This window comes from Asterias rubens, chromosome 21, assembly GCF_902459465.1.
Source record: "Asterias rubens chromosome 21, eAstRub1.3, whole genome shotgun sequence".
NCBI classification, from domain to species: domain Eukaryota; kingdom Metazoa; phylum Echinodermata; class Asteroidea; order Forcipulatida; family Asteriidae; genus Asterias; species Asterias rubens.
In genome coordinates this window covers 423,004-487,086 of record NC_047082.1, presented here as the reverse complement: position 1 = coordinate 487,086, position 64,083 = coordinate 423,004, and the positions used below count along the sequence as shown (strand labels likewise).

Below are 64,083 nucleotides of genomic sequence, written 5' to 3'. Positions count from 1 at the left end.
CTGCAGATGAAGATGCACAACAACACACCTCTTTTACAAGATATTGTTTATTTTTGTTTAGCTACAGACGGATGCCATTGTCAGATGAAGTCTACCTCTTCAATAGTAGATGCATGATGCACATTCTACCCAGTGTCAAAGTACAGCAAGGTCTTCCCCATCAACAGGTAAGAATCAGTTTCAACATGTGGGTTCAATAACTAATAGCGCAAAGTGTTGCCTTTTTAGACTTTTTATTATGGCTCAACAAAAACCACGGACAAAAAGGTTTTATAAACAAATATGCTAAAGAATCTGGGCTGTCATCGTCAACAGTTAAGTTAAATTATATGAACCAACATTAATTTGAGATTTTAGACAGCTCAAAATAATTTTGTTGAAACCAATTTGATTGAGTTTTACTCAATTGTATGTAATTATTACATGTGGCACTTATTATGTCCTTGAGCAAGACACTTAACAGTAAGCTTCTCTCCACCCAGGGGTAAATGGGTACCTGTGAGGGCAGAGTTGGTTCTTGTTATTGATTAGCTTAGTATTTGGCAGCACAGGCTGTATACTTCCCAGGGAGCTGAGATAGTTTAAGGAATTATTTATGGCCAAGTGACCAGGGGTGATAATGTTGAAGCGCCATGAGCGCCACTATGTGACTGACCCGAGCGCTGAATAAAAAGCCTTTATTATTATTATTACTATTAACAATGTTGAAGTTGATCTTTAATAGTAAATGTTCAAACTGCCCTTGTACTTTATTACTTGCTCTTACTTCAAAGCTTAATAAAGCGTTATTGTATTTTCTGTTTGCATTGATAGCTGGGGCAGTCATCGGACAGTGAGGGCAGTCATCTCCACAGAGATTTACTCATAAACCAAGAAGATGTCAGAGACCTGCATTTGATGAGCTTCCTAACCATTTACATTGAATCAGGTAAATGAACTGCTCTCCCCTTCCTTTACAAAAGGTTGCGGAAATTATTCTGCACATTACGAAAGCTGATGGATCAATCATGAATCTATCCCAGTTTGGTTTTCATTACTTTTTTCACTACTTTGTCATGATAGTTCATGCAATAGACCGATCCATTAGGCTCCGCCCTCCCGTGAAAACATTCCGCTCACGTGGCTGTTAAATATATCTACACAAACTGAAATGCAAACAACTTTTCTTGGGGGGGGGGGGGGATCTGGGAAGTAAATAATTTGAAAACAAAATTTACACAAACCTCAACATAATTAAATGGCTGTTCCTTCAAATGCTTACATCTCATTGTTCGATCTCAATCATCTTTATCTTCTTCTTTTTTAGTACATGAAAAACTAAAATTACATTGTTTAATGTCACAGTCTAAATATACCTTAATAATAAACATTTGTTTGTCTTAATATGTAGATGGTGTCTACCTGTCACACATTTCCGAGACCTGCAACTGCGTGTAGTCAGCCCACTGTCTACATATCACCAGTTAAGATGTGTGAGGGTTACACAAGAGGAAGGTAAAATACCTGTGGTTGTTTTACACTAACATCAAAGGGTGGTCTGTTTTTGCAGCACTCATACCAACAGAATATCTCGTCACATACCACAACATTTTTGGGGATGAAATGCTGGCACCAGCCTAACCCGAAATGAGAGGTCTGTCCCTACAGATTGATTACAGATTTAAAAGATAGGAAACATGTTTTTGATTAACAAAACCCCCTTTAACTGTACCCAATTAAACCATAAACTAGGAATGAAATTATTTCGCATTGTATGATGATAAGTAAAAGATCTGGAATTTGCCGTACACCTTACTGACCTAAAACAAATATACAAAATTTAGTTCAGGCATATCGGATCCAATTTATTTAAGGTACCTTTGGCAAAGTTGATCAGAAAATTAAAATGATGTTTAAATGGAGTCATCATTAATGGATCAACATATTTTAATGACAAAGGCAAATTAAATGCCCCTAGTTATGGCTAGTTCATTTAATAATAATGAATAATTATAACAAATATAATAGTAGTGGCAATTTTTAATGTGCCATGTCTGCCTAAAAGACACTCCTGGCGCAGGAGAGATGCAGAAGCAAGAGTGCAATGAGTTACATATTTAAGCATAAATAGAAGTTTTTGACTTCCTTGTTTTGTGTCCTGTTACATCTTAGGACACCTCAATGTTTTCATCTCACAGCATTAAAAAACTGATATCCTAAAACTTAGAGAGTGTAGGAAATAGCTCTCATTACAATCTTGAAAGCTTCAGAGTTTGAGAGAAAAAGTAATATTGAAACTTCACGGTCTTCAAGGTATTATATAAATGAAGGAATCCTAAATGAGCAAGAAGCTTGTTGATTTCATTTGTAAGTAGACATGTTAATTATTTAATGTCGGAGGCAGAAGTAATCTAACATTCAAGTAATGTTCTTGTAAAAAGTAAGTGCACCATTTGCAAGCAAGCACACAATGTGTTTATATTGAACTCACAAAGTTGGAGAAAATGTACTGTTTCTCGGGTTGGAATACTTCTCGAAAGAGTGGCTTTAAGATTTCAGAAAGATACTGGGTCTGGTATAGACTTTTGTTACCAGGAGGAAAAAAACCTTATCTTAAAATCAGATTTCTTGCAAGGTACACTTATTTTACTCCACAATTTAAAGCTTCACAATTTTTTAAAGGTAGCTCATAACTCAATAATTATAAGTAGCCATAATCTTTGCTCTTAATGTTGTTGACTTAAAGACATTGGACACTCGTGGTAATTACTCAACATAATTGTTAGCATAAAAACTTACTTGGTTACGAGCATGGGAGTGCTGTTGATAGTAGAAACGGCTCCCTCTGAAGTGACATAGTTTTTGAGAAAGAGGTAATATCTCACTCAAATCTTACGTAAGGTGTACAGTGCCTTTAAGAGGTATTATTTGCATAGTGGAAAAAGATCTTCAAAGCAAATTATTATTTGATATTAATGAAAAACTAGACATTTAAATTAAAATGTTCTTCACAAGTTTTGCCTAATAATCTATGTGACTTTTTGATATTTTCTTGATAAATTATTTAATTGACCAAGTGAAAAAAACACGATTTAAAACCAAAAACCCAATACCAGACGTTGTAGTTTCTTGACAGGAATACCTGATACGATGACAGAACTGTTGCACCATAATCAATCGGGCAAGAAAACATTCCTCATAGTAAAAAGTGTTACTAGCATACAATCTGTTCCAAACGATTTTTCTATGATTTCTGGTTTTTGGATTCTAAAACAATTTCATAGATGTGCTTAAAGCCCTAAAAGTAGCTAAGCACAAACATAATGCTTATACCAAAATATGGTTACCAGCCTAACTACCATGCTATGTGAACAATTTGTGACTGGTATGGTATCCTGCTCAGTTCTGCTGAGCTGGAAACTGCTAAGCAATATTTTCAGCTGAAGCAGCTCTGTGAAGATTACTTTGTTGTGCTTAGCTACAAGAAGGGTCATGAGAGTGCATGAAACATCACTCTGCAAAAGATTCAAAGTTTTTGCAAAGAAAAACTAAATTAAAACTATTGTCTTATTCTGATAATGTTAAGATTACTTTGTTTACATTATAATATACTCTTTGAAGTTTGAGTTGTCAAATAAAATGATTCTATAAATGAAAAAAGAAATTTCTCTATTTCCCTTACTTAATGTGCTATTGTTTTACATAAAATGTGTTGTGGATTATAAGTGTTAAAAGTAACTTAAAAGTATTTAACTAAAAAGTATCATACCACACCTTTAATATGAAAAACCCCTACCGTCAAATTACATCTAAGAACAACCACTTTAATAGAAATATTTCCACCCCAATAAATACTTTGAATAAAAAGTACTACACCACACCTTTAATGCAAAAAAAAAAACCTACCGTTAAATTACACCTAAGATTAACCACTTTAATAGAAATAGTTCCACCTCAATAAATACTTTGAATAAAAAGTACCATACCACACCTTTATTATGAAAAACCCCAGCCGTCATTTTACATCTAAGAATAACCACTTTAATAGAAATAGTTCCACCGCCATTAAATACCTCAACTAAAAAGTACCATACCACACCTTTAATACGAAAAACCACTACCGTTAAATTACATCTAAGAATAACCACTTTAATAGAAATAGTTCCACCTCAATAAATACTTTGAATAAAAAGTACCATACCACACCTTTAATATGAAAAACCCCAGTCGTCAAGTTACATCTAAGAATAACCACTTTAATAGAAAGAGTTCCACCCCCATTAAATACCTCAACTAAAAAGTACCATACCACACCTTTGAAACAAAAACCCTTTTCATTAAATTACATCTAAGAATAACCACTTTAATCATACAAGTTCCACCCCATTACATACTTTAAATAAAAGGTACCATACCACATCTTTAATACGAAAACCCCTACTGTTAAATTCACCTAAGAATAACTACTTTAATATAAATAGTTCCACCCCATTAAATACATTAACTAAAAAGTATCATACCACACCTTTAATACGAAAAACCCCTACCGTCTAATTATATCTAAGAATAGAGTCACCACTTCAATGGATACCACCCCCCTCCCCCGGATACCAACCATCTCATCCCAACGTACCCCCTAGTCCTCGCAAGCTTTATCATGCCCGTCTCAGCCCAACAAAACACTCACCCGTCAACCCAAGTCCTCATCTCAAACAGCCCACCCCATTACTCCTACCATCACCCCAAGTCCCCATCCCAACCGTCCATCCCACTCTCCTACCATCACCCCAAGTCCTCATCCCAACCGTCCATCCCACTCTCCTACCATCACCCCAAGTCCTCATCCCAACCGTCCATCCCACTCTCCTCTCCTACCATCACCCCAGCCCTCATCCCAACAGTCAAGCCCATCACTCCTACACCATCACCCCAAGTCCTCATCCCAAACAGTCAAGCCCATCACTCCTACACCATCACCCCAAGTCCTCATCCCAAACAGTCAAGCCCATCACTCCTACCATCACCCCAAGTCCTCATCCCGAACTGTCAAGCCCATCATCATTCCTACCATCACCCAAGACCTCATCCCAACCAACCGAGCCCACTGGCTAACCAGCAAACTCCCAGCCCCTTGCCCGGGAGTCTCAGAGCAGAGGCAACCCTTACCCTAGCCCACTGAGCAACCTCCTTGGCCCCTCAGCACTTAGAAATTTTACTCCTCCAGCCAAGCTCCAAGGCCCTTGGTAGGCCCTTGGTCAACTCTCAGATCAGCTAGAAATCCAAGGGTTGAGCCAGGGAAAATAAATTCTGAAATATTTTCTAAGTCAGCCATTTTTAACTTCATCACTCCAAAAACCGTATGATTTTTATAACAGCTCAGTAGCACAGCAGTGAGAGAGAGTGCTTACAGAGTGGAAGGTCCCCGGTTCAAACCCTGCACATTTTTATCAGAATTATAAAAAAAGTCTTTTTTTAATGGTAAAAGGGTCCCCGGAGGGATTTGAACCCACCCTGCTCACAGCTCCAGGATTTCTGGGGCTGTGAGCTAGCCCGCTGCGCTACGGCGGCTCTTGAAAAAATTTGCTCGGAACTAATATTTAAACCTTAGAATGGATAGGTCGAATAAAAAAAAATGAGATGAACCCTATGACCTTTGACCTTAGCAAGAGTCACAAGAAGAAAGATAGAATAAAGACATGTCAGTTGGTGTATGTTAAAATTAAGGTTTATTTCCAGAACAAAAATAAACAATACAAATATTACCAGATGTGTTTAAGGAGTAAAGCTATACACCTGTTAGACTACTTACATATTTTAATACTTAAAAGTAGTAACAGTTAAAAAGATCACAAAATTACAAAGAATTACAACAAATTTGTTTCTCAAGTAAACCCAAAGACTACAAACCTTACAAGTAATTTTACATTTTAAACTAACAACATAAATAATACAAAATAATTAACAGAGTACCGTAATGGACCTGACATCATTTGCGTAAAGCGCAATCAACTACAGGTCAAAAGAAGGTTGCGCATTGGCCCAACCACTAAAAAGTGTGCATTGCCACCATTTTATATCTAAAGTCTAGCAGTGCTTTATTTTAAGTACAAACTAAATTTGAATAAGTTACTTGTTTTCCTTAATAATTTAAAAGTAAATTTAATTTCCCCTAAAAGTAAATTTAATTAGCAGTTCAAAAACTGCATTCTCTTATCAAGTTACCCCCCCCCCCTCAATTTACTCCATCAGAGTTGAAAATAATACTTGTTTTAATTCATAATAAGAACTACACAGAGCGTGCACTGCAAGCGTTTTATACATACTTCAAAAATTCATGGCATAGTCCTCCTTAATAATTTTAAAGTAAAATTTAATTTACTCTAATAACAGTTCAAAAACTGTGTTCTCTTATCAAGTTACCCCCCCCCCCAATTTACTCCATCAGAGTTAAACAATATACTAGTTATTTTAATTCAAACAAGAACTACACAGAGCTCGCACTGCAAGCGTTTTATACATACTTCAATTTGGTATAGTTTTAGATTTAATTTGGTTACTGCATAGAGAGTGCTCCGCTATCTTGCTGCCATTTTATTCATTCTTGCTAACAGCACCCCCTACTACAAATGCCTCATTAATAAAACATTTCTTAAAGTAATATTTCATGAAACCATACAATAAAAGTGGTTTTATCAAAAATTAAAAGCTTAATTAAACTTTATAAACACACCAATTAAATATTAAAGCATTATGTACTACAAGATACCCTTACAGTAGCGAGGCTGCTTTTTTTTGCCCGAGTTAATAGATGCACCCGAGCGCATATAAAATGCACATGCACGTCCGAAATCAGCGTGCGTTCGTAAAAAAACATTACCCAAGATTGTTTTAAATCGTCAAAGCCAATCTTACCGTTTAGTGTAACTCTTTCAGTTTCAGTTTCTATTTATTGAAATGAATTAGTTCTTAATAATTATTTCACATTAAAGCGTTTTATACGTACTTCAATATTCATAGCATAATGTATAGTTCTACTTTTAGATTTAATTTGGTTACTACATAGAGGGTGCTCCACTGTCTCGCTGCCATTTTATTCATTCTCTCTAACAGCACCCTCCTACACATGCCTCATTAATAGAACATTTCTTAAAGTAATATTTCATGTAATCATACAATAAAAGTGGTTTTTATAATATCAAAGCTTACTTAAACTTTATAAACACATAGATTTAAAACTCAAGCATTTAAATACATCATTTCTTATTTCTTTTAACAGATGTTTTACATGATACCCTTACAGAAGCGAGGCTGCTTTATTTTGCCCGACTTAATAGATGCTTCGGCCACACTTAAAATGCGTATTAACGTCCGATATCTGCAGCGCGCAATCATTAAAAAACAAGCAATATTTTTATTTACCGACGCTACCCGAGATTTTATGAACTCGTCAAAGCCTATCTTACACTATGACGTAACTCTATCAGTTTCACTTTCTGTTTATTGAAATAAATTAGCTGTTACGACATATTTCATATTAAAGCATCAACTTTTAAATACAATTAACTATGGTGCATAAATAAATTGGAAAGAATAATGTACATTGTTTTTAGTAACGACAAAGTTTCCTGTTTGTGATGCACAAAATGAATGCAGTTAATTTTATATAGTTAATTTCCAAATTAAACGGTTTCATAAAAACTAAAACATAATATTAATTTACATGTAGGCCTGGCATCCCCCACTGATTACACAGTGTACATAATAATGTTCCTACCTAAGTTCATAAATATTTAATGTTTTAATTTTAGTTAAATAATTGTGTCCTTCACCCTTTTGTCCAAAGGCTGTGTTAGGATATTTTGAGTTAATAGATGCACCGTCCATGTTTTAAATGCATATTAATGTCCGCTATCCGCAGCGCTTGTTTATAAAAAACAAGCACTATTTTTTGGCCGACGTTACACGCTATTTTATCTTACGCCTTTGTGAAACTCTTTACGTCTCACTTTCGATTTATAAAAAAGATAAATTATTTTAGAAATTATTTCATACTATAGCATTAACTTTTGAATTTGATTTAAAGTTGCCCATTAATTGAAAGAATATTGTAGACATTCAGCTCTGTTAGATTGTTTTTTTTTAATGCAGATAATTTTATATAGTTAATTTCCAAATTAAACTGTTAAACATAAAAACTAAAACTGTTACCTAAAAACTAAAACATAATATTAATCTTCATGTATGCCTGGCATCCCCCACTGATCATATATAATGTTAATACCTAAGTTCATAAGTATTAATTAAATAATTGTGTCCTTCACCCTTTTGTCCTAAGGTTATCATAGGATATTTTTTGCCCGAGTTAATAGATGCACCGACCGTGTTTTAAATGCATACTAATGTCCGATATCCGCAGCGCACGTTAATATAAAACAAGCAATGTTTTGTTTTGCCGACGTTACACGCCATTTAAAAAAAAGATAAATTAGTTTATTATTTATTTCATATTATAGCATCAATGTTTGAATCAGGTTTAATGTTACCCATAAATATGAAAGAATATTGTACACATTCAGCTATATATTAGTATTTTTTTGTTTGTAATGCAGGTAATTTTATATAGTTAATTTTCAAGTTAAAGTGTGTCATAAAAACTTAACCATAATATTCATCTACACGTAGGCCTGGCCCCCACTGATTGTATAATATGAAGTTCATACATGTGATATATTAAACTAAACTGTAATTATTGTTTTAATTTTAGTGAAACAATTGTGTCCTTCCCCCTTTTGTTAATGTAATTTTTAAGTTGTCATAAACATGTTACCAGAGGATACGTTTATAAGTGTCAATTTTATTCAAATGATACTAATAAATGTTAGTTCTAATTTAATTGTGGAATGTAAGTAGAAAACACAACCCCTTAATTACATATTGTCAAATTCATAAATTATACAAATGACATTCTAATAAACTGTAAATTATAAATTGTAATTTTCTCTACTGATTTTTGATTTTTGTGGGGGTATGATTAACATTTCATAACGCTACTTTGTAATGTGGTAGATTGTTATATTAGTTATAATTTAACTATAAAAAATATTTAATTCATTGTTTCGCTGTACGTGGTAAGATTTAATTAAATGTAAAAAAAAACACCAATCAAAATAAGTTGTTTTGTGAAACAGACTTTGTTATTTACAAAGCCCAAATCATTAATAGCAAGTTTCATGATTTATATTTTAATTATTTAAATTTTGTAATATAATTTTGTCTGTGAATTATGAAGAAAACACGACAACACGTTCCAGTGCAAGTCTTTCATAGAACAAGACCTATATGACGAAACAAATGTTATATTTCCGCAACATTTCAACGCGTGACATCGTTATGCGCGCACCACTCACGCTCAAACCTATCAGCAGCAACCTCGTTTCTATACCAACAAATTTAACCAGTGAACACTTATTTGGGGTCTAAAAACAACCAGCCAAAAGTACTGTAAACACCCACGATAAAGTTTAACATCACAATTAAAAAAATAGAAGTGCATAGCTTCATAAGTACACCACAAACATTTTATTTCAGTTTGGCCTATCTTTTTTGGGGATTTCTTCAAATTGATGGGCTATCTTTGACTGAGACTAAGGGAGTTTAACCGTGAAGAAGCAGCACGCACCTCCGCACAAGGCAGAAGTGGCACACACCTCCGCATAAATGCAGAAGTGGCTCGCACCTTCGCATGATAAGTGCATTCTCACAATGTCACCATTATAGGAGCTGATACTCCCATGATAAGAGACAGACTATAATGGGATACACTGCAAGACATCATACTTGGGTGACACGCCTTCAAAACGATGGATTCTCCTATAGTTTCTGTATTTCTTGTTGCTAAGATTAGGGTAAGGGTTATTCTATTCTATATTTAACATTTGTTTTGGGGGGGATTTTTTCAACATAACTTATTGATTGGCTATCTTTGCCTGAGCCTGAGAGAGTTTGACCGTTAAGAAGCAGCACGCACCTCCACACAAGGCAGAAGTGGCACACACCTCCGCATAAATGCAGAAGTGGCACGCACCTTCGCATGATAAGTGCAATCTCACAATGTCACCATTATAGGAGCTGATACTCCCATGATAAGAGACAGACTATAATGGGATACACTGCAAGACATCATACTTGGGTGACACGCCTTCAAAACGATGGATTCTCCTATAGTTTCTGTATTTCTTGTTGCTAAGATTAGGGTAAGGGTTATTCTATTCTTTATTTAACATTTGTTTTGGGGGGGGATTTATTCAACATAGTAAATTAATGGGCTGTCTTTGCCTGAGCCTGAGAGAATTTGACCGTTAAGAAGCAGCACGCACCTCCGCACAAGGCAGAAGTGGCACACACCTCCGCATAAATGCAGAAGTGGCACGCACCTTCGCATGATAAGTGCAATCTCACAATGTCACCATTATAGGAGCTGATACTCCCATGATAAGAGACAGACTATAATGGGATACACTGCAAGACATCATACTTGGGTGACACGCCTCCAAAACGATGGACTCTCCTATAGTTTCTGTATTTCTTGTTGCTAAGATTAGGGTAAGGGTTATTCTATTCTTTATTTAACATTTGTTTTGGGGGGGATTTATTCAACATAGTAAATTAATGGGCTGTCTTTGCCTGAGCCTAAGAGAGTTTGACCGTTAAGAAGCAGCACGCACCTCCGCACAAGACAGAGGCGGCACACACCTCCACATAAATGCAGAAGTGGCACACACCTTCGCATGATAAGTGCAATCTCACAATGTCACCATTATAGGAGCTGATACTCCCATGATAAGAGACAGACTATTATGGGATACACTGCAAGACATCATACTGGGGTGACACGCCTTCAAAACACTATATAGTCTCCCACATTTTTTGTTTCAAATCCTTGTTTGTGATGCACAACATATAATGCAGATATATTTCAGAACTAAACTTGTTTCATATAAAAGCCTATAATTACAAAACTATATAAGTACACCATTATTTATAAGTACACCATCGCAAGCATTTTTTGTCATCAGATTTTGCTGATTGTCATCCTGGTAAGCTTAGTTCAATTAGCAGGGCTACCAACGAGCAGGTTCCAGGATACCAGCCCCACACGCTTTCTGAGATCGTAAGAGCCAATTGCACCATCCCTTAAGGGGATGGGTCCGGTCCACTGTCCCAACTTCGGCGCCAGGACAGCCTCCCTACTCGTACTAACGCGGTCCCTAGTTGAAAGGACTAGGGACTACTTCCGTTGGTCAACCATTTGTGATAACACCGGCACCATCCTGACAGATGAGGAGCCCAAATGCACCTTTAAGATCAACCACCCAGTGGCCCGAGCCGGAAGTAGGACCCCACATGCCAGGTGCATGTGTCCAGGTCCCTTTAATCTAACCGCCGCACTTCCAAAAAAACTTGCTTAAAAATGCATTATGCAATTTCGCAATTTCAAAGCGCAAACAAAATCGCGTTTGTGCTTGCTTGCAATGGTGAACTTATTTACAAGATGTTCAATTAAAGTCATAATAACAATAATGAAAGATACTTATTAAAGGCACTGGACACATTTGGTAACTGTCAAAGACTAGTATTCTCACTTTCCCAACATACATGTATGCATAAAATAACAAATTTGGGCACAATTAATCATTGAAGTTGCAAGATAATAATGAAAGAAAAACACCCTTGTTGCATCAATTTGTGTGACTGCTTTAAGATGCATAATAAAAGGTTTCAGCTGAAGTCTTTATTATTTCAAAAACTACGTTACTTCAGAGGGAGCCATTTCTCACAATGTTGCAAACTAGAGACGGCTCTCCATTGCTAGTTAGCAAATAGGTTTTTACGCTAAAAATTGTTTTGAGGAATTACCAACAGTGCCTATATACACCTCTACACAAAAGTAACATACCAATAATAGAAAACATATTTAAAAGGGGAGAGGTTACCAGCACTTACACCCTTAGCCAAGATCCTCAGCATCTGGCCATAAAAACAATGCAGGAATGTTCAGCTAAAACAAGAATTAAAAAACACAATAAGTGCATCATAAATTACAAAAGTTATGAAAAGGGGAGAGGTTACCAGCACTTACACCCTTGGCCAAGATCCTCAGCATCTCGCCATAAAAACAACACAGGAATGTTCAGCTAAAACAATAATTATAACGAATCTTGAAGGAAGTGATCGAAGTAGCTTGGCTAACAATAAGATGAAGACTGTTTCATAAGGTGGGAGCAGCATTGACCCCCATATTGCGAGGTAGAGACTCGGTGGGGAGCTTGCAGTAGAAACTGTGATAATAAGCGAAGACAACGAGGATGTGTTTTATACAAAGTTATAAGTTTGGAGACACAAGTAGGAGTGAGACCATAATGAGACTTGTAAGTGAGCAACATTGGCTTGAACAAAATATGGTCCTTGATCGGCAGCCAGTAGAGACAGCTAAGAATAGGGATGATGTGCTCATTTCTTGGAGACCATTCCACAAGGCAAGAAGCAGTATTCTGAATACACTGTAGCTTATTCAGTTCATAAAAAACACATTAATATTACCATACTGTTAAAGACAACATGTTGATTGTTACATCCACAATTGCTTGCAGCTTAGATGTCTTGAAGATAGCGATGTTTTCATATGCGTTGCTCTCCATTATACCCAGTATCCTTGATGATATCAGTAGTGGTGATTCAATTCTGCACTTCTTTTCAGGAAACCATTCCTCACATCTCCTTCTCTGAAAGGTGAAGTTTGAAGACAAAAAACTAAATATAAGCCAACAATTTTAATTTGCACAATACAATGCAGGGTATATAAAACTGGGCAGGCCCCCTAATTGGGTGTTAAATCTTTATTAAAAGTGTGATAAAATATAATTTTTAACACCAATTATGAACGCCATCAGCAACCACTCAAGAAACGACAGTGACCTGACAACAGCAACCAGTGGCATAGAACCAAATGCCTGTCGCTTAGAAACAACAGTGAACCGACATCAGCAACCAGTGACTATAACCAGATGAATGTTGCTCAAGGAACATAAGTGAACCGACATCGGACCCCAATGGCATAGCACCAAAGGCCTGTCGCTCAAGAAACGACAATGAACCGACATCGGCAACCAGTGATTAGCACCAGAGAAATATCGCTCAAGGAACGAAAGTAAACCGACATCGAAAACCAATGGCATAGCACCGAAGGCCTGTCGCTCAAGAAACGACAATGAACCGACATTGGCAACCAGTGACTAGCACCAGAGATATGTTGCTCAAGGAACGAAAGTAAACCGACATCGGAAACCAATGGCATAGCACCAAAGGCCTGTCGCTCAAGAAACGACAATGAACCGACATCGGCAACCAGTGACTAGCACCAGAGAAATGTCGCTCAAGGAACGAAAGTAAACCGACATCTGAAACCAATGGCATAGCACCAAAGGCCTGTCGCTCAAGAAACGACAATGAACCGACGTCTGCAACCAGTGACTAGCACCAGAGAAATGTCGCTCAAGGAACGAGAGTAAACCAACATCGGAAACCAATGGCATAGCACCAAAGGCCTGTCGCTCTAGAAACGACAATGAACCGACATCGGCAACCAGTGACTAGCACCAGAAAAATGTTGCTCACGGAACGAAAGTAAACCGACATCGGAAACCAATGGCATAGCACCAAAGGCCTGTTGCTCAAGAAACGACAATGAACCGACATCGGCAACCAGTGACTAGCACCAGAGAAATGTCGCTCACGGAACGAAAGTAAACCGACATCGGAAACCAATGGCATAGCACCAAAAGCCTGTCGCTCAAGAAACGACAATGAACCGACATCAGCAACCAGTGACTAGCACCAGAGAAATGTCGATCAAGGAACGAGAGTAAACCAACATCGGAAACCAATGGCATAGCACCAAAGGCCTGTCGCTCAAGAAACGACAATGAACCGACATCGGCAACCAGTGACTAGCGCCAGAGAAATGTCGCTCAAGGAACGAAAGTAAACCGACATCGGAAACCAATGGCATAGCACCAAAGGCCTGTCGCTCAAGAAACGACAATGAACCAACATCGGCAACCAGTGACTAGCACCAGAGAAATATCGCTCAAGGAACGAAAGTAAACCGACATCGGAAACCAATGGCATAGCACCGAAGGCCTGTCGCTCAAGAAACGACAATGAACCGACATCAGCAACCAGTGACTAGCACCAGAGAAATGTTGCTCAAGGAACGAAAGTAAACCGACATCGGAAACCAATGGCATAGCACCAAAGGCCTGTTGCTCAAGAAACGACAATGAACCGACATCGGCAACCAGTGACTAGCACCAGAGAAATGTCGCTCACGGAACGAAAGTAAACCGACATCGGAAACCAATGGCATAGCACCAAAAGCCTGTCGCTCAAGAAACGACAATGAACCGACATCAGCAACCAGTGACTAGCACCAGAGAAATGTCGATCAAGGAACGAGAGTAAACCAACATCGGAAACCAATGGCATAGCACCAAAGGCCTGTCGCTCAAGAAACGACAATGAACCGACATCGGCAACCAGTGACTAGCGCCAGAGAAATGTCGCTCAAGGAACGAAAGTAAACCGACATCGGAAACCAATGGCATAGCACCAAAGGCCTGTCGCTCAAGAAACGACAATGAACCAACATCGGCAACCAGTGACTAGCACCAGAGAAATATCGCTCAAGGAACGAAAGTAAACCGACATCGGAAACCAATGGCATAGCACCGAAGGCCTGTCGCTCAAGAAACGACAATGAACCGACATCAGCAACCAGTGACTAGCACCAGAGAAATGTTGCTCAAGGAACGAAAGTAAACCGACATCGGAAACCAATGGCATACCACCAAAAGCCTGTCACTCAAGAAACGACAATGAACTGACATCGGCAACCAGTGACTAGCACCAGAGAAATGTCGCTCAAGGAAAGACAGTAAGCCGACATCGGAAACCAATGGCATAGCACCAAAGGCCTGTCGCTCAAGAAACGACAATGAACCGACATCAGCAACCAGTGACTAGCGCCAGAGAAATGTCGCTCAAGGAACGAAAGTAAACCGACATCGGAAACCAATGGCATAGCACCAAAGGCCTGTCACTCAAGAAACGACAATGAACCAACATCGGCAACCAGTGACTAGCACCAGAGAAATATCGCTCAAGGAAAGAAAGTAAACCGACATCGGAAACCAATGGCATAGCACCAAAGGCCTGTCACTCAAGAAACGACAATGAACCAACATCGGCAACCAGTGACTAGCACCAGAGAAATATCGCTCAAGGAAAGACAGTAAGCCGACATCGGAAACCAATGGCATAGCACCAATGGCCTGTCACTCAAGAAACGACAATGAACTGAAATCGGCAACCAGTGACTAGCACCAGAGAAATTCGTTCAAGGAACGAAAGTAAACCGACATCAAAACCAATGGCATAGCACCAAAGGCCTGTCGCTCAAGAAACGACAATGAACCGACATCGGCAACCAGTGACTAGCACCAGAGAAATGTCGCTCAAGGAACGAAAGTAAACCGACATCGGAAACCATTGGCATAGCACCAACGGCCTGTCACTCAAGAAACAACAATGAACCGACATCGGCAACCAATGACTAGCACCAGAGAAATGTTGCTCAAGGAACGAAAGTAAACCGACATCGGAAACCAATGGCATAGCACCAAAGGCCTGTCGCTCAAGAAACGACAATGAACCGACATCGGCAACCAGTAACTAGCACCAGAGAAATGTCGCTCAAGTAACGAGAGTAAACCAACATCGGAAACCAATGGCATAGCACCAAAGGCCTGTCGCTCAAGAAACGACAATGAACCGACATCAGCAACCAGTGACTAGCACCAGAGAAATGTCGCTCAAGGAACGAAAGTAAACCGACATCGGAAACCAATGGCATAGCACCAAAGGCCTGTCGCTCAAGAAACGACAATGAACCAACATCGGCAACCAGTGACTAGCACCAGAGAAATGTTGCTCAAGGAACGAAAGTAAACCGACATCGGAAACCAATGGCATAGCACCAAAGGCCTGTCGCTCAAGAAACGACAATGAACCGACATTGGCAACCAGTGACTAGCACCAGAGAAATGTCGCTCAAGGAACGAAAGTAAACCGACATCTGAAACCAATGGCATAGCACCAAAGGCCTGTCGCTCAAGAAATGACAATGAACCGACATCGGCAACCAGTGACTAGCACCAGAGAAATGTCGCTCAAGGAACGAGAGTAAACCAACATCTGAAACCAATGGCATAGCACCAAAGGCCTGTCGCTCAAGAAACGACAATGAACCGACATCGGCAACCAGTGACTAGCACCAGAGAAATGTCGCTCAAGGAACGACAATGAACCGACATCGGACCCCAATGGCATAGCACCAAAGGCCTGTCGCTAAAGAAATGACAATGAACCGACATCGGCAACCAGTGACTAGCACCAGAGAAATGTTGCTCAAGGAACGAAAGTAAACCGACATCGAAACCAATGGCATAGCACCAAAGGCCTGTCGCTCAAGAAACGACAATGAACCGACATCAGCAACCAGTGACTAGCACCAGAGAAATGTTGCTCAAGGAACGAAAGTAAACCGACATCGGAAACCAATGGCATAGCACCAAAGGCCTGTCGCTCAAGAAACGACAATGAACCGACATCGGCAACCAGTGACTAGCACCAGAGAAATGTCGATCAAGGAACGAGAGTAAACCAACATCGGAAACCAATGGCATAGCACCAAAGGCCTAGCTCAAGAAACGACAATGAACCGACATCGGCAACCAGTGACTAGCACCAGAGAAATGTCGTTCAAGAACGAAAGTAAACCAACATCGAAACCAATGGCATAGCACCAAAGGCCTGTCGCTCAAGAAACGACAATGAACCGACATCGGCAACCAGTGACTAGCACCAGAGAAATGTCGCTCAAGGAACGAAAGTAAACCGACATCGGAAACCAATGGCATAGCACCAAAGGCATGTCGCTCAAGAAACGACAATGAACCGATATCGGCAACCAGTGACTAGCACCAGAGAAATGTTGCTCAAGGAACAAAAGTAAACCGACATCGGAAACCATTGGCATAGCACCAAAGGCCTGTCGCTCAAGAAACGACAATGAACCGACATCGGCAACCAGTGACTAGCACCAGAGAAATGTCGCTCAAGGAACGAAAGTAAACCGACATCGGAAACCAATGGCATAGCACCAAAGGCATGTTGCTCAAGAAACGACAATGAACCGATATCGGCAACCAGTGACTAGCACCAGAGAAATGTTGCTCAAGGAACAAAAGTAAACCGACATCGGAAACCATTGGCATAGCACCAAAGGCCTGCCGCTCAAGAAACGACAATGAATCGACATCGGCAACCAGTGACTAGCACCAGAGAAATGTTGCTCAAGGAACGAAAGTAAACCGACATCGGAAACCAATGGCATAGCACCAAAGGCCTGTCGCTCAAGAAACGACAATGAACCGCCATCGGCAACCAGTGACTAGCACCAGAGAAATGTTGCTCAAGGAACGAAAGTAAACCGACATCGGAAACCAATGGCAAAGCACCAAAGGCCTGTTGCTCAGAAAACGACAGTAAACCGACATCGGCAACCAGTGACTAGCACCAGAGGCCCACCGTTTATGAAAACGACAGTGAACTGTCACAGGCAACAAGTGACTAGCACAAGAGGCCTAGCACAAGAGGCCTAGCACAAGAGGCCTAGCACAAGAGGCCTTGCCTTGCATTCAAGAAACAACAGTAAACCGACATTTGAAACTGATAGCACAATTCCAAAGGCCTGTTACTAAAAAAACTACAGTAAATCGACATCACACCAGTGACTAGCACCAGAGGAATATCGCTCAAGAAACGACAGTGAACCAACATTGGCAATCGGTGACTTAGCATCGTATAATTGTCGCTCAAGGACTAAAAGTGAACCGACATCGGCAACCAGTGACTAGCACCAGAGAAATGTCGCTCAAGGAACGAAAGTAAACCGACATCTGAAACCAATGGCATAGCACCAAAGGCCTGTCGCTCAAGAAACGACAATGAACCGACATCGGCAACCAGTGACTAGCACCAGAGAAATGTCGTTCAAGGAACGAAAGTAAACCGACATCGGAAACCAATGGCATAGCACCAAAGGTCTGTCGCTCAATAAACGCAGTGAACAGACATCGGCAACCGGTGACTAGCACCAGAGGCCTGTTGCTCAAGAAATGACAGTGAATTGACATTGGCAACCAGTGACTAGCACCATATAGGCCTGTTGCTCAAGAAACAAAAGTGAACCGATATCAGAAACCAATGGCATACCACCAATGGCATACCACCAAAGGTCTGTCGCTCAACAAACGACATTGGCAATCGATGACAAGCACCGGAGAATTGTCGCTCAAGGAACGAAAGTAAACCGACATCGGAAACCAATGGCAAAGCACCAAAGGCCTGTTGCTCAGAAAACGACAGTAAACCGACATCGGCAACCAGTGACTAGCACCAGAGGCCCACCGTTTATGAAAACGACAGTGAACTGTCACAGGCAACAAGTGCCTAGCACAAGAGGCCTAGCACAAGAGGCCTTGCCTTGCATTCAAGAAACAACAGTAAACCGACATTTGAAACTGATAGCACAATTCCAAAGGCCTGTTACTAAAAAAACTACAGTAAATCGACATCACACCAGTGACTAGCACCAGAGGAATATCGCTCAAGAAACGACAGTGAACCGACATTGGCAATCGGTGACTTAGCATCGTATATTGTCGCTCAAGGACTAAAAGTGAACCGACATCATATCACCAAAGGCTTATCGCTCAAGAAAACGACAGTGAATTGACATCGGCAATCTGTGACTAGGGCACCAGAGGAATGGCAGCCAAGAAACGAAAGTGAACGACATTGGAAACCAATGGCATACCACCAGAATAACAGTTAACCGAGACAGAGGCCTGTCGCTCAAGAAACGAAAGTGAACCGACATTGGCAACCAGTGACATGTATAAAAGCCAGTTGCTTAAGAAACGACAGTGAATCGACATTGGCAACCAGTGACATAGCACCAGAGGAATGTTGCTCAAGAAACGACAGTGAACCGGCATCAAATTATTATTGGCAAACCACTAAAGGCCTGTTGCCCAGAAAGGACAGTTATTCCAAATTGGCAAACACAGGGAAAACCCATTTGTACTCCTGGTTGGAGAGAAGCAATTAAGGCAAAGTGCCACGATCAAGGACACAATTGTTGCGACTAACCAGGATTTAGGATTGGAACCTATATTTCGTAAATTACAAAAATTGAGTCCAACGAGGCAGGACTCTAGGCCCAGACATGTAAAATGCCTTTAAACAAGAGTAACAACATGCATTCTGCATAATTATTACAGAGCTCCATTCGAGACTGGGGTTAATATTAGAAGTAATCTTGTTATGAACTCGCCTTTAACTGGAGAGTGTAGCTCCTTCATCGTCGGCTGGACTTGGATGGAGATCTACTTGTAGTCAGAGAGCTTTGCAGATGTTAAGCTGTATCACACACAAACAAAAGACACAGTTTGTAACAGTTGATGTTAAAAAACATTACCCATCATCAAAACAGTCAAAGTACAGAAAGCTTGCTTCTAAGTCTAGATTTGTGAACAAAAAACTTTTAATAAAAAATGAGTGAAAAACAACAAAAAACTCAAAATTGTAAGCAACAAATGTTTTCAAATAATGTTGTAACCAAGACTTTTTTCTCAAGTCAATTCAAGTGATTATTTCCCAAGTCAAGTTAAGTCAAGTCACAAGTCAAATTTTTGCAAGTCAAGATAAGTCCCACGCCAAATAATGTCACAAAATAAGTCCACTCTCATTAAGTTGTGACAAACTCAAGTAAAATCAAATCTTTTCATCAACTACCTTTGTTTTACCCCATGGGAACCACTTACGATGTGTTATTCAATAATGAAAAATAAATGCATGAGTTTAATAAAATAAGGGGGAAAAATATACTTGACTATTAATGACCATGCAGAGACACAAGTAATTTTTGTTTTATGTAGCGATGTATCTTCACTGATAAGACCAAAGCTTTTGCAATTTTTGCATTTTTGTTTTTAATTGCCATCAGTACAGTTGTGAAAAACTAAAAACATCATCAACAAGTCAGCACACAACAATCTGTGTGTGTGTGTGTGGAAAGTCAGGTGACAGTAGTCCGCATATGGATGTGAAAACCAGACATGGACCAAAGTGTGGCCAGTCGGTGGAATCAATCTCGTGCCTGTTTTATGTACTGGGACTGGGCATGATAACAAACAACATCGTGTGCGGAAGCGACTTGGTTTTTCATGAAGATAATTTGCAAACTGTATATTCAAGTCAATTCTAAACTCTCAAGTAATTTTTGCACAAGTCAAGTCAAGTCTCAAGTCATTTTTGTCCAAGTCAAGTCAAGTCACAAGTCAACAAAATTGGTAACTTGAGTCCAAGTCACTGACTCAAGTCAACAACAACTGGTTTCTAGGAACTCATGCATACATACCATTTGGATTGCTGCAATCCAACTATACAACAGTAAAACTTGGAAATGTCAATTGCTTGAAACAGTTCTCTTGGGGATTGGTGCTGTATGAACTGTTAATCATTGCTCTATGTCTCCCTTCACAAATAAAAGTTATCCTGCAAATAGCATGCAATTTTAAAATAAAAAAAATCTATGAACTTGCCTTGATCAAATAAAGCTTACTATAAAAGCACTTTAAAAGCAGACTGAAAAACACAACGCAGTCTGTCAACTGCGAAATGGCTGTAAGGCTACAGGGAAATGAATGATAATTTGTATTGATGCAAGAAAATGACTCACATTTGTTTTTGGTTAACCCAACCCGGCAACAACAATTATGCACACTGCTAGACTGCTCTGTTTAGGACCAGAAGTAATATTAGAAGTTTTGTCGTTAGAAATTCACCTTGGAATTTTTGTCCAGATGTGTCGATCCAGCATGCAGGAGAGTTTAGTTCCTCAGCGCTGGCAAAGCTGGTGTCTCGTTTCAGGGTGTCTATGAATGAAAGACATCTTCTCCTACAAGAAGCCTTGCCTTGATGAGTGGTCTCCAAGAGGATGGTTGGGCAAGCAACAAGCTCAGAGGGGATGAACACAGTGCCCAGCAAACTTGAGTCGGTGTTCGCAGATCTCGCCTGTAGTCTTGTGCCAGCATAGAGGTTGCACTTTCTCATAAGGTCCTGCCAGGAGATGTTTAGGGCCATACGCAGTATCCTGGTGTAGCAACCGTCAAGAGACTCCGAAGGCTTAGGTTGGTCTTGGACATCTGCTCATTACAGGGTAGATGTAGTTGGAGATAATCAGCCAGACTGAACACAAACAAAATCAAATGATATGCAACATTTCGAGTTTCAAACTATGATTTAACATTAAAGCATTTACATTGACACTTTTATTAATAAACAATGGAAGGGGAAATATTGAATAATTTGGTTAACCCAACACAGCAACAAAATTCTGAACAATTACTAAAGAGCTCTAACAGGATCAGAAGTAGGTAACAAAAGTATTGTTGTGAGAAATTCACCTTCGACTTGAGAGTGCAGCTCCTGTATCAAAGGATGGTCTTGGAGATCTACTTGCTGATGGGTAGATGTCTTTGTAGATGATGAGCCTGTCTGCAACAACAAAAAAACAAATCAAACAATTTGCAGCAACAAATAATTGAAAACAGCAACAAAATAGTAATTCTATGGTTTTACCGATGCACAGATTAGCACTGTATACTTCTGAGTTGTGTGAAACAAATAGCTGGATGAACCAATGCAAAAAAGTTATTATTAAAAAAAAAAGTAAATGTAATTGGAAAGGGGGTTCAAATGTCTGAAATAGTTCTTGGAAGGGGGGTTCAAATTTCTGAAACAGTTCTTGGAAGGGGGGTTCAAATGTCTGAAACAGTTCTTGGAAGGGGGTTCAAATGTCTGAAACAGTTCTTGGAAGGGGGGTTCAAATGTCTGAAACAGTTCTTGGAAGGGGGGTTCAAATGTCTGAAACAGTTCTTGGAAGGGGGTTCAAATGTCTGAAACAGTTCTTGGAAGGGGGGTTCAAATGTCTGAAACAGTTCTTGGAAGGGGGGTTCAAATGTCTGAAACAGTTCTTGGAAGGGGGGTTCAAATGTCTGAAACAGTTCTTGGAAGGGGGGTTCAAATGTCTGAAACAGTTCTTGGAAGGGGGGTTCAAATGTCTGAAACAGTTCTTGGAAGGGGGTTCAAATGTCTGAAACAGTTCTTGGAAGGGGGTTCAAATGTCTGAAACAGTTCTTGGAAGGGGGTTCAAATGTCTGAAACAGTTCTTGGAAGGGGGGTTCAAATGTCTGAAACAGTTCTTGGAAGGGGGGTTCAAATGTCTGAAACAGTTCTTGGAAGGGGGTTCAAATGTCTGAAACAGTTCTTGGAAGGGGGTTCAAATGTCTGAAACAGTTCTTGGAAGGGGGTTCAAATGTCTGAAACAGTTCTTGGAAGGGGGTTCAAATGTCTGAAACAGTTCTTGGAAGGGGGGTTCAAATGTCTGAAACAGTTCTTGGAAGGGGGTTCAAATGTCTGAAACAGTTCTCTTATGAAGTATTGCTGATCTACTTTGTTTCTATATCAGTGAGCTTTCAGATAACTGTTTCTATATCAGTGAGCTTTCAGATAACTGTTTCTATATCAGTGAGCTTTCAGATAACTGTTTCTATATCAGTGAGCTTTCAGATAACTGTTTCTATATCAGTGAGCTTTCAGATAACTTGCTTTTACCTTTAGTTGTTTAATATTTTCAAGAATAACTGATGAAAAGCATTCCAAGCAGCAACATGATAGTTTAACAATGACTGTCAAAATAAAATCTAATCTAGTAAATAATATTTACAATTTAAGTTTATAGCAACAGTTAAGAATTGAAAACCCCTACAGAAAAAGCCCACCTTTCAACTTGAACCTATCAACTTTGCTTGCCAGAGTTATATAAACATCTTTGAATAATTTGGAAAACTGCAATAATAATAATTCATATTTACTTCTGGTTAACCCAACACAGCAACCAAAATTCGGCCAATTACTATTTGCTCTGTTTAGGACCAGAACAAAAATATATAAAACATATCTTTTAGGAATGTAGCTCCTCGAAGGCCAGTCCTGGACATCGACCTGTGGATGGGTAGATGTCTTTGGAGATGGTGAGACTTTCTGCAACACAAACAAACCAAACAATTTGCAGCAACAAAACATTGAAAACAGCTTTAAACATTTAGAATTGTTTGAAGCTTTGCATACATGTAGTGTGGATAAATTGAGGAACAGATGACTCACAGAAATAGGATGTTGAAAATCAAAACAAGCAACACTAATTCGGAGGTTTTTTTTTGGGGGGGGGGGGGGTGGGCAACTGCCTGAAAACATTTCTCTGCCAGAGTAGTGCTGATATGAATTTTATTTATTTATCAGGGAGCTTTCACGTAGTTTGCTTATTCCTTCAGTTTTTTATTCTATCAATCAATTAAACAGGCATGAGAATGGGTGATGATAAAAAAACAGGAAAAAAACTCAGTTGATCGGAAATGTCAATATTCCATCATAACACGAGCGCGCAGCACGAAGTCCCCTATAGCCGGGGTCCAGGGCCCGCTCAAGGGCCCCGGGACAAACAATTACTAAAAAAATTGTTTTATTGTTCGTAAGCATATACTCTTATGTTTGAAAGGAAAAAAAATCTATTTCCAGGTGACTTTAAATGTTCTATCTTAAAAGAATTCACCCGCTGTAATCAAATCAAAATTCATGTCACTACGTGACTCATGCTGAGTTGTAAGTACTGCGAGTGCGCAAGTATGCGTGCTCTATTCGCGATTTGCTGAACACCACAGCCATTTATTTGGGATGGGTCCACTTTTACTATTAGGCCGAACAAAAGAATAGTTGTGTTTCCTATTACACTGTGGCAGGAGAATAGGGTAGGTAGGTGGGCAATAACTTTTTTTTTTGCTTAAAGTTTTTATGGCTCTGAAAATTAGGGTAGGCTAATATTCCGATATTTTTTTTATTTTGCGCACTCAATTGAAAAACTGACCGTGTCAAATTTGTTATGTAAATATCAATAGTCCCTACATGCAGTACTGTCTATTCACTGATTTGTGAATACATGTATCTGACTTAATTAACACCAGTTGAAATTGGATGGTTTGAGTACAAATACAAACACAAGAAGATGTAACCATTCTTTCAAGAACAAATAACAACATGTTTTTATTGCAGTTTTTATGTAAAAGTAAATGAATAAATATAAATATGTGAGGTTTGTGGAGACACCATGCTAGATCCCTTGCAGCAATGCGAAGACTCCCCCTGTCCCCAGCTGTGCCGCCATGATGCTGCAGCGAAAAACACTATTTATTTTTACATGCGGTGCCGTGACACACACAGTATACGGCATGCACAAACACACGCCGCACGTACACACATAGTACATGTTTGGTTGGGGTGTACATGTTTATGTATATGTACATACTCATGTACAGCACATGCATGCAACGAAAGGAGTTGAGAAGTCTCGATCGATTGCGTCTCGGTGGGGCACCATGCTTGTGTTGACCCTTGTCAAACATTTTCAAAAACACTTTCCTCATTTATATTATTGTATTCTTAAGTCATAAAAACAAAATTGCAAAAAATAACTTTTCAGAAATTGCAATGCTTGACCCCCAACTTTATCTGGAAATAAACGGAGTGACAAATTTCTGAAAACACCCCTGCACTCCTTTTTCGACGGGCCCAAGTACGTCACAGAACCGCGCAAAAAAAGTAATCACGCAAGTTCAAAATTCCAATGCGCAATGTTGGAAATGTGCACATTCTCGCAGGTAAAATGTTTTAATTTGCGTAGGCACGTCTTCAATTTGCGCAAGTGTTGCAAACACACTTCTAGAATATATAAACACAACAACTGAATTTGTCGAGAAGGTCCTGGTGCGTGTGGTGTGTGTGTGTGTGGACGGACGAAATCATAACGATCCGAAGGATGGGACGACACACGGCGTGCCGGTGGGTACAACTGTACGTACGATTGAAGTGACTGAATTTGCCGACGGAATTGGAACGACTTGTACTTTTGTAGGAGCTAGCTCACGAAATTACGTGGTGGTACGATCGAAGTGACCAAGGTACGAAATGGAAAAGGTTCGAAGTGTCCGACATTCATGTTTGAATGAGTAAAAAAATAAAGGAAAAAACAAAGAAGAAATCCAGGACGACGTGCACAAAAATGAGGTTTAGGGTCGGCACCATAAGATTTTATTTTATATCGTTTTTTTTACGAATAAAAAGATGTAGGGTCGACGTGATTTTCTAGGGACGGTCGGGTAACCGGAAACACAACTATTATTTTGTTCGGCCTTAGACATTTCTAAGAATCAACCGCAAGTTGAATAAAAAATGTTTTGCATGTGACTCACCCGGGCAGATACAGGTTGTAGCTGTAACCCGCTGTTCCTTCTCTATGTGCTTGGATGCTTCTCACTGCAGGGGAGGGCCACATGAGCATGTACAGTTGTACTTCTATCAGTTCAGCAAACACTTGTATGGTACCAAGCACCATCCATACTGAAGCTGGTTTAAACTGTGTGAGAAATAAGAACCAAACTGTTAAAACATGTAGGGCCTACATAATGTAAATAAAACAGTCAGGATTCAAACTGCGTACTTAAAATGTACATGTAAAGTCTCGGTCACAACCCACCGTGCATGTTTTTTGTCCGTACGTTTTTGGGGGAGGCCACGGCTGCCACGTTTTTCTGAAAACATGGGGAGGGAGTGGCAAGAGCAGGGAGGGAATATGTCAACGCACGTCACTCGCACGGTTTGTGCAAGGTGTAAGTACGTGGCCCGCATGCCACGCCTGGCCGTGAGTGGTTGCGTGCATAGTACGTTGCGCACGTGGTATGTGAGTACTACATGCTTACAACGTGCTTACAACGTACGATCATCTTGCGAGTGCCACGTTGTCGTACGGAGGCCGTACTTACACGTGCTGATTACGTACGGTGTACTCACTCGCATGTTAAAAGTGCGTTCAGGTGCGGTTAGCATGGTAAAAAGTGGCCTTATTTGCCCTTGGGAAAAAATACGCTTCCAGCACGTGGAGTTTTGGCACAAGACGTCGCAAAGTTCTGCAGTTTGTGTAAATTGCTCCCTGACTATTTATCAATCTGCCTAGTGTTTCGTTGACGCAAGTTGAAGGCAATTTGGCTGCAAATAGTAGGCCGCCAGTGATCAGTGCAAGAAAGTGTTTACACGGGAATGGAAATGCAATTTCAAATTTCTTTTCACAAAATATTAACACCAAAGGAGACAATTCAACAATTTTAAAAAATGCGGGCTTGGAGTTCCAACTACAAGGAACATATGAGTAAAAGTTCAGACTCCCGAGTTAGGTAGAAATATTTTTAACAGATTTTTGAATTTTGTTTGCAATGATACGGGACCTTCGTACCCTACACTCCGTCGCGTTGCCTGCAACGGAGGAGTCAAAACCTGGGCTACTCATTGGCTAGATTAGTTTGCCCAAATTAAGTCTAGTGCGAACACTGCTTAACAATTGTCGGAAAGAGACGAGGGATAACTTTCTGTGTATAAGGATAATGGCGCCACCACCTTTTCACTCATTTCTACAAAAAGGGATATCACATTGACGAAAATTAGATACTGTATTATTTCATATCGAATGAAAAAGTGGTGGCGCCATACGGAAATTTTTCCTAGACGAACATCAGGCATTATCAACACGTGCGCTTCGAAGATTGCCGCCACACTGCACAGTTAAGCATACCGCACATTGCACACAAAATGACTTAAGCCCACCCGCCACACCGACAATTTAAGATATATGTGTTTGCACCATTTTTGCCGTTTTGAAACCTCATATAAACCTCAAAAACACTCCCAAAAGATTCTATAACTAATATTCAACTCACCTTATTCATTTTGCAGTAGTTTTGTCAACCGAATTGGCTATAAAATACAGAATAACTGGAGAGAAAAATTGGAGTCTTTCGCGGTCAGCCATTTTGTCTTCAAGGAAAGGTCAACGTCCCGCCGAAAAATGTGCTCATCAAAGTAGCCCTGACGTCACACTACGAGGATCATGAGTGATAAAGACAGGGGACCAGTCTAATATCGAAGGAGCGAGCCAACGTGGTGGGCCGTGTCCGAAACGACGACTTCGGCTACAGCTACGTCTAGATCAGCGCGTCTAGCAGTGTTGAAGAATAGGCAGACGCGCGCGATCTAGACGTAGCTGTAGCCGAAGTCGCCGTTTCGGACACGGCCTAATTTGCATATCTCCATTGAGAAGGGCAAAGCACATTAATGTTTTAAAGGGAAATACTTTTCCTGCGATAGAGGAGGGGACGATCCCAAATAAGATACAAATATGGATAAACGGTTAAATTATAGCATTGTGATAAAACATGTCGTTGCTTTGAAGACTTTTGGAAACATGTGTGGAATGTACGATGAAGAATTAGCTGTAAGGAAAAACCAAACCTTCGTGAACACCCCCATTAAAGAATGGAGACATGTCCCCTTATTTTCTAGATAACTATCGATAAATCTTTGGGCAAAAAGAATTTCCCTTGTTTGACAACCAGCCCACCCCAGGCCCTGTTTTGCTTTTGCTAGAGCAAAATAAAGCAGGATGGGGATGTACCAGTCAGGTCGTACTTGTGAGATGGTATTTTGGCTGGTAACGCAACAAATATAGGTGCTTTTGATTAGCTCGATCCCTGACGGGATCCCAACAAATATAGGTGCGTTCGATTAGCTCGATCCCGTGGTGCGTTCGATTAGCTCGATCCCTGCTGTAATGCGGTGCGCATTCGGGTGAAGAGCCCCTGAGAAGAGCTCCCGAACGATCACTCGCCATCGATCTCGTGGTGACGTCATGCACCTCGGGCCAGTCCCAAGTGATCCAAGTGATCTCGAAGAAGGGCACTCGGAGCCGACCCGGGCCCAATTTGCTGCTAAGCACAGAAATTTGCTTAGCATGAAAAATTTGCACTAATACAAATAGGATTTCCCAACCAAACTTTTATTTCATTGTCAAGATAGGCAAACAACAGTAAAAAAGCAAATGCAACCAATGGAAATTTGGTTGGTAATCCTGTTTTAATCAAGGAAGAAATTTCATGCTACCCAAATGTTCATGCTTAGCAGCTCTATGAAACTGGGAATTGGGTGAGCCCCTGGAATGACGTCAAAGCTATTCGAACGTACCTGGGGCAGACCGGGGTCGACCCGGGGAAGCTAATCGAACGCACTCATTGCTTATAAAAGTTTGAGAAACTAGTAAGCTGCAAACTGCTTAACAACCGAAAGGACCTGATTATAAATGAAAAGCATATTTAGTGGCCTGACGTTTCGATCCATCAGAATCTTTCTCGAAGGCTAAATGACAACAAAACAAATAGTGACATGTTCATGTTTGTTGCTACGGTCTAAACGTCCGGCAACTTACTATTTTCAAATTTTGAGGTCTCTTAAAGGGAAGGTACACGTTTGGTAATTACTCAACATAAAATATTAACTTAAAAACTGACTTGGTGACGAGCATTGGAGAGCTGTTGATAGTGTAAAACATTGTGGGCTACGAATTCCTCTGAAATAATGTAGTTTTTGAGAAAGAGGTAATTTCACACAAAAATAATAAAATACTTCTAGATAGAAGTCTTTTATTCCTCTTTGAAAGCACAACAATTCGTCCAACAAGGGTATGTTTTCTTTCATCGTTTTCTCGCAACTTGGATGACCGATTGAGCCCAAATTTTACAGGCTTGTTACGGTATGCTTATGATGGGATACACCAAGTGAGAACACGGGTCTTTGACAATATTACCAAACGTGTACACAGTGCCTTTAATCAAATTCGTGAATCTTTTTTGAGAGTGCTGTTTCTTACATTGTGTTATACTATCAACCTCTTCCCATAACTCATTACCAAGAAAGGTATTATGCTAATAATTATTTTGAGTAATTACTAACAGTGTTCATTGCCTTTAATTTCAGCACTTATAATAACCAACAGTGTTCATCGCCTTTAATTTCAGCACTTATAACGAGTTCTTAATTTTGTCCCCCTCCCACAGGTTACAATCAGGTACAATTATTACATTTCATTCATGCCTATGTTCATTAACCTGCCCGATGACTTTTGACGAGTTGTGCTCATCTTGATTAAACATAGTATGCTTGAAATGTTTCAGGTCATTTACACATGAATCTCAACACCCCGGTGCAAGGCGTGTCATTCCACAAGGGGCCATAACGCATCTCCACACAAGACCCTTTTACCGCCATTTTTCTCTTGGCTCATACGCCAGTTGGGAGTGGTCTGCCAAGGCGTGACAAACTCTGACAGTATACTGTTCAGCTTCATCAAAGGTCTTAGCATCCGTCACAAGAAGGTAGCAATGATTCCCAAAACTTGTCTATGGACTGATGCAGGACATGCATGGATATAATGATCAGGAAATGCGTCTGAAGGGGAGCTGAAACAGTGAAGTTTGCCGCCATTTTGAGTGCCGAGTGATAGCGTCTGAACACGGCAGGACGTGTCTAACTCAGCAAGTGGTAAGCTGTTGTCAGCCGTACCCCCGCCTGTCCATATACTCTAAGTTAATTGTTTTTAATTGTATTATTTTTTATTCCGAAACGGGGGGGGGGGGGTAGCATTGTAATAATGAATAACAATTAGTGAAGAAGTCATAAGGAAATGAGTGTGAAAGGAACACGTTGCCTTGGATCGGTCGAGTTCGTCTTTGAAAAGCGTGTGTAACAGTTTGTTATAAAATGCATATGGTTTAGAAAGATGTTTCAAAAGTTGAATACAATGATCCATACACATTTGCCTCAAAATTGCGTGGTTTTTCTTTTACTTGACGAACTAACACGGTCGGCCATTTATGGAAGCAGAATATTTTGACTCCCATAAATGGCTGGCCGTGTATGTCGATAAGGTAAAGGGAAAACCACGCAATTATGAGTGATACTTGTGTGGATCATTATATTCTACTTTTAAAATATATTTCTAATCAAATGTATTAAAAAACGGTTACAAACTCGACTGATCCAAGGCAACGTGTTCCTTTAACTAATAACAAAAAACGGATAACTTTCCGTATGGCGCCATCACTTTTTCACTCATTTTTACAAAAAGGGATATCTCATTGAGGTAAATTAGATACTATATTATTTCATACCGAATGAAAAAGTGGTGGCGCCATACGGAAACTTTTTGCCAATTCTTTGGTTTGACTCTAACCCAATAAACCTCCCTATAGTTCAATAAGTAGCTTGTGTGAAGAGCATCTGAATTGGGGCAAATAATGGCGATATTATAATTAACACAACGTAAATATAACTCAAACTCAAACTGGGTTTGAAGATACGGTATGTCCTGAGCTTAGTCTTTTGGCCAGAATTAGTTCTATAGCCATTATGCAATCTATTGTACCAGTTAGAGTTTCACATTCCGTTGGCTATATAGCTGGCACAGTTCCTTTTAAGAATGAGAAATACCGATGTTTTGTGGCCAAGCCCTTGTGTCTGATCACAGAGAATGTACACCATTGTTATCACTTCAACCAGTAACTTAGCATATGTACAAAGGAAAATGACAAAATTCGTCCCGGAATAAATTGGGTGTACGTATTGCTAACCGATGACGCGGTAAATTTTGTAGAGATTGGGCATTAGTCTGGAGTCGAAATGACCTTAACAAATCTGTGAACTTATGTTAGACAGCTCTGTGCACAAAAATCCCTTTTGGGAGGCTGTTGAGCACAGTTCTGATTCTCACTTACTTGGTGTTTCCGCTATCATAAAAATTGTCGAAGCCGCCCTAAAACTTTTAAAATTCGGATGCAGGGATATGCCAGGTAGTGTCGGGTACACGGACTCCGTGTCTCTAGCATGTTAAATTTCAGAGTTATTGAAGAGTTCGGCTCAGATTTATTTTAAAACCATTCAACAAAACAATTCGTCGGCTTTTTGTGTATAGCCCATGCATACAACTTTGGGGTGGTAATAGGTCTACTTCCTGGCTGCTGGCCCCGCTTATCATATCATTAAAATTAGTTCAAGAAGAAATACCTTGAAAATGGCTATCCGATGAGTAATTACCAAAGAAAGTGTCCACTGCCTTTAAATGGGCGTGACATGCACCTGTGCTTATTCAGGTTTTGCACGTGACACAACCTGAATGAGCCATAGATATAGAATTGAATGTAGAATTAACTACGAGTTCGTTTCGGAGCACAGCCGCCTACTTGTAATTTTCGGTATCAAGAAGTCTGAAAGCCGCTCTAAAACTTTGAAATTTGAATTTAGGGACATGTCAGGATGACGCAGGTACAAACTGCGTCTCTCTATCGTTTTTAGTTCCAGAATGATTCAAAAGCATAGCTGAAAGTTTTTAGAAGTCCGGGCTTTTTTTTCACCGCATATATTTGTTTTCTCCAATAATGACCACATGCCGTGTGTTTCATGCATTAAATGTCCCAAATTTATGGGGTGTGTCGGGTGTACTCCCTAGCCTCTAGCGTCGCTTTGAAAATCCTCATAGCACTAATTTTTGTACGAGAGGAAAGCCCTTGAAATTGTCCATCCAATGGGTCTAAACTTGCTTAGATTGAGCAATGATTATGGGTCAAATTGACCCGTTGTACTTTTGATTTTCTCTGTGCACAAAAATCCCCTAGGGAGGCTTGTTGAGTTCGTTTCGGAGCACAGCCGCCTACTTTTAATTTTCGGTATCAAGAAGTCTGGAAGCCGCTCTAAAACTTTGAAATTTGAATTCAGGGACATGCCAGGATGACGCAGGTACAAACTGCGTCTCTCTATCGTTTTTAGTTCCAGAATGATTCAAAAGCATAGCTGAAAGTTTTTATAAGTCCGGGCTTTTTTTTCAAGGCATATATTTGTTTTCTCCAATAATCACCACATGCCATGTATTTCATGCATTAAATGTCCCAAAGTTAGGGGGTGTGTCGGGTCTACTCCCTGGCCTCTAGCGTCGCTTTAAAAATCCCCATAGCCCTAATTTTTGTACGAGAGGAAAGCCCTTGAAATTGTCCATCCATTGGTGCTAAACTTGTTAAGATTGGGCAATGATTTTGGGTGAAATTGACCCGTTGTACTTTTGATTTTCTCTGTGCACAAAAATCCCCTAGGGAGGCTTGTTGAGTTCGTTTCGGAGCACAGCCGCCTACTTTTAATTTTCGGTACCAAGAAGTCTGGAAGCCGCTCTAAAACTTTGAAATTTAAATTCAGGGACATGTCAGGATGACGCAGGTACAAACTGCGTCTCTCTATCGTTTTTAGTTCCAGAATGATTCAAAAGCATAGCTGAAAGTTTTTATAAGTCCGGGCTTTTTTTTCAAGGCATATATTTGTTTTCTCCAATAATCACCACATGCCGTGTATTTCATGCATTAAATGTCCCAAATTTAGGGGGTGTGTCGGGTCTACTCCCTGGCCTCTAGCGTCGCCTTGAAAATCCCCATAGCCCTAATTTGTGTACGAGAGGAAAGCCCTTGAAATTGTCCATCCATTGGTGCTAAACTTGTTAAGATTGGGCAATGATTTTGGGTGAAATTGACCCGTTGTACTTTTGATTTTCTCTGTGCACAAAAATCCCCTAGGGAGGCTTGTTGAGTTCGTTTCGGAGCACAGCCGCCTACTTTTAATTTTCGGTACCAAGAAGTCTGGAAGCCGCTCTAAAACTTTGAAATTTAAATTCAGGGACATGCCAGGATGACGCAGGTACAAACTGCGTCTCTCTATCGTTTTTAGTTCCAGAATGATTCAAAAGCATAGCTGAAAGTTTTTATAAGTCCGGGCTTTTTTTTCAAGGCATATATTTGTTTTCTCCAATAATGACCACATGCCGTGTATTTCATGCATTAAATGTCCTAAATTTAGGGGGTGTGTCGGGTCTACTCCCTGGCCTCTAGCGTCGCCTTGAAAATCCACATAGCCCTAATTTTTGTACGAGAGGAAAGCCCTTGAAATTGTCCATCCATTGGTGCTAAACTTGTTAAGATTGGGCAATGATTTTGGGTGAAATTGACCCGTTGTACTTTTGATTTTCTCTGTGCACGAAAATCCCCTAGGGAGGCTTGTTGAGTTCGTTTCGGAGCACAGCCGCCTACTTTTAATTTTCGGTACCAAATAGTCTGGAAGCCGCTCTAAAACTTTGACATTTAAATTCAGGGACATGCCAGGATGACGCAGGTACAAACTGCGTCTCTCTATCGTTTTTAGTTCCAGAATGATTCAAAAGCATAGCTGAAAGTTTTTATAAGTCCGGGCTTTTTTTTCAAGGCATATATTTGTTTTCTCCAATAATCACCACATGCCATGTATTTCATGCATTAAATGTCCCAAAGTTAGGGGGTGTGTCGGGTCTACTCCCTGGCCTCTAGCGTCGCTTTAAAAATCCCCATAGCCCTAATTTTTGTACGAGAGGAAAGCCCTTGAAATTGTCCATCCATTGGTGCTAAACTTGTTAAGATTGGGCAATGATTTTGGGTGAAATTGACCCGTTGTACTTTTGATTTTCTCTGTGCACAAAAATCCCCTAGGGAGGCTTGTTGAGTTCGTTTCGGAGCACAGCCGCCTACTTTTAATTTTCGGTACCAAGAAGTCTGGAAGCCGCTCTAAAACTTTGAAATTTAAATTCAGGGACATGTCAGGATGACGCAGGTACAAACTGCGTCTCTCTATCGTTTTTAGTTCCAGAATGATTCAAAAGCATAGCTGAAAGTTTTTATAAGTCCGGGCTTTTTTTTCAAGGCATATATTTGTTTTCTCCAATAATCACCACATGCCGTGTATTTCATGCATTAAATGTCCCAAATTTAGGGGGTGTGTCGGGTCTACTCCCTGGCCTCTAGCGTCGCCTTGAAAATCCCCATAGCCCTAATTTGTGTACGAGAGGAAAGCCCTTGAAATTGTCCATCCATTGGTGCTAAACTTGTTAAGATTGGGCAATGATTTTGGGTGAAATTGACCCGTTGTACTTTTGATTTTCTCTGTGCACAAAAATCCCCTAGGGAGGCTTGTTGAGTTCGTTTCGGAGCACAGCCGCCTACTTTTAATTTTCGGTACCAAGAAGTCTGGAAGCCGCTCTAAAACTTTGAAATTTAAATTCAGGGACATGCCAGGATGACGCAGGTACAAACTGCGTCTCTCTATCGTTTTTAGTTCCAGAATGATTCAAAAGCATAGCTGAAAGTTTTTATAAGTCCGGGCGATTTTTTTCAAGGCATATATTTGTTTTCTCCAATAATCACCACATGCCGTGTATTTCATGCATTAAATGTCCCAAATTTAGGGGGTGTGTCGGGTCTACTCCCTGGCCTCTAGCGTCGCCTTGAAAATCCACATAGCCCTAATTTTTGTACGAGAGGAAAGCCCTTGAAATTGTCCATCCATTGGTGCTAAACTTGTTAAGATTGGGCAATGATTTTGGGTGAAATTGACCCGTTGTACTTTTGATTTTCTCTGTGCACAAAAATCCCCTAGGGAGGCTTGTTGAGTTCGTTTCGGAGCACAGCCGCCTACTTTTAATTTTCGGTACCAAGAAGTCTGGAAGCCGCTCTAAAACTTTGACATTTAAATTCAGGGACATGCCAGGATGACGCAGGTACAAACTGCGTCTCTCTATCGTTTTTAGTTCCAGAATGATTCAAAAGCATAGCTGAAAGTTTTTATAAGTCCGGGCTTTTTTTTCAAGGCATATATTTGTTTTCTCCAATAATCACCACATGCCGTGTATTTCATGCATTAAATGTCCCAAATTTAGGGGGTGTGTCGGGTCTACTCCCTGGCCTCTAGCGTCGCTTTGAAAATCCACATAGCCCTAATTTTTGTACGAGAGGAAAGCCCTTGAAATTGTCCATCCATTGGTGCTAAACTTGTTAAGATTGGGCAATGATTTTGGGTGAAATTGACCCGTTGTACTTTTGATTTTCTCTGTGCACAAAAATCCCCTAGGGAGGCTTGTTGAGTTCGTTTCGGAGCACAGCCGCCTACTTTTAATTTTCGGTACCAAGAAGTCTGGAAGCCGCTCTAAAACTTTGAAATTTAAATTCAGGGACATGCCAGGATGACGCAGGTACAAACTGCGTCTCTCTATCGTTTTTAGTTCCAGAATGATTCAAAAGCATAGCTGAAAGTTTTTATAAGTCCGGGCTTTTTTTTCAAGGCATTTATTTGTTTTCTCCAATAATCACCACATGCCGTGTATTTCATGCATTAAATGTCCCAAATTTAGGGGGTGTGTCGGGTCTACTCCCTGGCCTCTAGCGTCGCTTTGAAAATCCCCATAGCCCTAATTTTTGTACGAGAGGAAAGCCCTTGAAATTGTCCATCCATTGGTGCTAAACTTGTTAAGATTGGGCAATGATTTTGGGTGAAATTGACCCGTTGTACTTTTGATTTTCTCTGTGCACAAAAATCCCCTAGGGAGGCTTGTTGAGTTCGTTTCGGAGCACAGCCGCCTACTTTTAATTTTCGGTACCAAGAAGTCTGGAAGCCGCTCTAAAACTTTGAAATTTAAATTCAGGGACATGCCAGGATGACGCAGGTACAAACTGCGTCTCTCTATCGTTTTTAGTTCCAGAATGATTCAAAAGCATAGCTGAAAGTTTTTATAAGTCCGGGCTTTTTTTTCAAGGCATATATTTGTTTTCTCCAATAATCACCACATGCCGTGTATTTCATGCATTAAATGTCCCAAATTTAGGGGGTGTGTCGGGTCTACTCCCTGGCCTCTAGCGTCGCTTTGAAAATCCACATAGCCCTAATTTTTGTACGAGAGGAAAGCCCTTGAAATTGTCCATCCATTGGTGCTAAACTTGTTAAGATTGGGCAATGATTTTGGGTGAAATTGACCCGTTGTACTTTTGATTTTCTCTGTGCACAAAAATCCCCTAGGGAGGCTTGTTGAGTTCGTTTCGGAGCACAGCCGCCTACTTTTAATTTTCGGTACCAAGAAGTCTGGAAGCCGCTCTAAAACTTTGAAATTTAAATTCAGGGACATGCCAGGATGACGCAGGTACAAACTGCGTCTCTCTATCGTTTTTAGTTCCAGAATGATTCAAAAGCATAGCTGAAAGTTTTTATAAGTCCGGGCTTTTTTTTCAAGGCATATATTTGTTTTCTCCAATAATCACCACATGCCGTGTATTTCATGCATTAAATGTCCCAAATTTAGGGGGTGTGTCGGGTCTACTCCCTGGCCTCTAGCGTCGCTTTGAAAATCCACATAGCCCTAATTTTTGTACGAGAGGAAAGCCCTTGAAATTGTCCATCCATTGGTGCTAAACTTGTTAAGATTGGGCAATGATTTTGGGTGAAATTGACCCGTTGTACTTTTGATTTTCTCTGTGCACGAAAATCCCCTAGGGAGGCTTGTTGAGTTCGTTTCGGAGCACAGCCGCCTACTTTTAATTTTCGGTACCAAATAGTCTGGAAGCCGCTCTAAAACTTTGACATTTAAATTCAGGGACATGCCAGGATGACGCAGGTACAAACTGCGTCTCTCTATCGTTTTTAGTTCCAGAATGATTCAAAAGCATAGCTGAAAGTTTTTATAAGTCCGGGCTTTTTTTTCAAGGCATATATTTGTTTTCTCCAATAATCACCACATGCCGTGTATTTCATGCATTAAATGTCCCAAATTTAGGGGGTGTGTCGGGTCTACTCCCTGGCCTCTAGCGTCGCTTTGAAAATCCACATAGCCCTAATTTTTGTACGAGAGGAAAGCCCTTGAAATTGTCCATCCATTGGTGCTAAACTTGTTAAGATTGGGCAATGATTTTGGGTGAAATTGACCCGTTGTACTTTTGATTTTCTCTGTGCACAAAAATCCCCTAGGGAGGCTTGTTGAGTTCGTTTCGGAGCACAGCCGCCTACTTTTAATTTTCGGTACCAAGAAGTCTGGAAGCCGCTCTAAAACTTTGAAATTTAAATTCAGGGACATGCCAGGATGACGCAGGTACAAACTGCGTCTCTCTATCGTTTTTAGTTCCAGAATGATTCAAAAGCATAGCTGAAAGTTTTTATAAGTCCGGGCTTTTTTTTCAAGGCATATATTTGTTTTCTCCAATAATCACCACATGCCGTGTATTTCATGCATTAAATGTCCCAAATTTAGGGGGTGTGTCGGGTCTACTCCCTGGCCTCTAGCGTCGCTTTGAAAATCCCCATAGCCCTAATTTTTGTACGAGAGGAAAGCCCTTGAAATTGTCCATCCATTGGTGCTAAACTTGTTAAGATTGGGCAATGATTTTGGGTGAAATTGACCCGTTGTACTTTTGATTTTCTCTGTGCACAAAAATCCCCTAGGGAGGCTTGTTGAGTTCGTTTCGGAGCACAGCCGCCTACTTTTAATTTTCGGTACCAAGAAGTCTGGAAGCCGCTCTAAAACTTTGAAATTTAAATTCAGGGACATGCCAGGATGACGCAGGTACAAACTGCGTCTCTCTATCGTTTTTAGTTCCAGAATGATTCAAAAGCATAGCTGAAAGTTTTTATAAGTCCGGGCTTTTTTTTCAAGGCATATATTTGTTTTCTCCAATAATCACCACATGCCGTGTATTTCATGCATTAAATGTCCCAAATTTAGGGGGTGTGTCGGGTCTACTCCCTGGCCTCTAGCGTCGCTTTGAAAATCCCCATAGCCCTAATTTTTGTACGAGAGGAAAGCCCTTGAAATTGTCCATCCATTGGTGCTAAACTTGTTAAGATTGGGCAATGATTTTGGGTGAAATTGACCCGTTGTACTTTTGATTTTCTCTGTGCACAAAAATCCCCTAGGGAGGCTTGTTGAGTTCGTTTCGGAGCACAGCCGCCTACTTTTAATTTTCGGTACCAAGAAGTCTGGAAGCCGCTCTAAAACTTTGAAATTTAAATTCAGGGACATGCCAGGATGACGCAGGTACAAACTGCGTCTCTCTATCGTTTTTAGTTCCAGAATGATTCAAAAGCATAGCTGAAAGTTTTTATAAGTCCGGGCTTTTTTTTCAAGGCATATATTTGTTTTCTCCAATAATCACCACATGCCGTGTATTTCATGCATTAAATGTCCCAAATTTAGGGGGTGTGTCGGGTCTACTCCCTGGCCTCTAGCGTCGCTTTGAAAATCCACATAGCCCTAATTTTTGTACGAGAGGAAAGCCCTTGAAATTGTCCATCCATTGGTGCTAAACTTGTTAAGATTGGGCAATGATTTTGGGTGAAATTGACCCGTTGTACTTTTGATTTTCTCTGTGCACAAAAATCCCCTAGGGAGGCTTGTTGAGTTCGTTTCGGAGCACAGCCGCCTACTTTTAATTTTCGGTACCAAGAAGTCTGGAAGCCGCTCTAAAACTTTGAAATTTAAATTCAGGGACATGCCAGGATGACGCAGGTACAAACTGCGTCTCTCTATCGTTTTTAGTTCCAGAATGATTCAAAAGCATAGCTGAAAGTTTTTATAAGTCCGGGCTTTTTTTTCAAGGCATATATTTGTTTTCTCCAATAATCACCACATGCCGTGTATTTCATGCATTAAATGTCCCAAATTTAGGGGGTGTGTCGGGTCTACTCCCTGGCCTCTAGCGTCGCTTTGAAAATCCACATAGCCCTAATTTTTATACGAGAGGAAAGCCCTTGAAATTGTCCATCCATTGGTGCTAAACTTGTTAAGATTGGGCAATGATTTTGGGTGAAATTGACCCGTTGTACTTTTGATTTTCTCTGTGCATAAAATCCCCTAGGGAGGCTTGTTGAGTTCGTTTCGGAGCACAGCCGCCTACTTTTAATTTTCGGTACCAAGAAGTCTGGAAGCCGCTCTAAAACTTTGAAATTTAAATTCAGGGACATGCCAGGATGACGCAGGTACAAACTGCGTCTCTCTATCGTTTTTAGTTCCAGAATGATTCAAAAGCATAGCTGAAAGTTTTTATAAGTCCGGGCTTTTTTTTCAAGGCATATATTTGTTTTCTCCAATAATCACCACATGCCGTGTATTTCATGCATTAAATGTCCCAAATTTAGGGGGTGTGTCGGGTCTACTCCCTGGCCTCTAGCGTCGCTTTGAAAATCCACATAGCCCTAATTTTTATACGAGAGGAAAGCCCTTGAAATTGTCCATCCATTGGTGCTAAACTTGTTAAGATTGGGCAATGATTTTGGGTGAAATTGACCCGTTGTACTTTTGATTTTCTCTGTGCACAAAAATCCCCTAGGGAGGCTTGTTGAGTTCGTTTCGGAGCACAGCCGCCTACTTTTAATTTTCGGTACCAAGAAGTCTGGAAGCCGCTCTAAAACTTTGAAATTTAAATTCAGGGACATGCCAGGATGACGCAGGTACAAACTGCGTCTCTCTATCGTTTTTAGTTCCAGAATGATTCAAAAGCATAGCTGAAAGTTTTTATAAGTCCGGGCTTTTTTTTCAAGGCATATATTTGTTTTCTCCAATAATCACCACATGCCGTGTATTTCATGCATTAAATGTCCCAAATTTAGGGGGTGTGTCGGGTCTACTCCCTGGCCTCTAGCGTCGCTTTGAAAATCCCCATAGCCCTAATTTTTGTACGAGAGGAAAGCCCTTGAAATTGTCCATCCATTGGTGCTAAACTTGTTAAGATTGGGCAATGATTTTGGGTGAAATTGACCCGTTGTACTTTTGATTTTCTCTGTGCACAAAAATCCCCTAGGGAGGCTTGTTGAGTTCGTTTCGGAGCACAGCCGCCTACTTTTAATTTTCGGTACCAAGAAGTCTGGAAGCCGCTCTAAAACTTTGAAATTTAAATTCAGGGACATGCCAGGATGACGCAGGTACAAACTGCGTCTCTCTATCGTTTTTAGTTCCAGAATGATTCAAAAGCATAGCTGAAAGTTTTTATAAGTCCGGGCTTTTTTTTCAAGGCATATATTTGTTTTCTCCAATAATCACCACATGCCGTGTATTTCATGCATTAAATGTCCCAAATTTAGGGGGTGTGTCGGGTCTACTCCCTGGCCTCTAGCGTCGCTTTGAAAATCCACATAGCCCTAATTTTTGTACGAGAGGAAAGCCCTTGAAATTGTCCATCCATTGGTGCTAAACTTGTTAAGATTGGGCAATGATTTTGGGTGAAATTGACCCGTTGTACTTTTGATTTTCTCTGTGCACAAAAATCCCCTAGGGAGGCTTGTTGAGTTCGTTTCGGAGCACAGCCGCCTACTTTTAATTTTCGGTACCAAGAAGTCTGGAAGCCGCTCTAAAACTTTGAAATTTAAATTCAGGGACATGCCAGGATGACGCAGGTACAAACTGCGTCTCTCTATCGTTTTTAGTTCCAGAATGATTCAAAAGCATAGCTGAAAGTTTTTATAAGTCCGGGCTTTTTTTTCAAGGCATATATTTGTTTTCTCCAATAATCACCACATGCCGTGTATTTCATGCATTAAATGTCCCAAATTTAGGGGGTGTGTCGGGTCTACTCCCTGGCCTCTAGCGTCGCTTTGAAAATCCCCATAGCCCTAATTTTTGTACGAGAGGAAAGCCCTTGAAATTGTCCATCCATTGGTGCTAAACTTGTTAAGATTGGGCAATGATTTTGGGTGAAATTGACCCGTTGTACTTTTGATTTTCTCTGTGCACAAAAATCCCCTAGGGAGGCTTGTTGAGTTCGTTTCGGAGCACAGCCGCCTACTTTTAATTTTCGGTACCAAGAAGTCTGGAAGCCGCTCTAAAACTTTGAAATTTAAATTCAGGGACATGCCAGGATGACGCAGGTACAAACTGCGTCTCTCTATCGTTTTTAGTTCCAGAATGATTCAAAAGCATAGCTGAAAGTTTTTATAAGTCCGGGCTTTTTTTTCAAGGCATATATTTGTTTTCTCCAATAATCACCACATGCCGTGTATTTCATGCATTAAATGTCCCAAATTTAGGGGGTGTGTCGGGTCTACTCCCTGGCCTCTAGCGTCGCTTTGAAAATCCCCATAGCCCTAATTTTTGTACGAGAGGAAAGCCCTTGAAATTGTCCATCCATTGGTGCTAAACTTGTTAAGATTGGGCAATGATTTTGGGTGAAATTGACCCGTTGTACTTTTGATTTTCTCTGTGCACAAAAATCCCCTAGGGAGGCTTGTTGAGTTCGTTTCGGAGCACAGCCGCCTACTTTTAATTTTCGGTACCAAGAAGTCTGGAAGCCGCTCTAAAACTTTGAAATTTAAATTCAGGGACATGCCAGGATGACGCAGGTACAAACTGCGTCTCTCTATCGTTTTTAGTTCCAGAATGATTCAAAAGCATAGCTGAAAGTTTTTATAAGTCCGGGCTTTTTTTTCAAGGCATATATTTGTTTTCTCCAATAATCACCACATGCCGTGTATTTCATGCATTAAATGTCCCAAATTTAGGGGGTGTGTCGGGTCTACTCCCTGGCCTCTAGCGTCGCTTTGAAAATCCCCATAGCCCTAATTTTGTACGAGAGGAAAGCCCTTGAAATTGTCCATCCATTGGTGCTAAACTTGTTAAGATTGGGCAATGATTTTGGGTGAAATTGACCCGTTGTACTTTTGATTTTCTCTGTGCACAAAAATCCCCTAGGGAGGCTTGTTGAGTTCGTTTCGGAGCACAGCCGCCTACTTTTAATTTTCGGTACCAAGAAGTCTGGAAGCCGCTCTAAAACTTTGAAATTTAAATTCAGGGACATGCCAGGATGACGCAGGTACAAACTGCGTCTCTCTATCGTTTTTAGTTCCAGAATGATTCAAAAGCATAGCTGAAAGTTTTTATAAGTCCGGGCTTTTTTTTCAAGGCATATATTTGTTTTCTCCAATAATCACCACATGCCGTGTATTTCATGCATTAAATGTCCCAAATTTAGGGGGTGTGTCGGGTCTACTCCCTGGCCTCTAGCGTCGCTTTGAAAATCCCCATAGCCCTAATTTTTGTACGAGAGGAAAGCCCTTGAAATTGTCCATCCATTGGTGCTAAACTTGTTAAGATTGGGCAATGATTTTGGGTGAAATTGACCCGTTGTACTTTTGATTTTCTCTGTGCACAAAAATCCCCTAGGGAGGCTTGTTGAGTTCGTTTCGGAGCACAGCCGCCTACTTTTAATTTTCGGTACCAAGAAGTCTGGAAGCCGCTCTAAAACTTTGAAATTTAAATTCAGGGACATGCCAGGATGACGCAGGTACAAACTGCGTCTCTCTATCGTTTTTAGTTCCAGAATGATTCAAAAGCATAGCTGAAAGTTTTTATAAGTCCGGGCTTTTTTTTCAAGGCATATATTTGTTTTCTCCAATAATCACCACATGCCGTGTATTTCATGCATTAAATGTCCCAAATTTAGGGGGTGTGTCGGGTCTACTCCCTGGCCTCTAGCGTCGCTTTGAAAATCCCCATAGCCCTAATTTTTGTACGAGAGGAAAGCCCTTGAAATTGTCCATCCATTGGTGCTAAACTTGTTAAGATTGGGCAATGATTTTGGGTGAAATTGACCCGTTGTACTTTTGATTTTCTCTGTGCACAAAAATCCCCTAGGGAGGCTTGTTGAGTTCGTTTCGGAGCACAGCCGCCTACTTTTAATTTTCGGTACCAAGAAGTCTGGAAGCCGCTCTAAAACTTTGAAATTTAAATTCAGGGACATGCCAGGATGACGCAGGTACAAACTGCGTCTCTCTATCGTTTTTAGTTCCAGAATGATTCAAAAGCATAGCTGAAAGTTTTTATAAGTCCGGGCTTTTTTTTCAAGGCATATATTTGTTTTCTCCAATAATCACCACATGCCGTGTATTTCATGCATTAAATGTCCCAAATTTAGGGGGTGTGTCGGGTCTACTCCCTGGCCTCTAGCGTCGCTTTGAAAATCCACATAGCCCTAATTTTTGTACGAGAGGAAAGCCCTTGAAATTGTCCATCCATTGGTGCTAAACTTGTTAAGATTGGGCAATGATTTTGGGTGAAATTGACCCGTTGTACTTTTGATTTTCTCTGTGCACAAAAATCCCCTAGGGAGGCTTGTTGAGTTCGTTTCGGAGCACAGCCGCCTACTTTTAATTTTCGGTACCAAGAAGTCTGGAAGCCGCTCTAAAACTTTGAAATTTAAATTCAGGGACATGCCAGGATGACGCAGGTACAAACTGCGTCTCTCTATCGTTTTTAGTTCCAGAATGATTCAAAAGCATAGCTGAAAGTTTTTATAAGTCCGGGCTTTTTTTTCAAGGCATATATTTGTTTTCTCCAATAATCACCACATGCCGTGTATTTCATGCATTAAATGTCCCAAATTTAGGGGGTGTGTCGGGTCTACTCCCTGGCCTCTAGCGTCGCTTTGAAAATCCCCATAGCCCTAATTTTTGTACGAGAGGAAAGCCCTTGAAATTGTCCATCCATTGGTGCTAAACTTGTTAAGATTGGGCAATGATTTTGGGTGAAATTGACCCGTTGTACTTTTGATTTTCTCTGTGCACAAAAATCCCCTAGGGAGGCTTGTTGAGTTCGTTTCGGAGCACAGCCGCCTACTTTTAATTTTCGGTACCAAGAAGTCTGGAAGCCGCTCTAAAACTTTGAAATTTAAATTCAGGGACATGCCAGGATGACGCAGGTACAAACTGCGTCTCTCTATCGTTTTTAGTTCCAGAATGATTCAAAAGCATAGCTGAAAGTTTTTATAAGTCCGGGCTTTTTTTTCAAGGCATATATTTGTTTTCTCCAATAATCACCACATGCCGTGTATTTCATGCATTAAATGTCCCAAATTTAGGGGGTGTGTCGGGTCTACTCCCTGGCCTCTAGCGTCGCTTTGAAAATCCACATAGCCCTAATTTTTGTACGAGAGGAAAGCCCTTGAAATTGTCCATCCATTGGTGCTAAACTTGTTAAGATTGGGCAATGATTTTGGGTGAAATTGACCCGTTGTACTTTTGATTTTCTCTGTGCACAAAAATCCCCTAGGGAGGCTTGTTGAGTTCGTTTCGGAGCACAGCCGCCTACTTTTAATTTTCGGTACCAAGAAGTCTGGAAGCCGCTCTAAAACTTTGAAATTTAAATTCAGGGACATGCCAGGATGACGCAGGTACAAACTGCGTCTCTCTATCGTTTTTAGTTCCAGAATGATTCAAAAGCATAGCTGAAAGTTTTTATAAGTCCGGGCTTTTTTTTCAAGGCATATATTTGTTTTCTCCAATAATCACCACATGCCGTGTATTTCATGCATTAAATGTCCCAAATTTAGGGGGTGTGTCGGGTCTACTCCCTGGCCTCTAGCGTCGCTTTGAAAATCCACATAGCCCTAATTTTTGTACGAGAGGAAAGCCCTTGAAATTGTCCATCCATTGGTGCTAAACTTGTTAAGATTGGGCAATGATTTTGGGTAAATTGACCCGTTGTACTTTTGATTTTCTCTGTGCACAAAAATCCCCTAGGGAGGCTTGTTGAGTTCGTTTCGGAGCACAGCCGCCTACTTTTAATTTTCGGTACCAAGAAGTCTGGAAGCCGCTCTAAAACTTTGAAATTTAAATTCAGGGACATGCCAGGATGACGCAGGTACAAACTGCGTCTCTCTATCGTTTTTAGTTCCAGAATGATTCAAAAGCATAGCTGAAAGTTTTTATAAGTCCGGGCTTTTTTTTCAAGGCATATATTTGTTTTCTCCAATAATCACCACATGCCGTGTATTTCATGCATTAAATGTCCCAAATTTAGGGGGTGTGTCGGGTCTACTCCCTGGCCTCTAGCGTCGCTTTGAAAATCCACATAGCCCTAATTTGTGTACGAGAGGAAAGCCCTTGAAATTGTCCATCCATTGGTGCTAAACTTGTTAAGATTGGGCAATGATTTTGGGTGAAATTGACCCGTTGTACTTTTGATTTTCTCTGTGCACAAAAATCCCCTAGGGAGGCTTGTTGAGTTCGTTTCGGAGCACAGCCGCCTACTTTTAATTTTCGGTACCAAGAAGTCTGGAAGCCGCTCTAAAACTTTGAAATTTAAATTCAGGGACATGCCAGGATGACGCAGGTACAAACTGCGTCTCTCTATCGTTTTTAGTTCCAGAATGATTCAAAAGCATAGCTGAAAGTTTTTATAAGTCCGGGCTTTTTTTTCAAGGCATATATTTGTTTTCTCCAATAATCACCACATGCCGTGTATTTCATGCATTAAATGTCCCAAATTTAGGGGGTGTGTCGGGTCTACTCCCTGGCCTCTAGCGTCGCTTTGAAAATCCCCATAGCCCTAATTTTTGTACGAGAGGAAAGCCCTTGAAATTGTCCATCCATTGGTGCTAAACTTGTTAAGATTGGGCAATGATTTTGGGTGAAATTGACCCGTTGTACTTTTGATTTTCTCTGTGCACAAAAATCCCCTAGGGAGGCTTGTTGAGTTCGTTTCGGAGCACAGCCGCCTACTTTTAATTTTCGGTACCAAGAAGTCTGGAAGCCGCTCTAAAACTTTGAAATTTAAATTCAGGGACATGCCAGGATGACGCAGGTACAAACTGCGTCTCTCTATCGTTTTTAGTTCCAGAATGATTCAAAAGCATAGCTGAAAGTTTTTATAAGTCCGGGCTTTTTTTTCAAGGCATATATTTGTTTTCTCCAATAATCACCACATGCCGTGTATTTCATGCATTAAATGTCCCAAATTTAGGGGGTGTGTCGGGTCTACTCCCTGGCCTCTAGCGTCGCTTTGAAAATCCACATAGCCCTAATTTTTGTACGAGAGGAAAGCCCTTGAAATTGTCCATCCATTGGTGCTAAACTTGTTAAGATTGGGCAATGATTTTGGGTGAAATTGACCCGTTGTACTTTTGATTTTCTCTGTGCACAAAAATCCCCTAGGGAGGCTTGTTGAGTTCGTTTCGGAGCACAGCCGCCTACTTTTAATTTTCGGTACCAAGAAGTCTGGAAGCCGCTCTAAAACTTTGAAATTTAAATTCAGGGACATGCCAGGATGACGCAGGTACAAACTGCGTCTCTCTATCGTTTTTAGTTCCAGAATGATTCAAAAGCATAGCTGAAAGTTTTTATAAGTCCGGGCTTTTTTTTCAAGGCATATATTTGTTTTCTCCAATAATCACCACATGCCGTGTATTTCATGCATTAAATGTCCCAAATTTAGGGGGTGTGTCGGGTCTACTCCCTGGCCTCTAGCGTCGCTTTGAAAATCCACATAGCCCTAATTTTTGTACGAGAGGAAAGCCCTTGAAATTGTCCATCCATTGGTGCTAAACTTGTTAAGATTGGGCAATGATTTTGGGTGAAATTGACCCGTTGTACTTTTGATTTTCTCTGTGCACAAAAATCCCCTAGGGAGGCTTGTTGAGTTCGTTTCGGAGCACAGCCGCCTACTTTTAATTTTCGGTACCAAGAAGTCTGGAAGCCGCTCTAAAACTTTGAAATTTAAATTCAGGGACATGCCAGGATGACGCAGGTACAAACTGCGTCTCTCTATCGTTTTTAGTTCCAGAATGATTCAAAAGCATAGCTGAAAGTTTTTATAAGTCCGGGCTTTTTTTTCAAGGCATATATTTGTTTTCTCCAATAATCACCACATGCCGTGTATTTCATGCATTAAATGTCCCAAATTTAGGGGGTGTGTCGGGTCTACTCCCTGGCCTCTAGCGTCGCTTTGAAAATCCACATAGCCCTAATTTTTGTACGAGAGGAAAGCCCTTGAAATTGTCCATCCATTGGTGCTAAACTTGTTAAGATTGGGCAATGATTTTGGGTAAAATTGACCCGTTGTACTTTTGATTTTCTCTGTGCACAAAAATCCCCTAGGGAGGCTTGTTGAGTTCGTTTCGGAGCACAGCCGCCTACTTTTAATTTTCGGTACCAAGAAGTCTGGAAGCCGCTCTAAAACTTTGAAATTTAAATTCAGGGACATGCCAGGATGACGCAGGTACAAACTGCGTCTCTCTATCGTTTTTAGTTCCAGAATGATTCAAAAGCATAGCTGAAAGTTTTTATAAGTCCGGGCTTTTTTTTCAAGGCATATATTTGTTTTCTCCAATAATCACCACATGCCGTGTATTTCATGCATTAAATGTCCCAAATTTAGGGGGTGTGTCGGGTCTACTCCCTGGCCTCTAGCGTCGCTTTGAAAATCCCCATAGCCCTAATTTTTGTACGAGAGGAAAGCCCTTGAAATTGTCCATCCATTGGTGCTAAACTTGTTAAGATTGGGCAATGATTTTGGGTGAAATTGACCCGTTGTACTTTTGATTTTCTCTGTGCACAAAAATCCCCTAGGGAGGCTTGTTGAGTTCGTTTCGGAGCACAGCCGCCTACTTTTAATTTTCGGTACCAAGAAGTCTGGAAGCCGCTCTAAAACTTTGAAATTTAAATTCAGGGACATGCCAGGATGACGCAGGTACAAACTGCGTCTCTCTATCGTTTTTAGTTCCAGAATGATTCAAAAGCATAGCTGAAAGTTTTTATAAGTCCGGGCTTTTTTTTCAAGGCATATATTTGTTTTCTCCAATAATCACCACATGCCGTGTATTTCATGCATTAAATGTCCCAAATTTAGGGGGTGTGTCGGGTCTACTCCCTGGCCTCTAGCGTCGCTTTGAAAATCCACATAGCCCTAATTTTTGTACGAGAGGAAAGCCCTTGAAATTGTCCATCCATTGGTGCTAAACTTGTTAAGATTGGGCAATGATTTTGGGTAAAATTGACCCGTTGTACTTTTGATTTTCTCTGTGCACAAAAATCCCCTAGGGAGGCTTGTTGAGTTCGTTTCGGAGCACAGCCGCCTACTTTTAATTTTCGGTACCAAGAAGTCTGGAAGCCGCTCTAAAACTTTGAAATTTAAATTCAGGGACATGCCAGGATGACGCAGGTACAAACTGCGTCTCTCTATCGTTTTTAGTTCCAGAATGATTCAAAAGCATAGCTGAAAGTTTTTATAAGTCCGGGCTTTTTTTTCAAGGCATATATTTGTTTTCTCCAATAATCACCACATGCCGTGTATTTCATGCATTAAATGTCCCAAATTTAGGGGGTGTGTCGGGTCTACTCCCTGGCCTCTAGCGTCGCTTTGAAAATCCACATAGCCCTAATTTTTGTACGAGAGGAAAGCCCTTGAAATTGTCCATCCATTGGTGCTAAACTTGTTAAGATTGGGCAATGATTTTGGGTGAAATTGACCCGTTGTACTTTTGATTTTCTCTGTGCACAAAAATCCCCTAGGGAGGCTTGTTGAGTTCGTTTCGGAGCACAGCCGCCTACTTTTAATTTTCGGTACCAAGAAGTCTGGAAGCCGCTCTAAAACTTTGAAATTTAAATTCAGGGACATGCCAGGATGACGCAGGTACAAACTGCGTCTCTCTATCGTTTTTAGTTCCAGAATGATTCAAAAGCATAGCTGAAAGTTTTTATAAGTCCGGGCTTTTTTTTCAAGGCATATATTTGTTTTCTCCAATAATCACCACATGCCGTGTATTTCATGCATTAAATGTCCCAAATTTAGGGGGTGTGTCGGGTCTACTCCCTGGCCTCTAGCGTCGCTTTGAAAATCCACATAGCCCTAATTTTTGTACGAGAGGAAAGCCCTTGAAATTGTCCATCCATTGGTGCTAAACTTGTTAAGATTGGGCAATGATTTTGGGTGAAATTGACCCGTTGTACTTTTGATTTTCTCTGTGCACAAAAATCCCCTAGGGAGGCTTGTTGAGTTCGTTTCGGAGCACAGCCGCCTACTTTTAATTTTCGGTACCAAGAAGTCTGGAAGCCGCTCTAAAACTTTGAAATTTAAATTCAGGGACATGCCAGGATGACGCAGGTACAAACTGCGTCTCTCTATCGTTTTTAGTTCCAGAATGATTCAAAAGCATAGCTGAAAGTTTTTATAAGTCCGGGCTTTTTTTTCAAGGCATATATTTGTTTTCTCCAATAATCACCACATGCCGTGTATTTCATGCATTAAATGTCCCAAATTTAGGGGGTGTGTCGGGTCTACTCCCTGGCCTCTAGCGTCGCTTTGAAAATCCACATAGCCCTAATTTTGTACGAGAGGAAAGCCCTTGAAATTGTCCATCCATTGGTGCTAAACTTGTTAAGATTGGGCAATGATTTTGGGTGAAATTGACCCGTTGTACTTTTGATTTTCTCTGTGCACAAAAATCCCCTAGGGAGGCTTGTTGAGTTCGTTTCGGAGCACAGCCGCCTACTTTTAATTTTCGGTACCAAGAAGTCTGGAAGCCGCTCTAAAACTTTGAAATTTAAATTCAGGGACATGCCAGGATGACGCAGGTACAAACTGCGTCTCTCTATCGTTTTTAGTTCCAGAATGATTCAAAAGCATAGCTGAAAGTTTTTATAAGTCCGGGCTTTTTTTTCAAGGCATATATTTGTTTTCTCCAATAATCACCACATGCCGTGTATTTCATGCATTAAATGTCCCAAATTTAGGGGGTGTGTCGGGTCTACTCCCTGGCCTCTAGCGTCGCTTTGAAAATCCACATAGCCCTAATTTTTGTACGAGAGGAAAGCCCTTGAAATTGTCCATCCATTGGTGCTAAACTTGTTAAGATTGGGCAATGATTTTGGGTGAAATTGACCCGTTGTACTTTTGATTTTCTCTGTGCACAAAAATCCCCTAGGGAGGCTTGTTGAGTTCGTTTCGGAGCACAGCCGCCTACTTTTAATTTTCGGTACCAAGAAGTCTGGAAGCCGCTCTAAAACTTTGAAATTTAAATTCAGGGACATGCCAGGATGACGCAGGTACAAACTGCGTCTCTCTATCGTTTTTAGTTCCAGAATGATTCAAAAGCATAGCTGAAAGTTTTTATAAGTCCGGGCTTTTTTTTCAAGGCATATATTTGTTTTCTCCAATAATCACCACATGCCGTGTATTTCATGCATTAAATGTCCCAAATTTAGGGGGTGTGTCGGGTCTACTCCCTGGCCTCTAGCGTCGCTTTGAAAATCCACATAGCCCTAATTTTTGTACGAGAGGAAAGCCCTTGAAATTGTCCATCCATTGGTGCTAAACTTGTTAAGATTGGGCAATGATTTTGGGTGAAATTGACCCGTTGTACTTTTGATTTTCTCTGTGCACAAAAATCCCCTAGGGAGGCTTGTTGAGTTCGTTTCGGAGCACAGCCGCCTACTTTTAATTTTCGGTACCAAGAAGTCTGGAAGCCGCTCTAAAACTTTGAAATTTAAATTCAGGGACATGCCAGGATGACGCAGGTACAAACTGCGTCTCTCTATCGTTTTTAGTTCCAGAATGATTCAAAAGCATAGCTGAAAGTTTTTATAAGTCCGGGCTTTTTTTTCAAGGCATATATTTGTTTTCTCCAATAATCACCACATGCCGTGTATTTCATGCATTAAATGTCCCAAATTTAGGGGGTGTGTCGGGTCTACTCCCTGGCCTCTAGCGTCGCTTTGAAAATCCACATAGCCCTAATTTTTGTACGAGAGGAAAGCCCTTGAAATTGTCCATCCATTGGTGCTAAACTTGTTAAGATTGGGCAATGATTTTGGGTGAAATTGACCCGTTGTACTTTTGATTTTCTCTGTGCACAAAAATCCCCTAGGGAGGCTTGTTGAGTTCGTTTCGGAGCACAGCCGCCTACTTTTAATTTTCGGTACCAAGAAGTCTGGAAGCCGCTCTAAAACTTTGAAATTTAAATTCAGGGACATGCCAGGATGACGCAGGTACAAACTGCGTCTCTCTATCGTTTTTAGTTCCAGAATGATTCAAAAGCATAGCTGAAAGTTTTTATAAGTCCGGGCTTTTTTTTCAAGGCATATATTTGTTTTCTCCAATAATCACCACATGCCGTGTATTTCATGCATTAATGTCCCAAATTTAGGGGGTGCGTCGGGTCTACTCCCTGGCCTCTAGCGTCGCTTTGAAAATCCCCATAGCCCTAATTTTTGTACGAGAGGAAAGCCCTTGAAATTGTCCATCCATTGGTGCTAAACTTGTTAAGATTGGGCCATGATTTTGGGTGAAATTGACCCGTTACACTTTTGATTTTCTCTGTGCACAAAAATCCCCTAGGGAGGCTTGTTGAGTTCGTTTCGGAGCACAGCCGCCTAATTTTAATTTTCGGTACCAAGAAGTCTGGAAGCCGCTCTAAAACTTTGAAATTTAAATTCAGGGACATGCCAGGATGACGCAGGTACAAACTGCGTCTCTCTGGCCTCTAGCGTCGCTTTGAAAATCCTCATAGCACTAATTTTTGTACGAGAGGAAAGCCCTTGAAATTGTCCATCCAATGGGTCTAAACTTGTTTAGATTGAGCAATGATTATGGGTCAAATTGACCCGTTGTACTTTTGATTTTCTCTGTACACAAAAATCCCATAGGGAGGCTTGTTGAGTTCGTTTCGGAGCACAGCCGCCTACTTTTAATTTTCGGTATCACGAAGTCTGGAAGCCGCTCTAAAACTTTGAAATTTGAATTCAGGGACATGCCAGGATGACGCAGGTACAAACTGCGTCTCTCTATCGTTTTTAGTTCCAGAATGATTCAAAAGCATAGCTGAAAGTTTTTAGAAGTCCGGGCTTTTTTTTCACCGCATATATTTGTTTTCTCCAATAATGACCACATGCCGTGTGTTTCATGCATTAAATGTCCAACATTTATGGGGTGTGTCGGGTGTACTCCCTGGCCTCTAGCGTCGCTTTGAAAATCCTCATAGCACTAATTTTTGTACGAGAGGAAAGCCCTTGAAATTGTCCATCCAATGGGTCTAAACTTGTTTAGATTGAGCAATGATTTTGGGTCAAATTGACCCGTTCTACTTTTGATTTTCTCTGTGCACAAAAATCCCGTAGGGAGCCTTGTTGAGTTCGTTTCGGAGCACAGCCGCCTACTTTTAATTTTCGGTATCAAGAAGTCTGGAAGCCGCTCTAAAACTTTGAAATTTGAATTCAGGGACATGCCAGGATGACGCAGGTACAAACTGCGTCTCTCTATCGTTTTTAGTTCCAGAATGATTCAAAAGCATAGCTGAAAGTTTTTAGAAGTCCGGGCTTTTTTTTCACCGCATATATTTGTTTTCTCCAATAATGACCACATGCCGTGTGTTTCATGCATTAAATAATGTCCAACATTTATGGGGTGTGTCGGGTGTACTCCCTGGCCTCTAGCGTCGCTTTGAAAATCCTCATAGCACTAATTTTTGTACGAGAGGAAAGCCCTTGAAATTTTCCAAATATGCGGGTGATTTAAATATCGTGAGCATGATGAAATTATTTAACCTTGCCTCGCGCACAGGGCGTTTGTACTTATGTCTGCTGCATCAACAACCATAATAGGTTCATGTTTTGTTGTTTTCACGATTGATATGTTTCTGGATCAGTTGATGTAAGGCACTCTGTACTGCTCTCGTCACCAACATGGGCTCGCTGAGGAGGAAGGTCGCGCTAGTAACGGGTAAGAAACGGCAACGGTTATTTCATTGTTACTTTAGTCCAGCTGTTAACAATAAACTTCTTCAGGCTTATTGTGTATGTCGATACGGTCTTTGTATTTAAAATTGTATTGGGAAGTTAGTTATGTACAAATGGCACAACCTATATAGACCACTGCCAAAGTGGGTGTGTGTGTGTGTTTGTATAATTAGAAAACGAGAATATAACTGTGAGGTAGTGCTGTCTGCTCTACCAGCCAGGCTTGGATGATACCCAAGCCTACATCTGTATGAATGGACTGTGAAGGGGGTAACCCTGTTTCAGCCCCATGATTAGGTGTCAATATGGCCTCTGGAAACAAATTGATTTTAGCCCACACCTTGAAGTCGCATTCAGGCCATGTGTGTATGACAACTTGCATAGAAGACAAAAACTGATACAAATTTCAAGGAATATTGAATTCGTGGTTATCGTTTGATGAAGATATAGGCCTACATAATACAAAAATAGCTGGTATGTTTTATATGCACGTTTTCCTTCACTTAGTGCATTGCCGTATATAAACGGGGCTACCTGCATAATGTGGGAGACTTTATAATATTGTTCTATTTATATCAAAAGTGTAATCGTGCCTTTTTTTACGTTGTGTGATGTGGTAGGCGATAGAACATTGACTTTTAGTAGCTGGTTAATCGTGCTTCAATAGTCTTTGACCATAAAGTCAGCCGGGCTTATTGGATTACATAAAGAGCTTTAGCTGGGCGGCTATATCGTTCTTTTCAAAAGGACTGGCCTAGGAGTTTCTCCCGAATCTAACTGTTTCCGAATCTAAGTCTGTTTCATAAAACAATTAGTGAAAACTTACCAGCAAATCTTGTGTTATCCGACCCTGTTAGTGTTAGTGTTAACACAGGTCCACATGCAACTAATAGGTATAAATAAGTTTGCTGTTGATTCAAACTGAAGAATTGGTGGCCTGTTTGATTTGAAATAATTAGCGGCCATCTTGAAAAGAAATAGTAAATAGTAAATAGTAAGGCCCTCATTCCCTCCTTTTTGAAAAATCCGGACGATCAACTGGTATTTTTTGTTTTTTGGCCTAATAGGCCTGGGCGACTCGAGATAAGACTATTAGTCTTATCTTGATTTAGGACGTCTTAAGTTTTAAAGACAGTGGACACTATTGGTAATTGTCAAAGACTATAGTCTTCAGAGTTGGTGTATCTCAACATGCATAAAATAACAAACCTGTGAAAATTTGAGCTCAATCGGTCGTCGAAGTTGCGAGATAATAATGAAAGAATAAACACCCTTGTCACACGAAGTTGTGTGCGTTTAGATGGTTGATTTCGAGACCTCAAATTCTGAATCGGAGGTCTCGAATTCAAATCAGTGGAAAATTACTTCTTTCTCGAAAACTATGTCTTCACTATGTTTTATACCACCAACCTCTCCCCATTACTCGTTACCACGTAAGGTTCTATGCCAATAATTATTTTGAATTATTATATTGCCAATAGTGTCCACTGCATTTAACCATGAAATCAGAGTACCAAATAAAATGGTATTACACGTAGTTTATACTACATTGTTATAGGAGATTATTAATTAGATAAGTGACAGCACTTTGACAGATAACGCATATGCCTACTGAAAAACAAAACAATAAAATGGTTCAAAGTTTGAATATTATTTGAGAACTATTATTTTCGCAGGTGCAAGTTCTGGTATTGGTGCAGAAACTGCCAGGCAGCTTGCCTCCCTGAACTGCCAGATAGCCCTGACAGGGCGGAGTGCCGGGAACCTGGGAAAAATCAAAGATGAGTGTATCGAACAAGGACTGGATGAAAATCTTGTAAGTAGTCAACTTAGTGATTGACAATGGAGAATTCCGAACTCATAGTGCACCACACGAGACTAAACTCCGTGCGCTAAACTCAGGTCCGTATCCATGAAAAAGAATGATTCACATAAAAATGTGGTGTTTTTTGTGGTAATTTTATGACAGAACATTGACCTTTTTTATTTAGAACCATACTTTATTTTAGTTAGACTTGCGGGTCCCAACCATGTGTCAATCTCTTTTTGTGGGAGTGTTGGCTTTGAAAAGACCCGGTGTGATCTTGACGTTTCGAGCGGTATACTCTGCTCATCTTCAGGAGAAAACTGAACTGGTAGTGGTTGTGGAGCATGATTTGTTTAACAAAATGGTCGACCGACTATATTCCACATGATGTCTGTAACGAACAACTCTATAAATGGGATTAGGAGTAAATCCAAAGAGCGACCTTTTAAGGAGATTTGAAGGCAGTGTGTACCCCTTTAAGCATCCAGCGCTATGCGCGTTCATTGTGTTGATTAAAGTTGTGTCCTTTTGGTATTTTCTTTCCTGTTTATAGATTCTCTTATTACCGGGCGATTTGACAGACGACTCTTTCTTGGAAAGAATATTAAATGAAACGGTCAAAGAGTTTGGAAGACTGGACATTGTGGTAAGTGATTGTAAGCACCTTATGTTAAAGTAACAAACCTGTGTAAATTTATACTCAATTATTATCGATGTTGCAAGAGAACGAGAGTAAAAACCAAACTTGTTGCCTATATGTGTGCTTTCAGATGCCTATGTGAGGCTTCATGCCTAGAGCTACTTAAGCAGGAAATATTGCTTAACTGTTGTCTGTTAAGCAGAAATGAGCAGGATACCAGTCAAAACTTGTAAATGTGACAAACGCAGTTATTTATTTTAGACATGACAGCAGCATAATAACCGTTTCACATACGCCGTGTTGTTTTTTTACAGGTGAACTGTGCGGGTCGCCCGTGTCTCGGTTACCTGGAAGATTCATCCATGGAAATGTTTGACGAGGTCTTTAAGATCAACTTGAGGGCGCCCTTTGTACTTACACAGCTGGCAATGCCACACTTGGTTAAATCGAAAGGTTGGGCTAAAATTTAGTGAACCTTCATTTTCGAAAATCGATCTCTCGTTTTTGTAAAATGGATGGAATTTTAACCTAAACTCATGCTCCAATTGCAACAACGAAGGGCCCTTCATAAAGAAATGTTACTTTAAAAAGAAAGTAGAGACACGAGAAAGATGTATGTTTATTTTGTTTATTGAAGAAACCACAATTGTTAAAGATGTATTGATTGTATTTCTTCTCTTGAAGGTGTTGTCGTGAATGTTTCAAGTTGCGCGAGTCTTGTGTCAGTAAGTGGATAATTACTTTTGTACATTATGATTTATTGTAACATCTACTAAATGTATTTATTGTAGTATTTCAAATATTTGTTCGTAAAATAATAGCTTTATATTGCAGCTTAAACCATGGCTCACAGGCCTGTATTATGCTTCGTTTTTGAAAGGGCGAGGGCACTATTGCGTTTTCTCCTTGGTAAAGGGCAACCTATGAAATTGTTAGTTCCTATTGGAGCATTTAAAGGGCACCAAGGCATAGAGGCAACCGCCTTCGTTGCCTCCGTGAAGTATTAGGCCCGGGCTCGTTACGGTTTGAGTGCACAATAGGCCTGCAATAATCGTTACAAATTTACAAACCAATAATATATCGCAGTGGATTCCCTTTTTTTAAATGGTGATATTATTTTGTTTTCTTACCCTAGCACCCAAGCAGCCTGATATACTGCATGTCTAAAGCAGGATTGGATGGCTTGACGCATTCCGCTGCCCAAGGTAAGATGGCGGACCGTTACGTCACTAAACTTTGTTACGAACAACGATAACCTCGTTCCCATCGGTGTATACGATCCCATCGCTCCGCCTCCTAAGTCTATCTTGCTTAATTGTTAATATTTGTTTATTTTCTGTCTCCAGAGTATGCTAAATGTGGAGTCCGTGTGAATGCAGTGAGGTGAGTAGAAAGCAGAGGTCGTGCATTTTCGAAGCTGCGGTTTCTGCCCCGGCTCCCGTTTTAAACCCCATTTGAAAAACACACGTTTTCAATTAAACTGATAATAAATGCTCCCAATAAAATCTCGCACCTATTGTGTGGACGGACATTGTACGACGTTTTAAAAATCTCAGATAAAAATGTATACAGTTGCTTGACGTCCATTAACGATGTGTTTAATTTCCAACTGTTGCAGCCCTGGTGCTACAATGACGCCACTGTTTGAAAGAAATGGAGCCGACGTTGACAAGGTATAGCATTGTTCAGGAATAACGCTTTGCTAAATGTGATGTTTTATTACAGAGCAAAGAATCACAATAATTATGTATGCAATGTATTTACACAATAGTGCTACATGTGTTTTATTAGTTGAATCTTTGATAATTTGAATATGTGACCAGGGGTTATCTAGGTCAGTGGGAATGATTCAGTGCGCATGTGTGGATGCATCGGCCAATCCCAGCGCCGTAAGCATTGGATGGGGTGATTGTATGTACCGAGGGGATAGCCCTACTTTTTAAATTCGAGCACGGTTTAAAACGGGCCAGATTATTTCAATAGAGGGCAGTCTCATGATGGTAAAACAATGTGATTATGACCTCTGACCTTGCGAATTTTACAGGTTATTGAGATGAGTAAGAGACGTCATCCATTGGGACGTCATGGTGACGTATCAGAGGTTGCTAAGGCAATAGTGTTTCTCGCGTCAGATTCGAGTTCCATGGTGACTGGACACTGTTTGACCGTTGATGGCGGGCGGAGTACACTCCCAGGCGCACCGCTGAAAGAAGCAGATGATGATGATGACTCGTCCATGAAATGTCCGTTATAAGTAATGTCATCATCTACATGGTCCTTAATTGAAATGTTAGAGTGTCAAATCTTTTCATTGTTGACAAACAAACCGAGCCGGTTGGCATGGACGTTTAACGGACGTTCTGAACAAATTCAAAACAATTTCCATACTTTACAAAAAAAATATCCCATGATTGGTTGCTTTGTTTCCAATAAATTTCCAATTTTAATAACTGTTTTGGATATAAATGAATATACCCAAGGAAGTGATTATTATTATTATTATTATTATTATTATTATTATTATTATTATTATTATTATTATTATTATTATTATTATTATTTATTTGGCAATTCACATAAAAATACAAAAATACAATTAGTAGTGAGTTTGAGTAGGTTGTTTTGCAGTAAGATGCCAAAGCAGTCTTCTGAAGACGATCAGAACATACTGGTCGAAACGTCAAGTACGTAAACCACACTTTCCAAAGAGCCTGTGTAATAACCCCAAAACCTTACAACGATGTATAAATGAAGTCGCAAGTCCTATTGAAATAACGTAGAATGTTGACTTCATGATCAGTAAATTTTAACTTTATTTCACAACTATAAATTAAAGAGCAGCATTTTTAAAATAAATGCATAATAATTATGTCATTGATAAAGCGGACACATATGATAACAGTGATATTAAATTAATATTGATATGAAATTCATTTAAAGTTTAGAGCATGCCTGCAGCATTGTCTGTATTGTCTTTTGCAGCACTTTATGAAGTAGTATTCTTGACGTAATTTATTCTCGACGCAATTTATGTAAGAGATGAGTGATTAATAGACAAAAGTAAAAAAAAACTGTCTGATTGTAACTTGTTGTGATTGGTCGTTTGTAAGCCGACTGTGTAGTTTTCCGGGGTTGAATACAGCCAGCAGATTGAGTTTGAGGAACACTGTGAACGTGGCGTTTTGGGGTGTCTTTGTCCCGCTGTGGCGTTTTGGGGTGTCTGTGTCCCGCTGTGATGTCTGTGTCCCACTGCGGCTTGGTATCCTCCTTGGTTGAGTTGGCCATTTGGCACTTGTAGTGTTTGAGTGTGTTTTACCTAAACACACGACAAGTAGTAACGTCCGTCTCTACCTGTACCTCTAAGATGTTCGAACCTCATGTCACATGTACAAGCAAGACCGGTAATATGATGGACACAGGCTGTGTACAAAGAAAGCATCAACAAATTAATCAATATTCTTATACATTACGAAACAAAATCCTCCCACATAAAAACAGATTGATTGTTTACTGTTGAGGAATACCGTGAATGATTTTAACCATTGCTGTTGCAGCAGTCTTGAAAAATATTCCTAGTTGGGCAGAGGATATCGCAGTGTGGGTCCTGCCCAAGTGGTTCAATCTCCGGAATAATAGTACGTGAGTGGATTTAGCCTTGGCTTTTGCTGCCAGATTACGAATCTGACTATCGGTGAAAGTAGAATGCAAAACCCACATAAAGTATAGTTCCAGTTTACCTTTGGGAATCGGTTGCTTTAAATCCCGTCATTGTGTCACACACGCCTGCGCACCTGCTGTATGTTTTAGCTTATTCTGGTTCCAAAGCTGGCATGTGTTTATATGTAACCCCCCCCCCAAAAAAAAAAAAAAAAAAAACCGCCCTCGTCATAATTTCTCATCCTTTGACATTATGACAGAAACTGATAAATCTGAAAATATATTGAGACTCTTCGAAACATTACTGGAATAGTTGGCACACACAAGCTCTAAAAAAAACTAGGCTTAATACTGATGCTCGTTGTGTGACACGGTGTGGCTCACCGTGGAAGTACGTCACACTTAATACGAGCAGGACTATCCAAGACACTTAATAAGAAGATGAAGAAAATAATAACTAGACAAGAAGTGCGAGAACTTACTCTGGTAGTCGGGTTCTCCCTTTCCACCCTTGCGACCTCTTCCCTTTCCTCTTCCTCTGCCCTTTCTGCCTTTGCGACCTTTCTTCCCTTTTCCTCGCTTGCCTTTCCCCTCTGTGGGCGTGTCTGGTACCGCCCTCTTTTCCAGCAAGACTTCTGCTAGGCTTCGTTTCTCTAGGCTTGTCTTTAGGAGATTAGTGTTCTGGAATTCTGCTTCATCCTCTGCCATTGTTACCATGACGACGAAGGCGCTAAGCGCGAAGAGGGTGAGGTAGATGACAAGTTTGTTCGCCATGTTGTCTGATTCTCCTGCTGAAAGGAAGAAAATGAACTCTGCGATTAGTTTACGTTCAAGTAGACTATTAACTAAAGATCCACACTCTGCTGATCCACACCTGAGCTTGTCCAGTGAACTAAACCCGCTTGGCCACGACGCACCACAAACACAATGATCAATTTGAACTCTGGTATATAAAAACACTGTCATTACAACCTTACGAAAATAGATTATCAATTACTGTTAACCAAAAAATATTAGTCTACTACAATATCCCACTTATTTTGCCTTGTGTCTAGACTTGATGACAAGTCGTTAGGCGCTGCCTGTTTGTTACTAAAACACATTCTGCCATTCATGCAGCAGTCACAGTGCGATTATACACATGCAACGCGCACACATATTATTATACTGGGATCGAGGATGAGTGTACCGTCCCCGTAGCTACACTGCGCTTAAAAATTACCGACTTGATTTCAAGACTACATTCTGCCGTATGGAATTCAAGTACACACACTCAGGGCCGCAAGTCAAGACGGGCCGCCGGAAGGAGGGGGCTTTTTCCCCTCCCGAATTCGGCCAAAACCGTCGGGGAAATCCAAACACAACACGAAGACAAAATTAATAGACAACTCAGGGGGAACGCAAAAACATTATTATTTTTGCCCGGTGTTAAATTTTTTTTTTTATAATCTGTAAAATTATTGGCAAATCAATCATCTGCCATGAGTCCACCATTCACCCATAATATTACAGTAGCAAATAAACAAATAAACTTTCTGGTTTTTTTTGCTGTAGTTAAAATGTTTATCCGACGTATATTGTTTGTAAAATATCACTGACTAAACTTTTAAAAACACCCAATTTAATCCCACGATTCAGCCAAAGGTCTTTTTAGATCAAATTTGACGGTCAGTGTTGATAACCTTCACTCCGCCCTGTAGTAAACAACATATTATAAACTGTGTAATAACTTATAAGAGAATTAACTCACCGATAATCTTGTTGCAAGGCTAGACAGCTCAAAGTGGAAGACGCTACCAGCAGAAGTTGCAATTCTGACGATTGTCAAAGAATCGTCGTCTTTTATGCCCAACACGTGACCCTGACCCACCCACACGTGACACTATCTCAGTGTAAACTTCACGATGACGTGATTGGAGGACAATGCTGCCTACGTCACACCGGTCTTCCCCGGAGGGGACCAATACGAATGAAGCTTGGCAGACGCAGATACACTGATCTCACCCCTTCAAGGTTCCGTTGGTGTTCGTTCATTCATTCTGCTTCAAGGTTCATTTCCTAATGTCAGTAAAGCAGTGGTCACCCTGAAGGAACTGGGGTCAGCAGTATCAACCACAAGATCTATATTTTAGACATTTCACTTGTTGTTATAGAGGACAGTGTTTTGAAATGTCCATCCAAACGCACATTCTATTTTTGGCAAACCTTTAGAGCATCTTTTGTCCACTCATTGTCCCTCTATAGGTAAGAAACTCCCAAAGACTGTGTACACAAACCCCAAGTCTTTAGAATTCCCATAATAAAGACCTTTCGTTTTCCCTTTTCTGATGTTGTCCTCGGTCTCCATTTGTGTGTAAAATTATGTAATCACACTTTACTTGAAGAAAGTTGGCTTGCCGACAACAAGTAGGCCCTAAAATCACAAGAAGGTTTTTAAGAAGTCTTTTTAGTCAAGTCATATATTGTTAAATACTCCAAAAATTAATGACCACACATAGTTACTGAGATGCGGTTGGTTCTCGCTGTCACCTCGCATTCGACGACGTTCTTCACGGGTTTTCAGAGCCAAGACTTTGATCGCGACAAGGTGATGCTGAAAACGGTATAAATTTTAATCAATGATGAGAACTGACTTTGTTCAATCCTGGCTTTCATCAATTCTACAAAATGGCTAACCTTTTTAGACTGAACTTTAGGTTTCTTATAAATCTGGAGACTATCTGCCGTTGGTCATTTTGCATGTCATCCATCAACGCCAATCAAACTATGGAAACTTACCGGACATTTACACACGGATGGGCCGAGACTTGGGTTTTATTTGGGGTTGTTTGTATTGGGTCAGCCATAAGGGCCAGGGGCTGGCTGTTCTCAACAAACAGAAGTCTTGACCTCTGATGTTGTGCGACTATTTTTGAAACAGACCACCTTTCGAGGTGACACATTTTTGCATTTCGTGGGAGGGGGGTGCAGGTCAAGTAAAAATTAAAATTGCAACACCCTGGGTCTGACTAAAATACAATCAATTGTTCTAACATTGCGCGTTTTACAAGTAAACTTGTACCACTACTTTTTGTCACATTGTCCCTATTCTTTTTGCATTTTCTTTCGCCCTTAAAATGATCGAAATTAATTTAGCAGCGAAATTTGTCTACTCGTGTGAATGTGTCGTCTGCACCCTCCCAACATCTTATTAGACAAACTCAGATTCAAGTGGATTTGGGATGTTGCAAATTAAACAACCGTGATCTAAGTCGATTGTTTTTCTCCGCCCAGGTTTGTTTTTCTTGGCAAGGTAGTGATGACAACAAGTGGGGGAAAGATGGGCTGTAGGGGCACCCAAAGGGAAGAGTGTTTCCTTCAGGTCGGGAAGGGGGTCATGGGGTAAGAATACACCCACCATGCCGAGTGGCAGGAGATTCCTCCCCAGAGATTCGGTGCCCCCCCCCCCCATACGGTAAACTGTGTGCAAACTTCTTCTGATAGCGCCCTCGGTTGAATCATCCTCCTGTAAACCAACGTTAATTTCCCACAAGGGGAACAGAATCTTTTGCGGACAGAGTTCCCTGGGACACCGGACAAACAGCCTGTAACCACACAGATTTGTTTTTGATATTGAAACCATCGTCTTTATTAAGCCTAGACATGAACCACATAGACCCTGACCCTATAGCAGACGTCTGCTGACTGGAGGAAGTTATCACTGTTGCCTTGGTAGAAACTTGATGTTTACCATGGGGGCGCGGTCCCGACGGGCCCCAGTCATCCTTGGGTTATTCTGACCACACTCCTGACGTATGTGTAGCTTGATTATGAAATGTCCTTTCGGCGAATCGAGTATAGATCTTCACCAGTGGTACCACCTTTTGCACTTCAAAGAAACTTTAATAGTGTGTTTTATCTTTTCTGTACACAGTTTATCTGTTGCATATTGGGCTTGTAAATTCTCTCGGTCCCCCCCCCCCTGATTTCAGCCAAATTGCAATTGCCGTATATTTATACTCGCTTAATGTAAAAGTGTGAAAAGTTCACTCTCTTGTCCGAGTGGAGTCAGCTTTTGAGAGTGAAAGTCAATCTTTGTCACTCTTTTTGAGGAAAAAGTGGTATGAACTTCACTCTACATCGAGTTGTGAGTACCCGTTTTTCACTCTTTGTCCGGCATTATGGCTCTTTGCAAGAGTGGTATGGCCGACAAAACGAGTGGTTTTTACTCTTTTACATTAAGAGAGTAGGCAGGATATTCTTCTTATCTCAATGAGAAACAACTGTGATTAAATAACCTGAAATGTCTACTAAAGCCTAAACCTCATTTTTTATACTTGGGTCAGCCTTTGTACTCAATAAAATGTTCCTCCTTTTCCCAAAGGATAAAAGTGCCATACCTGGTCTTAAACAAAACGCACAAACACATTCGGTTCAAATTAAATATTGTGCATAGAAAAATCATCAAGACATAGGTGGCTCCTGACACTTGGGCAGAAGTCATGAGAGCAGAATTCTCTCATGAAAATTAGCAACAGTCTCACGAGAGTAGTCGAAAGAGAGCCGAAACACTGTGTCACCGCAGAACGAACATCGAACGACTTGTTCTCAAGTCTAATGTGGGGGAGGGCGGGGGTTGAATGACATGCTGTGTAAAAGTGGAACTTTTCTTCTTTTTCGGCAGTGGTTAAAGTGAACGTGCCCAAGGAACACGTTCAAGGCCGGTTGTGTCTGATGAATGGATTGACAAAAGTTACAAACCAAACACCGGATGGATAAACCACAATCTAAAAAACAGATGAATCTTCTCAAATTTGCTGTCCTTTATGGAAGTATAACATTACTGCCTTCACACGAGGTGCATTATTTGTAAACATTTCGCAACCATGCTAAAATTAAGCAACGGACCCTTGTTTAATTGCTGTCGTGTGAAGCAAGCCAATGAAGGTAGATGATGTGTCCACAATGGGGCGGCCGTAGTGTAAAGCAGGTCAGTCACTCCTCGCTGTGACCACTCCTCAAGGACTTTGGCGTGTTCGTTTTCTTGACCCTCAGGTGCTTGCACCCTCGGGAGCTGGACTGTTTGGGGTTGGTCAATTGAGCTTGTGAGATTACAACATTGTAAATGAAGCATGCATATGCTTACATGAAGGTTACTAGAAGTTCAATAATTATGGTTCAACCATGGAGCTCCATGGTTCAACTGATCTCCGTGGTCCTCTAAAAAAAGAAGCTATAAATATTTCCATGTCATTTTCGGCCACCTTGTGGTCAGGTAACGTCGTGTATTGTATTTATCGCTCAACTTGAAAGCTCAAAATACTTATTATTAAGCAATATATTTCAATTTAACAATCCAGTCGAACTGCAATAAAGTTTGTAGTATTTATTGTCAGAAATCTGTATATCTGGTTGTGGCTAACTCTGCTATAAAATGAATGTCGATTATGGTTGTCGAATTGAGCCG

General features: G+C 40.5%; 1 protein-coding gene and 1 long non-coding RNA gene across 3 annotated transcripts; one reads left to right on the top strand and one right to left on the bottom strand.

Annotated features, from left to right (window-relative positions):
* Positions 1-19,499: 19,499 nt before the first annotated feature.
* LOC117304611 lies at positions 19,500-22,739 on the bottom strand. Its single transcript, XR_004520604.1, has 3 exons — positions 21,630-22,739; positions 21,009-21,411; positions 19,500-19,581 (listed from the first exon to the last, which is right to left on the bottom strand). It is a non-coding gene; the product is annotated as an uncharacterized LOC117304611 (long non-coding RNA).
* Positions 22,740-29,355: 6,616 nt separating this feature from the next.
* Positions 29,356-58,387, top strand: LOC117304508 (uncharacterized oxidoreductase TM_0325-like). 2 transcript variants are annotated; one of them, XM_033789015.1, is made up of 10 exons: positions 29,356-29,700; positions 52,443-52,516; positions 54,210-54,349; positions 54,894-54,986; positions 55,295-55,433; positions 55,665-55,705; positions 56,116-56,185; positions 56,327-56,363; positions 56,599-56,653; positions 57,025-58,387. In XM_033789015.1, exons 2-10 carry the CDS (start codon positions 52,480-52,482, stop codon positions 57,232-57,234), a joined length of 822 nt encoding a protein of 273 aa, XP_033644906.1. In that variant the 5' UTR covers positions 29,356-29,700; positions 52,443-52,479; the 3' UTR covers positions 57,235-58,387. The 2 variants fall into 2 exon arrangements, with proteins under 2 accessions (XP_033644906.1, XP_033644905.1); XM_033789014.1 differs by lacking the exon at positions 29,356-29,700 and having other exon boundaries at positions 52,343-52,516; positions 57,025-58,386.
* The last annotated feature ends 5,696 nt before the right edge of the window (positions 58,388-64,083 follow it).

What these genes read in the sequence shown, in the direction of transcription:
- LOC117304508 (XM_033789015.1), top strand. Translation starts at nt 52,480, where the DNA reads ATGGGCTCGCTGAGGAGGAAGGTCGCGCTAGTAACGG. An exon ending in AAGGACTGGATGAAAATCTT is followed by an intron (nt 54,350 to 54,893) that starts GTAAGTAGTCAA and finishes TCCTGTTTATAG; the next exon opens with ATTCTCTTATTACCGGGCGA. An exon ending in ATGGAGCCGACGTTGACAAG is followed by an intron (nt 56,654 to 57,024) that starts GTATAGCATTGT and finishes CGAATTTTACAG; the next exon opens with GTTATTGAGATGAGTAAGAG.